The following is a 72,089-nucleotide window of genomic DNA, read 5'->3' as shown; positions in this document are numbered from 1 at the left end:
TTTCCTAAATTTGTTGCCTTTATTTATTTGTCCTAAAACCCTCCAAGAAATTGCCTAATATTTCTTTCTACCCCCAAAATTGTAGAAGAAGAGGTTGGTTTCATTTTTTGCAGTGGAAAACGTACTTTTTCTTTTTTCAAATAAAAACCTGCAAGTGTATCTGTTCAAAACAGAAATGGTCCTCAATTATTTCTTTAGTACGAGTTGATTTGTTATTTGTGTATAGCTGTGTTGAGTAATTGGGTGTGTGCCTCCCGCCGAAAATAATGGAGCTTGGGTCGTCAACCTAAGATTTTGTTCCATGTATAGGGGTGTATGCACTGGAACTCTAATGGTTGGTAGCAACAGAAGCCAACTGTTGATCGCTATCTATTTATTGTTCTAACGCTAATTGAGAATCAATTTGAAGTGAGCTAAATACTCCAGATCTGAGTCTTGAAATGTATGAGAAAATTCAAGTAGCTCTAGACAAATGATCCAACATATCTAGAAAATATCTGACGCCGACAATAAATTGAGTACCTGAATCAGCAGAATTCGGTGATCCTCAAAAGCAGAAGATATGAAGTCGAGTGATCTCCTGCTCCAATGTGTCCAATGTGTCTCCTGAAAAAGTCGAGATCCAATGTTCGATCTCCTCTGCGTTGTCACCTGCTTCACGATTAGAGGCCTCGAGTGATAACCATTCGACACTCAAGTCAGCGATGTGCTCCGCGAATAACAGAAATAGAGGGTTTTCGGAAATGAAAATCAATTACCTTAAAATGAGAGAATTTCTCGGTATTTATAGGCAAAATTGAGCTAAATTGCAAATTAACCATTCTAAGATTTAAAAATACAAATTAACCCTTCAGGGTTTAAAAATTAAGAATTGGTCTTTTTAAAATGCGAGTCTTACAAATTGAACTACTTATTTTATTTATATATTTAATTATATTATAATATGCTCATACCCAACAATATCTTAACCATTATGATAAAACATCCATTTGAAGCAATTAAAGAGAGAGCAGGGGTCGTACTCGTGGAGCTGCTAAAAAAAACAAAAAGTTTGGATTCATCGAGTTGGAAAGAGAAAAATCGAATTCTTGGGTCGGGAGAGGATCCTATGCTAAATTAAAAATTATATAATATTTTCAAATAATAATGTTATAAATTAAAAAATATAATATAAATGATATACGATGTATAATTTTCGATACGATGCACCACTCATGTTCAGTGCCTTACATGAAACATGGAAAAAAGAAGGCAACAAAGCCAAAATAAATAAATAAATTTTGAACCAATATTTTGAATCGAAAAAGAAAATTGAATTGAATATACAATGCCCACTAATGATGTGTCACTATTCTATTGGACCTACAATTTATCACATTTTTATCACATCCAATAGAATAATGTCACATCATTGGTGGGTATGGTAGGTGGGCACCTGAAAGAAACTATATATATATATAGAGTTTTGCTATGCTGCCCACCAACTGTGACAACCTCTGTGTCCACCATGTGCAATAACTTAGTGTTTTATATATGGTGGGCACAAAGGTTGACACGGTTGGTGGGCAGCATAGCAAAACTTTATATATATATATATATATATAAATATATATGTATAGTATATAATAATATAAATAACACAAGAATTTAAATCAAGAATTTATATATATATATATATATAAATATATATGTATAGTATATAATAATATAAATAACACAAGAATTTAAATCAAGAATTTATAACAAACATTTGAATCAAAATAATTTCTTCAATTTTCTTGATGAAACATTTTACGATCCAATGAAAGGGATTAAGAGGGAAACAATTATTTGGGGAAAGTGATTGAAAGTGAGGAGTATGAAAAGATTGCAGATAAGAGGATATGATTTTTCTCTCTCCAAATAAGCTTGCTTCAAACCATATGCCATGGTCTTTTTTTATAGCCATTTTTAAGGATTCAGAATTTTTTTGATGACATCATCACACAAATTATATGGGCTTTTTTTTTAAATAATATAAAATTAAAAAAGATTAACAAAAATAGTGTAAACTGGAGATGCTTTTGTATCTAGTACAATCCGGAACAGACTGTCTCGGATTCTCTGCCATGACAGTCTCTTCGGATTATTTTTTTATTTTTTTTGGTTTTATAAATTAAAAAAAAATAAAAGAAGGAAGGAATCTGGTCAGACTTGACCAGACTCCTTTATTGAATCCGGAGCAGTCTGCTCCGGATTCATAAAGGTGTCGTTATGACACCTTTAATTCACGGGTGAACAACCCCTTGCTCCCCTATTTAATTATTCAATATGTATATATTGGCACTTTGCTCATTCTCCATGCTATCATTTTGTTTCGCATACCATCTGCTTTCTTCCTTGTATCGTGTTTCTTATTTTTAAGGTAAGTATTTCTAATGTTCATTTTATTTTTGCTTTTTGTTAAAATTTTTAATTTAGTCGTGTGTTTTTATTTTATTTTTAAATAATGTTGCAGTATAATTTAATTCGGGGTTTGAAGTGTACGTGGATTTCTTTTCGTGTTTATTAAAGGTAAGCACCTATGTTTAATTTTTAGTTTGTTGTAATAATTTTTTTTGTTATGATTTTTATTTCGTTGTATATTTTGTTCTAATTTGTTTAAAAATATTTTCTATTTATTAACATTCAATATTATTATTATTATTTTGAAAGAACATTCATATTTCGAATTAATATACGTAATAAGAGATTTATGTAAAGGTTACTATTTTTTATTTTTGTTATTTTTTATAATTCTGAAATTATAAAAATATCTATTACGTATATTAATTCAAATATATTTATTAAAAATAAATAAATTTGAAAATACTACACTAGTTATGAATAAATTTTTCTAATTTAAATATAAAATATATTATAATAAAATAAATAATTTTGAATGTTAATAATTATTTTGACAAAAATAAAATGTAAATTGATCAATTTTTTTATTTTTACTAAACTCTAGTTTTTATATTTTTTCGTAATACTATCCTACAAAAAATAGAAGCAAAAGTAGATATTTTTAATATATATGCATATATTAGTCAGTAATATAGTCTTAAAATTATCGGAAATAATTAAAATTTCTAAATTTTATTTGTAAAAAATATTTAAATATTATATTAATTATTAAAATTTAACTAGTTTTAATTTTCAAACCGGAAAAATAACTAAAATTACATATTATATATATAATAATTAAATTTAGTAATAATAATATAAATATGTAGTTATTGTAATTACTAAAATAATAATAATAATTTGAATATTGAATTTAATTTTAAATAAAGTGTAGTAACGATCACATTGTTATTGTTGAATAAATAATATCTTTTAGTATAATGATCAATAATAATTAAAGTACTGTAAATAATAATGAAATTAATTATAAAATTATTTATGTTATAGATCACACAATTAAATATTATTGATTTAATTATTTAAAAAAAATTATGTTATTGATTTAATTATTTAAAATTATATACTACAAACATTACAAAATAAAAAATAAATAAATTATCAATCATAAAATAATATAATAATAATAATTTGAGTAATAAGATCTTGAATAATAGTAAATAGTAATTAATAAGCTAGTTATATTATTTGTCAGTATTGTTAATAATAATAAATTATGGTGTAATAATGACTTGAGTTAAATAATTTTTTGTTATGATAATCGTCAATTACTCAACATGATAATTTAAAAAACTTGTTAAAAAATGATGAGCATCAAATCAAGTTATTGAAATATGATAATTACACATTTTATAAAATGAGAACAACTTTTACTTTATTTTTTAACCACTTAAAATCTCACACACACTAATTCATACTAAAAATTGATATTTTTATTAAATTCTTATTATTAATAATATAAATGTATGTATGATGTTTTTATTGAATGTCATCGGTTATTTTTAGATATAAAAAATAATATAACTTACATCCATATTTTATTAATTGTAAGATGACGGAAAATGCAGAAAATGTATTGTATTTACAAGATAGACATATTTCGAACAATATCAATGCCGAGAATATGGATTCACTTATACCCCCACGTCGTTCCGATCATTCTCTATGGACATTGTATAGTGAAGGAATTCACCATCGTGTTCGTCTATGTTTGGCTCGCATGGGTTTTTATGGTATATTACAGTGTGGACCCATAAAATATTATGATAATCACTTGCTTACAGCCATGGTAGAGAGATGGCATCGAGAAACACACACGTTCCACCTTCCAGTCGGTGAGACCACGATAACCCTACAGGACGTTGCAATAATTTGGGGTTTGAATATCGATGGCATTCCTATCGCTGGTGTAGATACTGCATACACAAAAAATGAGTTGCAGCAACACTGTTTATATTGGTTGGGTTTTATGCCCGAGGCTAATAAAATCAAAGGTGGCCACCTTTCCCTCACCGCTATACGAAAACACTGTTTAGATCATATGATTAATGATGAAAGCACAGATGACGATGTTGTGAAATATTCTCGTTGTGTGGCATTATTGATTATCGGTGGATGTATGTTTTCGGACTCAGAGAGTTCTGCGGTGAAGCTTATGTATTTATCATTTCTTGAGGACATCGATATGGTGAATACGTATAGCTGGGGTTCCGCTGTATTGGCCTATCTCTATCACGAGTTATGCAATACTTTTATGGAGTTGAAGAAAGATTTATGTGGGCCTCTCCATGTAGTAGCCCGGTTCCATTTTACAAGATTAGGTGATTTTAAACATGTTAGAAAATGACATATAATTTTAAAAGTGTCAAAACATGTTTAAGGAGTCCTTATTTGGTTAAAATAAGTGGAAAATCAGATCTGGAACATCCGAAAATGGTAGGGTAGGTCTCGAGGGTCCAAAACCATTTCGGAAGCACCCGGAAACAGTTCGGAAGAAGCGGTTCGATCGGAGCTTCCGATCCGTTCGGAGCTTCCTATCCCGTTCGGAGCTTTCGGTCCCTGTCCAGTGCCAAGTGTCTTCGAGGATTGAACACGTAGCTGCAGGTGGAGATCGGAGCTTCCGATACTACGATCGAAGCTTCCGATCGTGTCCTATAAATATGGGTTCCGAGGGCCACAATTTCACACCAATCTCACATCTTTCCTCTCGTTTTAGGTGTAGTCTAGGTGTTTTAGGTGGTTTCCAGCCTTCCTAGGCTTGGTCCGGAGGTTGGCGAGGCGCTCCAGGGTTGCTGCGGAGTAGTGCCCAAGTTCTGGGGCAATCGTCATCAGCGGGCTGACGACGGACGCATGTATAGCTTTGACTCCTTATAGTAAATATGGAGTATGCTATAGCGTAGTTAAGGCTTTTAGAATAAGGTTATAAAGCATGAGTATTTTTGCATTGTAGTGCGGATTATAGGCTTGGAATTTAGAGCTGGTATAGCTTGCCTAGTAGAACTAAGGTACGTAAGTACAGACTGAGATAGCCAGCTGAATATACATGTTTATGTGTTGCATAATTATGTGTTGCATTATTATCTGTCCTAATATGCATGATTTACTGTTCATGATTTGTATGCGGCATTTGCATACCATGTTGAGCCTGTTATCCTTTTGAGATAACCAGTTGTTCTAGGGTCGCTCAGCCCTAGGGTTGTTGTTATTATACGATCGGGTACCGTGTGACACCCACTGGACCGACGGGGCAGCGTGTACGGTTTTTTACCCAGGACGGTGATAGTCCAAGATCGGGTTCAGTATGTGTGGCACCCACTGGATCTTCGGAGCAGCGTGCGCATACTGGAGGCGCCTATGAACTGAGCATGATTTTCCAGATATGATCTCAGTTACCCAGATCATTCATAGTTCATTTTGCATGCATCATATAGACCTGTATATTCAATACTTTACGTACTGGGCGTTAGCGCTCACGTCCCTGCTTTTATCTCGGACACCCCATTCGACGGGGCAGGTTTTGCAGGTGGACCAGGAGCGAGATCAGTAGTTGATCGGTGACCAGGGCTTGGTAGCAAGGGTCATCAGAGGATTTCTAGATTAAGATTTTATTCGGTATATATATTCGATTTGGTTGTATCAAGATTTATTTATCTTGGAATTGTTTATCTTTAAGATTTTCCGCTGTTATTTCTCTGATTATGTTTGATTAAGTTAAATGCATGCTTAAGCTTCTTATTAGTAGGTGATTATGGTGCGGGTCACTACATTTATGGTATCAGAGCATGCATAGTAATCTTGGGATCTAGATTGTTGAAATTGGGTTTAACCTTTTGATCATCGTGTAGATGGCGGGTCATGGTGACGAGAGTAGTCAAGGCAGCATAGGTGGACACTGGGGCGATCAGGACGATCGAGAGCATCGTCGAGTTGTCATCACCATCACCATGATGATCGTAGGCGTTTTGATATGCATGGATATTGCATAACCAGGGGTTAGAGTTATTCTAGTTTTCAGATGATCAGTTCTAGGATTTTTCCTTTGATTCAAAAAGTCAGTGATTTGACATAGTGCCAGAGTTGACTTGTTTCCTCAGATACTCAGTGTTTGAGTAATTGTTTATTGATGATGGATTTTCATCATACTTTTAGTGATGCATTATACCAGGTGCTGAGGACTGTGCTGGATTGTTCAAAGATGGGATAGGAAGCGCGATCTACGCCGGTGTTTTCTGGGAGGTTTATTCCAGATAGGCTATTGGGGGAGGCTACCTGAGTCTTGATATTTTGCACAATTATAGCAAGGGGTATAATTACCAAAAGGAATATTTTTATGAATTTTATATTGGTACTGGATTAGTGCCAAGATAATTGAAAGTTATCGTCTGACTTTATCAGAGATACAGATTTTAGTTTCCGTTGATAGAATGGTCTTGGAAAGGATTCTTTGACAAGAGTACATTCTGGATGGAAAGTTTTCGCAGGTGGTACTGGGGGAGAACCAGGAGATTCGATCAGTATAGTCTGGCCTTAGTAGAGTTTTTGATAGTGATCGGGGGCATGATCAACATGGTGATTTGGGTTTCTTATTAAGTGATTGTAAGACTTATTTGGGTGGTTTTCCCATGAGATTAGAGATATGATTTTGAGTTGTCAAGTGATTACAATTTTTCATCAGGACACAGTGATGATTGTTAATGAGAGAATAAAGAACTTGTTGTTCTTATTCAAGTCCATAACGGTACTTAAGATGTTTATTCAGTATTTTACTGCATTCAGTACTTAAGATTGTTCGAGGACGAAATATCTTAAGTAGGGGGAGAATGTAGTAGCCCGGTTCCATTTTACAAGATTAGGTGATTTTAAACATGTTAGAAAATGACATATAATTTTAAAAGTGTCAAAACATGTTTAAGGAGTCCTTATTTGGTTAAAATAAGTGGAAAATTAGATCCGGAACGTCCGAAAATGGTAGGGTAGGTCTCGGGGGTCCAAAACCAGTTCGGAAGCACCCGAAAACAGTTCGGAAGAAGCGGTTCGATCGGAGCTTCCGAACCAGTTCGGAGCTTTCGATCCCTGTCCAGTGCCAAGTGTCTTCGAGGATTGAACACGTAGCTGCAGGTGGAGATCGGAGCTTCCGATCGTGGCCTATAAATATGGGTTCCGAGGACCACAATTTCACACCAATCTCACATCTTTCCTCTTGTTTTAGGTGTATTCTAGGTGTTTTAGGTGGTTTCCAGCCTTCCTAGGCTTGGTCCGGAGGTTGGCGAGGCGCTCCAATGTTGCTGCAGAGTAGTGCCCAAGTTCTGGGGCAATCGTCATCAGCGGGCTGACGACGGACGCAGGTATAGCTTTGACTCCTTATTGTAAATATGGAGTATGCTATAGCGTAGTTAAGGCTTTTAGAATAAGGTTATAAAGCATGAGTATTTTTGCATTGTAGTGCGGATTATAGGCTTGGACTTTAGAGCTGGTATAGCTTGCCTAGTAGAACTAAGGTACGTAAGTACAGACTGAGATAGCCAGCTAAATATACATGTTTATGTGTTGCATAATTATGTGTTGCATTATTATCTGTCATAATATGCATGATTTACTGTTCATGATTTGTATGCGGCATTTGCATACCATGTTGAGCCTGTTATCCTTTTGAGATAACCAGTTGTTCTAGGGTCTCTCAGCCCTAGGGTTGTTGTTATTATCCGATCGGGTACCGTGTGACATCCACTAGACCGACGGGGCAGCGTGTACGGTTTTTTACCCAGGACGGTGATAGTCCAAGATCGGGTTCAGTATGTGTGGCACCCACTGGATCTTCGGAGCAGCGTGCGCATACTGGAGGAGCCTATGAACTGAGCATGATTTTCCAGATATGATCCCAGTTACCCAGATCATTCATAGTTCATTTTGCATGCATCATATAGACCTGTATATTCAATACTTTACGTACTGGGCATTAGCGCTCACGTCCCTGCTTTTATCTCGGACACCCCATTCGACGGGGCAGGTTTTGCAGGTGGACCAGGAGCGAGATCAGTAGTTGATCGGTGACCAGGGCTTGGTAGCAAGGGTCATCAGAGGATTTCTAGATTAAGATTTTATTCGGTATATATATTCGATTTGGTTGTATCAAGATTTATTTATCTTGGAATTTTTTATCTTTAAGATTTTCCGCTGTTATTTCTCTGATTATGTTTGATTAAGTTAAATGCATGCTTAAGCTTCTGATTAGTAGGCGATCACGGTGCGGGTCACTACACTCCAAATACTTCAGGTACTTGAATACTTGTATAAAAATATATATGTTTTGGTCAAATTGTTTTTAAGGGACATGTATATTGTATATCGTCGCAGATTTGGGTGTGGTCGAGGATTACACTTTTGACTCCGGATAGGGTGCAACAAAGTCATCTGGAATCGGATCAAGTTGCTGATGTGCTTCAGGGTCTACCATACCCACCTTTTGGTGCAAAGTATTCTTTATAGACATTTACTTTGTAATATGCTTCTATTATTTCTTATTAATGGTCTATTCTGTCTGCTTGTTCATATCATAGATGGAGGCGTGGGTTTTCATGGGTGCACACTGTGCGGCATTCTATTCGTACAATGAGGGATATGCTTGACAGAATGGTAGATGGACAGGTAATTTGTTACAACATTTATTTTTATAAACATATTTTATAAATTGTCTTAAGATAAGCATGATAATATTTGTACTTTTGTTTTTCGATAGTTTAAATGGACAATATATGAGATGGAGTCACCGGAGTTGAATATGTACCTTGAGGGAAATAGAAATCTCTTATGTCGGTCTGCGTGTCCGCTGATAAATTTTGATATTGTTGAAATGCACCGACCAGAGAGATGTCTTTGACAATTTGGAATGCGTCAGGGTATTCCCCCACCTGCCACTAAATACCACAATTTTCACAAACTGACACGACAAGGGCTATCCGATTTTGATTGGGCCGCCTTTCACAAACAGTTTGTAGATATGTGGACTGATAGATATAATTTTGTCACGGGCGGGGAACTTTTCATATATGGTACACCTGACACGACGTTGGAGTATATTGGTTGGTACTGACATATTTCTCATATTTTTGTATCTCCGATGCTAGTACCTATGACTATGGTTGGATACCATCCGATAAGTGGAAGCTACCGAAAATTTTACGTAAGATTTGTTACGTTAATTTTTTTCATTATTTTATTAAATTTGAAAATTTTTTGTTTTAAGCATGTACAACATTTTATTTCAATTTATAATATAGGAACAACAATATCAACGACATGGTCATGCATCTACGTTGCAACCTCCAACGTGGACACGAAATGAGAGTAAGGCAGGAACTTCAGCGACGAACAATCCTAGGTACACGCAAAATTTTGAGTACCCCGGACCTTCGACAACAAATTCTACATTTTACACTTCGTCTGTGATGTCGAGCTATGAAGGGTATGATCGTGACTTCCACACCCCATATGCTGGTAGTTTTACCCAGCTCCTACAGAGTGACTTCACACCGTTCATGCATGACATACGCCCTCGCTTGAATATATCACCAATCGCATTTCAAGAATATTCTGATACACCAATAAGTGAGATGACAATGAGCACGGTTGCTCCTAGTACAACTCCTGTGCGACCACAAACAGAGGGAGACGAGGAGGAGGTATACGGTCGGGGTCGTAGAAGAATTGTAAGACCTAGTTGTGGCACTGGTGGTCACCGTTATCATCATCGTAGATAGTTTTTTTAGTGTGATTACATGTACGTGTAAAAAATTGTATGTTTTATAAAAGTTTGTTGCAAAAATTTTGGTTTTTTTATAGTATAAAAAACCTTAATTATATTTGATTATTTACGTATATTGAAATATGAACATAATAGATTGAAAAATATTAGAATTAATAAAAAAATTATTACAAATAAGATGTGCAACATAAGTTAATTGCAAAATATATTACAAAACACTTAATATCCAAAAAATAAAATTACAACAAAGAAATTATTTGAAGGATAAAATGATAGTATGTAGGTTTCATATCCTCGAAATTTATCCCTCAAGTGTCACCTACATGTAGTGAAAAGAAAGAAAAATATTAACAGTTCATTGTAAAGTATGAAAACAATTTAAATATAAAATTTACCTAATGAGAAGTGATAAATATTAAATTATTATGTCACTGAATTAAATTTTAGATAATATCTCAGTATATATCTCACGTACCTCCCATGTCTCTCTCTGCCAGATGATTGATCCATCTCATTTCTAATGCGGGTTGTGCGATCTCTACCGACCCTTCTCCTCTCTCGTCGAACCGGATTGTATTATAATTGGAAAGTCGGTTCATCCCAATATTGTTCATCATGTATAGGATAGAATCTACCATCGTAAGTGTTCACATATTCGCTAAGTGCGTACCATGGTTGTACAAGCTGTGCAGGATCTAATCCAAACCATTTTGATGCGCATATAACATGTGAACAAGGGATTCCAAATTCTGTTGTCTTCCCGCAAGTGCAATCACGAGTAGAGATCTTGACAGCTTGTATGTGATGTTGACTCCCTGGTCTTGATCTTGTCGCAACAGATGCTGTCAGATCCCTTTGGTCAAATTGTACAACCCTATGTTCAATTGACTTTCTCGACCACTTCTCAAATTTTTCGCAAGCAAAATCGGTCCAAGGCTGATGTTTTTCCATCATTTTCTGACTTCGTTCCCATCTTTGTATGAAATATTGCACGCATAGTTGTAAGGTTAACTCCAATATTGTGGTAATAGGGAGACGGCGAGCTCCTTTCAATACACTATTTATACACTCAGACATATTTGTCGTCATTACCCCGCGCCTCCATCCACCATCATGAGCAAACGTCCATTTCTCTTTCGGGATGTTAGACAAATAACTGAAATCTACTACATTTTTTGACTTTATTGCTTCCATCGTAGCATTGAATTTCCCTATTTGATGTTGTGTACCTGCTTCCCAACATAAGTCTTTCAAATGAATATTTTTGAACCTATTATTGAAATTAGAACACACGTGCCTCAAACAAAAACAATGGACACCACGAGGAGGTCGAAAGTTAGGGAGATTTTGAACCGCACTTGTTAAACCTGCATGTCTATCAGATATATGACACACTCCTCTGCAACCTCGTGTCACATGTTGTACATCGTTACTTAAGAACCAATGCCAAGACTCGTAAGATTCTTCATCGACTAGCGCAAATGCCAGAGGCAACAACTGGTTATTAGCATCCAAAGTCACTGCAATGAGCAGTTTGTGCTTGTATTTGGTGTACAGATGTGTGCCATTAACATTGATTATTCTGCGAAAATTCCGAAATCCATCTATACATGGCTTGAAAACCCAGAATACAAAGTTCAAAACTTTTTGGGGATGATCATTTTGCCGAAGGTTCTTCCACTCTACAATAGTTCCTGGATTATACTTTGACAAAGCTGAAAGAGTGGGTGCCCGGTGAGCCAACTTGTGGCTAAGGACTTTTATGACTCTATGTATAAACAATCTTTTGTTTAATATAATTTATACTTTTATAATGGCATTTACTTTATCTTTTATCATATTATTATGTTCTGACATACTATAAGATGTTTAAATGAAGACCTTGAATATACTATAGTGTATATAAGATGTGGTAGCACATGGGGATGGCTATCATGAAACACATCTTATAGTCACTGTATATTCTAAACAGTTCCTAGTTGATTGAGCCGTCCGTTAATAAGGATAAGGATCGCTCAAGATTGAGACTAGCGTTTGCGATGCCGAGTACCACGTTTCATTGGTATGGAACATAGAGATGTTCAAAGCATGCAAATGGATATTCATATTGAAAGAGTGGGTGCCCGGTGAGCCAACTTGTGGCTAAGGGCTTTGATGACTCTTTGTATAAACAATCTTTTGTTTAATATAATTTATACTTATATTAATGGCAATGACTTTATCTTTCTTCATATTGTTATATTGTGATATACTATTGTTGTTTTGATAAAGACCTTGAATATACTATAGTGTATGTAAGATGTGGTAGTACATGGGGATGTCTATCATGAAACACATCTTATAGTCACTGTATATTCTAAACAGTTCCTAGTCGATTGAGCCGTCCGTTAATAAGGATAAGGATCGCTCGAGATTGAGACTAGCATTTGCGATGCCGAGTACCACGTTTCATTGGTATGGAACATAGAGATGTTCAAAGCATGCAAATGGATATTCATACGATGAATGATCGAACTACCCTATCCGGACTTTCCAAGTGGTTATCACTTATCGAGTGGATAAAGTCCGCGGTTTTGGTTGTACACCATTAGTCCTTACTACTTGAAACATCATTGAGACTCTATATGCTAGTACTGTGCTTTGACTCGTTTACCGACTCTATTGGGGTCATCAGGTGTCGGGATTGGGTACAGTTACGACACATATAGGAGTCGATGCTTTGTTGTCAAGGATTCACCACATACTTGCTAGTGTGGATATCCTATGCAATCTGAGGAGATATTAGTGTGACGAATCTCTGGCCAGAGTACATGATGTGTTTTAAGAAATGGTTTCTTTGTAGCATATGCGATGTCACTATTTGATCTTCAAGATGTATTGCATAGTTATCGAATCTCGAACGACTCTCGATTTACCAATGGTTGTTGATTTGATCGGGATATATGGATAAAGGGACCGTACTATACGCTAACCAAAATCTATTGGTTCTTGCAGGCACTATCAGTGATACCTAGGGAATCATGGGGCGATGTTACTAGGCGCTCTTACCATGATTCGATGGGCAAGTCGGAAATTGTTGTTCCGAGTCACAAGGAGTTGTGAGCCCACGGCTAGCTGTATCCCTGAACCATTGAGGGTCACACAGAGTAATGGATTTTTAATCCCCGTTGAGATAGTTAAATTTAAAGAGTTAAATTTAATGAACAAAGAAGTGGGACTTCTTATTTAAGAGTAGAGGAGTAAGATTTCCTAAAATGACATAGGGATGGGTATTTTTGGAAATCACTGAATTCGGATTCAGAAAATTTATCTTGACTCTAAAAGATGCAGAAATGGTTTCTGTGAACATTGGTGAAATTGGTTTATCAATCTGAGTCACGATGAATTTTATATTAATTTTTGAACATGCGGGCTTTGCTTGTCAGGCTTGAACTTATGACTAATGGGCCCTAAGCTGTTAGCAGCCCATATTATAAATAAGTTATTGCAGTACAGAAATTATACAACAGAGGTCACAAAATATTTTCGAAAACCCTGGTTTTTCTTAAGAGTGGCCGCAGCCCCCCTCCCTCTCTGTCGGGAAAATCCAGCCTGTGAATTTTGAATTTGCAGTCTGGTTTAACGGATCAAATTCGTTAATTCTCTTCGTAGAAACTTCTGATAGATTTTCTAGTGCAATCTATCAGAGGGATTAAATCTCTGTTCGTGAACCTGATTGAAGAACAGTTCGTCCACCAGTTCCTGGGATATACAACAAGAGCAGAGTAATCTGTTGGTGTCCATAATCTCGATTCGAGATTGGAGGTAAAAATTTATAATTGTTATTTAATTTTTACACACACAATTTAATCGTAAAGTTTTGATACCCATTATGGAATCGTTCCATATAAAAAGTTTAAACTTCCGCTGCACCGGGTATCAATTCTGATTGATCTGATCGCCGTTCTCCAACACATATGATGAATGATCGAACTACCCTATCCGGACTTTCCAAGTGGTTATCACTTATCGAGTGGATAAAGTCCGCGGTTTTGGTTGTACACCATTGTCCTTACTACTTGAAACATCATTGAGACTCTATATGCTAGTACTGTACTTTGACTTGTTTACCGACTCTATTGGGGTCATCAGGTGTCGGGATTGGGCACAGTTACGACACATATAGGATTCGATGCTTTGTTGTCAAGGATTCACCACATACTTGCAAGTGTGGATATCCTATGCAATCTGAGGAGATATTAGTGTGACGAATCTCTGGTCAGAGTACATGATGTGTTTTAGGTTACTTGGTTTCCTAGTAGCACATACGATGTCACTATTTGATTTTCAAGATGCATTGCATAGTTATCGAATCTCGAACGACTCTCGATTTACCAATGGTTGTTGATTCGATCGGGATATATGGATGAAGGAACCGTACTGTACGCTAACCAAAATCTATTGGTTCTTGCAGGCACTATCAGTGATACCTAGGGAATCATGGGGCGATGTTGCTAGGCGCTCTTACCATGATTCGATGGGCAAGTCGGAAATTGTTGTTCCGAGTCACAAGGAGTTGTGAGCCTACGGCTAGCTGTATCCCTGAACCATTGAGGGTCACATAAGTAATGGATTTTTAATCCCCGTTGAGATAATTAAATTTAAAGAGTTAAATTTAGTGAATAAAGAAGTGGGACTTCTTATTTAAAAAAAGAGGGAGTAAGATTTCCTAAAATGACATAGTGATGGACATTTTTGGAAATCACTGAATTCGGATTCAGAAAATTTATCTTGACTTTAAAAGATGCAGAAATGGTTTCTGTGCACATTGGTGAAATTGGTTTATCAATCTGAGTCACGATGAATTTTATATTAATTTCTGAACATTCGGGCTTTGCTTGTCAGGCTTGAACTTATGACTAATGGGCCCTAAGCTGTTAGCAGCCCACATTATAAATAAGTTATTGCAGTGCAAAAATTACACAACACAGGTCAAAATTTCGAAAACCTAGAGAGCTCTCTCTTAGGGTTTTTCGGCCGACCCCTCCCTCTCCCTCTCCCTCTCACAGTGTTCGAAAATTCAGTCTGTAAATTTTTGAATTTGCAGACTGATTTAACAGATCATATATGTTCTATATCTTCGTAGAAACTTCTGATAGACTTTCTAGTGCAGTCTATCAGAGGGATTAAATTTCTGTTCGTGGACCTGATTGAAGAATTGTTCGTTCATCAGTTCCTGGGATATACAACAAGAGCAGTTTAATCTGTTGGTGTTTATAATCTCGCTTCGAGATTTTAAGGTAAAATTTATATTGTTTAAATTTTATGTTATCAATTTTAATCGTAGGAATTTGATATCCATATGGAATCGTTCCATATAAAATTTTAAAACTTCCGCTGCACCGGATATCACTTTCTTTTTGATCCAGAGAACGACCGTGTTCCAACAGTGGTATCAAATCCAGGTTGTTCTCGGATTTTACGATTAAAATTTTATCGATTGTACAAAGCCTCGATTTTTCAGAAAAATAAAACGAAAAAGAAAAAAAAAATTCGGGGGCTGCCCGCTGCCCGAAGGCAGCGAGCAGCGCCGCGTGCAGCCCTGCGCGCAGCTTGGCTGCACGCAGCAGCGCTGCGCGACTAGGGCAAGCGTTGCCCTAGGGCTGCGCGCAGATGGGCTGCACCCAGCAGCCCTGCGCGAGCTAGGGCAAGCGTTGCCCTAGCCCACGCAGCTGGGCTGGACGAGTCCAGCCCAGCGACGGGCGGGCAGCCCGGGATTGTCCCGGGCTGCCCAGAAATTTTTATTAAAAAAATTAAATTTTCGTGAATTATGAATTCTAGCCCAAAATGGTTTTGGGCCCAGTTTTTTGCCCGATCTAAAATTGTTTCAGTTGGTCCACGAGGCAATGGGTCAAAATTGTTTGAGCCCAAAATTTTTTTAAAAACTAAGAAAATTAATTTTTGGATAAATTTTGAATTTTGGAAATTTAAAATTTAATCCAATAAATTAAATCTTTAATTATTAATTTTGGTACAATTGATAATAAAATATGATTTTATGTATAAAATTGGATTTTATATGTAAAATATGATTTTATGGATAAACTAGATAAAATATGATTTTATATATAAAATAAGATTTTATGTATGAAATATGATTTTATCTATTTATATTTATTGTCATTGCATGATGTCCAATAAATTAATTTTTGAATTAAATATTATTGGATAAGGATGATCGATTGTCATGACCAATATTATAGGTGTATGTTAGGTTGTTTACATTTGGCTTTATTATTGATTGTTGGATTTTATTAATGGGCCTGGTTTATGGCCCAAATTTGATTTTATCATTTGTAATAAAAGTGGGTCTGGTTTATGGCCCGTTCCCACCCTTATAATGTATCCCTTTATTTGTCATAGTAATTTATTGTAAATTCACTAGAAATAGTGGGAGATTTTGAAGATGGAGGTGGGACCAGCAAGCAATGATAAAAACTGAAGAAATGTAAATTGGAAGCACAATGTAATAGGATTGCATTGCATACTTGCATATCACCTAGGATTGGACTTAGACTCGTGATTGGCAACCACGGGTCGATTAGTAATGGAATCGATCATCCTAAAATATAATATATGATATTATCGTTGTATGCATGTTTAGACTAAATTGTATGAATCCCGCAAGCATACAAATTTTAAATGATGAGACAAATTTTCAAAATTAAAAAATTTCTCATTTTAAATATGATTTAAAATTGATATCAAGATAAATAAAGGAAATTTAAATATTGGTTAAATGTTCCTACCTTCCATCAACGATCAATGTATGAGATGCTACCTGCGGATACGATCCGGCTCATATTATTGGGGGGGGGGGGGGGGGGGGGGGGGGGGGGGGGGGGGGGGGGGGGGCGTTCGTCGAAAAGCTGTACATTGGATCGACACATGTTGTAAGTTGGATGGAACTCCCATGGGATTGGCTCATATTATTGGGGATCCACATGGCGACCGTCCATCAAAACTTAATATTGATGGGTCATCTTGACGTGTCACAATAAACAGCGTCATATTATTTGGTCATTATTGGTCATGAGGTAAAAACATGGAGGTTGCTTTGGAAGCAATTGGACTCTATCTTTTGAAAATTATGGTTGGCTGATATTATTCGGGACTATAGTTTGTCAATTTGACTCCATGTTCCCACTAAAGAAAATGTTTCTCGTTTTCACTAGAGGGTAGTGAAATTGTTAAAATAGTGGGAGTGAGATTCATAAAATAAATTTCGCCTTATTTTATGTCTTAGTAAATTAATTAAACAATCACTGATTATTGTCTGTTTCTTTTCAGTATTTCATTAAGATGAATTCGCGCAATCCACTATTCTCTATTCTCGAACAAAACAAACTGACTGGCGCAAACTATACGGAATGGTTCCGTAAGTTGAAGATTGTCTTGACCTCGGAGAAGATGTTCTATGTGTTAGAAAAATCTCCTCCGAAGGAAGCACCAGCTGATATAAGTCCGGAAGAGTTGGCAAAACTTGATAAATGGTGGGACCATGATATCAAGGCAAAATGCTATATGCAAGCTTCGATGTCTGATGAACTCCAGAGGCGATTTGAGGATACCGTGAATGCTGCTGACATTCACGTACAACTCAAGGAACTTTTTGGGGCTCAATCGAGAGCTGAGAGGTTCGCTACTGTAAAAGAGTTAATGACGTGTCGCATGCGTGAAGGGACTTCGGTCCGTGATCATGGGGTACGCGTGATTTGGCTCATTCAGAAGTTGGTAACGCTTGAATTGGTATTGGAGCATGAACTCAATGTGTACTTATTACTTCTCTATCTTCCTTCATCGTTTGACGATTTTGTGGTGAATTTCAATATGGACAAGATAGAGGCCTTCCTTGAATAGATGGTCATTATGCTTGTAACTTATGAAGCCACTTTAAAGAAGGATAAACCGGTTCTCTTGGTAGACTCCTCTTCTTCTACTAAGAAGGGGCCAAGTACAAAGGATAAGAAACGTTCTGCCCCATCCAAGAAAACCGGACCCGAGAAGAAGAACAAGACAAAGGCTTCAAACATGGAAAAATCCAAGGATGTTTGCCATCACTGCAAGAAACCCGGTCATTGGAAACGTAACTGCAAGGAATATCTTGAGCAGTTGCGAACTGCGAAGGGTATGTTTTATATTGAAATAAATGTTTCACTTAATACTACTTCTTGGGTATTGGATACCGGATGTGGATCTCACATTTGCAATAATTTGCAGGTGATGACAAGAAGTCGCAAGCTTAGGATGGGTGAGACCCAGCTGAGGCTCGGAAATGGTTCTAGAGTTGAAGCCAAAGCTGTGGGAGACGTTTATTTAATTTTGCAGAACGATTTTAAGTTACTTTTGAGAGATGTTTTATTTGTTCCAGACTTGATTAAAAACATTATTTTTGTTTCTATGCTTGATAGAGATGGTTTTTCTTGCAATTTTGTGAATGAGATTTGCAATATTTACAAGAATGAATGTTTGATTGGAAATGGACAACTTGAAAACGATCTATATAACTTAAAATTAAAAGACGTTCCAATAAATTATGTTGATAAACCGGTAACAACGAACAAAAGGAAAATAGATAGTCAAAACCCGGCAAACCTTTGGCATGCTAGACTAGGTCATATTTCCTCAAGGAGGATAAACAAGCTAGTGGGAGAGGGCATGTTTGATATGTCTGATATTAACTCTCTACCTACTTGTGAGTCCTGCTTGAAAGGAAAAATGACTAAATCTCCTTTCAAAGGAAAACCTGAGCGTAGTCAAAATCTATTGGATTTGATCCATACAGATGTTTGCGGACCATTTAGTATTGGTACAAAATTTGGTCACACCTACTTCATTACCTTTACTGATGATTATTCAAGGTATGGGTATTTATATTTAATGAAATATAAATCTGAAGCATTTGAAAAGTTCAAAGAATTCAAGGCTGAAGTAGAAAACAAACTAGGTAAGAGTATTAAAGCACTTCGATCGGATCGAGGTGGAGAATACTTGAGTACCGAGTTTTTGAGCTATCTAAAAGAGAATGGGATTCTCTCTCAGTGGACTCCTCCTATGACACCTCAGCTGAATGGAGTTTCGGAACGTCGCAATCGAACATTGTTGGACATGGTTCGATCTATGATGAGCTTCACTGAGCTCCCACCTTCGTTTTGGGGCTATGCTCTTGAAACGGCGGTATTGTTGTTGAACAACGTCCACACTAAAGCAGTAAACAAAACACCATACGAGTTATGGAATGGCAAAGCTCCTAAGTATTCGTACTTGAGGATTTTGGGATGTCCTGCTTACGTGAAGCAGACAGTGGGAGATAATTTGGATAATCGATCCACCTTATGTTATTTTGTAGGGTATCCGAAGAATTCAATCGGATATTATTTCTATCATCCTACTGAAACAAAAGTGTTTGTTTCAAGGAATGCCACCTTCTTGGAGAAGGAGTTCTTATTGGATAAGAAAGGCAAGATGATGGAACTCGAAGAAATTCGAGAAGAACCCGAGATACAAAATAATGATCCTACACCTCAAGAACCATTGATTGACACGCCTATTACTAGAAGATCCGAGAGGACTTCTAGGCCTCCTATTAGATATGGTTTTCTTCTTGAAGAGGATCAAAGTGAACCCGACATTGGATGTGATCCAAGAAACTTCAAGGAAGCAATTTCTGATGCGGATTCGAAATTATGGCTTGAAGCTATGCAGTCGGAAATAGATTCGATGCATTCAAACCAAGTTTGGACTTTAGTTGATCCTCCCGATGGAATTGTTCCAATAGGGTGTAAATGGATCTATAAGAGAAAACTTGGGCCTGATGGAAAGATACTGACCTACAAGGCACGATTGGTGGCAAAAGTTTATACTCAAAGACAAGGAGTTGACTATGATGAAACTTTTTCACCAGTCGCAATGTTCAAGTCCATAAGAATCCTTATTGCCATAGCAGCATGGTATGACTATGAGATATGACAAATGGATGTGAAGACTGCATTTCTTAATGGAAACATTAAGGAAGAAATCTATATGATGCAGCCCAAGGGATTCACATCCATGGGAAGCGAACATAAGGTATGCAAGCTTCAGAGATCGATCTATGGTCTCAAACAAGCATCAAGAAGTTGGAACCAGAAATTTGATGAAACAATAAAGGATTTTGGTTTCATCAAGAACCCGGAGGAACCGTGCGTGTACAAGAAAGTAGTTAAGGATGCTGTGACATTCTTAGTACTTTATGTTGATGACATCTTACTCATTGGGAATGATGTAGGGATGTTGCAGTCAACAAATATATGGTTATCAGGTAGATTCTCGATGAAGGATTTGGGTGAGGCGTCCTATATTCTAGGGATACAGATCTATAGAGATAGATCTAAGAGAATGATAGGACTTACTCAAGCTACCTACATCGACACTATATTGAAAAGGTTTTCAATGGATGAGTCCAAAAGAGGACATCTACCTATGTGTCATGGAGTCTCTCTATCCAAGTCTATGTGTCCCAAGACTGACGAAGAGATAGAGAAAATGACACACACATACCATATGCGTCAGCCATAGGGAGTATCATGTATGGGATGATATCTACCAGACCGGATGTGGCATTTGCTCTGAGTGTCACGAGCAGATATCAAGCCAATCCCGGTCAAATGCATTGGAAAGCCATGAAGGATATTCTTAAGTATTTGAGAAGAACTAAGAATGTATTCATGGTTTATGGAGGAAGAGAACTGAAATTGGAAGGCTATACCGACTCTAGCTTCCAAAGTGACGTGGATGACTCGAAGTCAACCTCTGGATTTGTGTTCATGCTCAATGGCGGTGCTGTCTCTTGGAAGAGTTCCAAGTAGGACACCACAGCGGATTCCACCACTGAGGCAGAATACATTGCGGCATCAGCTGCTGCTAAAGAGGCCGTTTGGATGAGGAATTTCGTCCAAGAGTTGGGCGTTATTCCTGAAGCTGTTGGTCCAGTCCCGGTGTACTGTGACAACACGGGTGCCATTGCTCAGGCAAAGGAACCAAGGTCTCATCAAAGATCCAAACACGTACTGAGGAAATACCACATCATCCGGGAGATCGTGGAAAGAGGAGACATCACTGTCGAGAGAGTGGCCTCTGCAGACAATATCGCTGATCCACTTACTAAGCCCTTGCCAGGACCATTATTTGACAAACATCGCGAAGCAATTGGACTACATAATATGACTAGTTGGCTTTAGGGCAAGTGGGAGATTGAAAGAGTGGGTGCCCGGTGAGCCAACTTGTGGCTAAGGGATTTTATGACTCTATGTATAAACAATCTTTTGTTTAATATAATTTACACTTTTATAATGGCATTTACTTTATCTTTTATCATATTATTATGTTGTGACATACTATAAGATGTTTAGATGAAGACCTTGAATATACTATAGTGTATGTAAGATGTGGTAGCACATGGGGATGGCTATCATGAAACATATCTTATAGTCACTGTATATTCTAAACAGTTCCTAGTCGATTGAGCCGTCCGTTAATAAGGATAAGGATCGCTCGAGATTGAGACTAGCGTTTGCGATGCCGAGTACCACGTTTCATTGGTATGGAACATAGAGATGTTCAAGGCATGCAAATGGATATTCATATGATGAATGATCGAACTACCCTATCCGGACTTTCCAAGTGGTTATCACTTATCGAGTGGATAAAGTCCGCGGTTTTTGTTGTACACCATTAGTCCTTACTACTTGAAACATCATTGAGACTCTATATGCTAGTACTGTACTTTGACTCGTTTACCGACTCTATTGGGGTCATCAGGTGTCGGGATTGGGTACAGTTACGACACATATAGGAGTCGATGCTTTGTTATCAAGGATTCACCACATACTTGCAAGTGTGGATATTCTATGCAATCTGAGGAGATATTAGTGTGACGAATCTCTGGCCAGAGTACATGATGTGTTTTAGGTTACTTGGTTTTCTAGTAGCACATGCGATGTCACTATTTGATCTTCAAGATGCATTGCATAGTTATCGAATCTCGAACGACTCTCTATTTACCAATGGTTGTTGATTCGATCGGGATATATGGATGAAGGGACCGTACTGTACGCTAACCAAAATCTATTGGTTCTTGCAGGCACTATCAGTGATACCTAGGGAATCATGGGGCGATATTGCTAGGCGCTCTTACCATGATTCGATGGGCAAGTCGGAAATTGTTGTTCCGAGTCACAAGGAGTTGTGAGCCCACGGCTAGCTGTATCCCTGAACCATTGAGGGTCACACAAGTAATGGATTTTTAATTCCCGTTGAGATAATTAAATTTAAAGAGTTAAATTTAGTGAATAAAGAAGTGGGACTTCTTATTTAAAAGAAGAGGGAGTAAGATTTCCTAAAATGACATAGTGATGGACATTTTTGGAAATCACTGAATTCGAATTCAGAAAATTTATCTTGACTTTAAAAGATGCAAAAATGGTTTCTGTGCACATTGGTAAAATTGGTTTATCAATCTGAGTCACGATGAATTTTATATTAATTTCTGAACATGCGGGCTTTGCTTGTCAGGCTTGAACTTATGACTAATGGGCCCTAAGCTGTTAGCAGCCCACATTATAAATAAGTTATTGCAGTGCAAAAATTACATAACACAGGTCAAAATTTCGAAAACCTAGAGAGCTCTCTCTTAGGGTTTTTCGGCCGACCCCTCCCTCTCCCTCTCCCTCTCACCGTGTTCGAAAATTCAGTCTGTAAATTTTTGAATTTGCAGACTGATTTAACAGATCATATCTGTTCTATCTCTTCGTAGAAACTTCTGATAAACTTTCTAGTGCAGTCTATCAGAGGGATTAAATTTCTGTTCATGGACCTGATTGAAGAATTGTTCGTTCATCAGTTCCTGGGATATACAACAAGAGCAGTTTATTCTGTTGGTGTCCATAATCTCGCTTCGAGATTTTAAGGTAAAATTTATATTGTTTAAATTTTATGTTATCAATTTTAATCGTAGGAATTTGATATCCATATGGAATCGTTCCATATAAAATTTTAAAACTTCCGCTGCACCGGATATCACATTATTTTTTATCCGAAGAACGACCATGTTCCAACAAGAGCACCCATATATTTAGGAAGCAATGATACAGAGCTTTCCCACGTACCATATACGATCTCTACTGCACGCTTCAAACCTTGCCATGCCTTAGCATATGATATCTCATACCCATATTTTCCTTTGATACTCTCTCGGACATACTTGATCTCATATGCAGGATCACAACGCACAATTCCAAAAATGTGCCTGCTACCATATTTATGTCAAGGTTGTGGTGATCTATGCCCACTTGGCTAGAAATGCATGTATGCTCCCCACCATACTTCGTGATCATGAAAAAACCTATATTCTATTTGAATGATGCTCGAAGTCCCCAACCACAATTGCCACCTGCAGAAAAGTTCTTACACTTGATCTTCCACATTGTTGGAGAACTTTGGACGACAACATATTCACGTCTTGCAATTCGAACAGAAAAATCCTTCACAGATTCCATTAATTCAGTTTTGTTCTTGAAAACCATTTTGGCACAAAGTTCAGGCCTTGCAGAGTCATAGAACTTCGTCCGTGATCTAGATGATAGCCCAAATGAATCTGGAATTTGTTCATCATACACTGTGTTGAAAAATTGAGGAATTTCTTGCATGACGGGACCTTCACGAGGAATGTTCTATGCAATGTTTCCCCACCATAGTTTGGGACATGCGATGATGTGCCCTTATCCTGACGTGCGCCCTGTCCTGCATCCATGATTTGGGCGTCAACTTCACGTAGTGTGTTGGCACGATCATCTTCTTCCCCATCACTTGATGCTACATCAGGCTCACTATCACTACTCATTACATTATGCGAACTGTCAGCAAACGGATCATGTGCCTCTGTAATATTTCCTGTAATTGCTTCTTGCATATTTGCTCCCCTGATATGGTCATCAACCATATTTTGCGCATTGTGAAAAGATCTTGGGTTCATGATACTCGGTCCTGTATCCCCGTAATTTAAATCCAACACTCTGGATGTATTGAACCCCTTAGGAATATCTTCTTGTGTGGGATTCGTGATATGATGACTCCAAGACCGTGAATATAAATCCCATGATAGTGTTTTGTTTTGGACCCATCCGTGATCTTGCTCCGTGGAAACCATGGTGTGATGATCCCAATTGCCTGTATCAGTTCCAGAATACAATTCTGTACCTGCGGCATCATTGTGGCGTGCAGAAGTTTGTGGATGCTCATTGAAATCCATTGTACTCAAACCTTGTGTTATCCCTGGAATGAACGGCTCATTATCACAACATCTTACCTCATAAGATACTGGAGATGATTCAACATACAGGTAAAAACAATGTAGTAGCAACGAATCAAACATGAATTGTAGACTCTCGTCATCTGTGATGTACACATGCTCTTCGATATGACGAGTCATAACTCCATAAGAATATTTTGTTGATAGTTTAATAGTGAATTGTGATGGATCTATTTGTAGGAGGCGGTGCACCTTATTCACCAACTGAGCAAATGTAATAGAACGTCGGATTTTCATGGGCCTAGTTGCTGGTATGCTATATCTGTCCCTCTCGTTTTGAACAATAACATGACCACCAAGGTACAATAATGCACTCACATCATTCATCTCTGTGGTCAACAAAAAATATATAATATCAAAATTAATTATTAAATTACATATATTATTGTTGGTGTGACGTCTATCAGAAGAATTGAGTATTTCAACTTCAACAAGAAGGAATAAATGATACTACCGCCGATGGTAACGTATATATTTCACTTTTTATGTGTGTATGTATTCTATTATTCATATTTTGACTTTTCGTACAATTGTTTTTCTATAAATGCATGCTTGAATTTTCTTTACATATTGAAAAAAAATAGAATGTGAGAGAGAAATTGAGAAAAGAAAAAAAAATGGCAGGATTTTCTTCACAAAAATTGAAAAATATTTGTGTCTTTTGTGGTTCTAGTACCGGAAAAAAATGAAATATTTGTTGATGCAGCAATTAAACTTGGAAAAAATTTACCAGAGAGAAAAATTCACTTGGTATATGGAGGAGACAATATTGGGTTAATGGGATCTATTTCAACAGCAGCTCATCTTGGAGGTAGTCAGGTTTTGGGTATTATTCCTACAGCTTTAGCTGAAGGAAATATTACAGGTGTTACGATTGGGAAAGAGTTGAAAGTTTCATCAATGTACGAGAGAATAACTAAAATGATAGAAAATTCTGATGTTTTTATTGCCTTACCTTGGTGGTTTTGGTACTTTAGAAGAAATTTTTCATGTTGTTTCTTGGGCACAACTTAATATCCATAATAAACCTGTTGGCTTTTTGAATATCAATAACTATTATGATGGTTTGTTGACTTTTCTTGATGTAGCTGTGGAACAAAATTTCATTTCAGAAAATTCACAAAGGATGCCCATTTCTCCTTCGAATGAAGACCAATTAATTGATGATCTCCAAGCTTTTGTTCATCAACCTGATTCGGCTATAACAAAGATCAGTTGGTCTCAACCAACCAGTAAGAAAAGAAAACTGGATCATTGATTCAACATGTCACGAAATAGTTTGTGTTTGTTCCTCATCTTCAATAAATTCCAGGTGATATCTCTTTAATCATTTACTCTTTATTTGTATTTAAAAAATGTCATATTCAGGTTTGGGGGAGGGTTTATTTTTTAAAAAAAAAAATTTAAAATTTTAAAATAAAAAGAATATTGCTATAATAATATATATTTTCTTTTTTAATGGCAGAGTAAGGAGTCAAAAACTCCTGAGATGCATTAGTTTTTATTTATCGTATTATCACAATAGATTAGATTTTAATATTCCGTATATATTTAAATTGCAAACTACTAATAAAATAAAGTCTTTTGTATATATGTTTATTTATTCTTCTTTTTCATCAATTTAATATAAAATATATAATTGATGGGATATAAGTTATAAATAATTATATAATTGTGTGTTTTCAAATAACATATTTTCTAAAAATTTTATGAATATATAGTTAAGTTGATATTAATTGAATGAATAATAACATGCATAATTGAGAGAATTAATTTGTAAAAGTGCAATATATACTCACATAAATTTTGTGAGTGAGAGGTGAGAATTGAGAAAACAACTTATAAGCTTTTATTGATTATTAAGAAATGGTTAATTACTAGATTAAACTCATTTTGAAAAAAAAAATTGTGCAAATAAAAATTGGCTGCAAAGTTGTTTGAAGTTTGATTGTAATAGAGTATCTCTACTATAATTATCAATGTAATAGATTTACCTCATAAAAAATAAACAAATAAATAAACTTTGAAAAAAAAATGTTACATTTTCAAAGTTTATTGGAGGTATTTGGTTATTTAAAAACAATTTTGCAGCCAAGTAAAATAAAAAAAAAATAGAAAGAAAAAAAATACAAAAAATTAAACAAAATGGTTTTATTCTTTTTAAATTATCCTATCTTATTTTCAATATTAGGTTATTTGATTGTCTGCTTTACATATTAGCCATTTTCAATGAGTGTATGATTTTCTTTAAACTCCATGAGTGAAAAACAACTATATATGAAATACTTTAACCCGAGAGAATATGGAGTTGAGACTTTTACATTACTATTCCTGATATTATACATGTTATAAAAATGATTTCTATTATCATTTTGATTATATTATTCTCAAATTTTTTAGAAAATATTTATATAAAAAATTATATATATATATATATTTAATATTTTGATATTGTGTGAAATATATATGTATATCCCATTCAATTATATATTAATATATTGGTTGATAATAAGATTTATAAATAAACATATGATCTCCTCACAAGTGTGCTTTAAAATTTCAAAGTTTGCAAATTTTAATATATATAATAAGGAATAAAATCTAACTTGTGATTTTATGATATTTTATGATATTTTATTACTAAGGGACTAGTAATTAGCCGGTTTGGGGGTGTGATGAAACTTAAAATTCGTAATTATTTATATGTTAAAAGTTGTGTTTTAAAATTAAAGTTTCATTAAAATTATGAAGTTGTATTATTTTAAATGTTATGTGTTTATATTTAAATGTTTTACTAAAAAAGTTGTATTTTACGGTTTGCGCAGGTTTGATAAAAATAAAATTACTCAAGCTACAGAGGTCATATTTGAGTAATCTCAAATCCTATAGAATCAAAAAAGAGGCATCTTCAACTTTGTAGAAGACAAGAAATTCCAAAAATCTCATTAAGATGATCAAAATTATCAAAAATAAAAAAGAAGACAGATTTACTTTTATTATGACCAACTTGTACTAAAAATATCATAACTATTTCACCTTTTACCCAAAAAAGGTGAATTATATGTCCAAACACATCTACACAAAATTTTCTACGTGTATAATATTGAATAGAAAGGCTGAATCGGTGGTATATGGTATCAAATATGTCAATTAAAGTTGAGTCATGATATTGACATTCAAGGAGACAAGCACCCACCAACTTTACTATTCCATATTTAATGAGTCTTGGGCTCTTGCTCTCATTTAGCCTATAAATAGATGTGTTGTATAAGCTTTGAAGTGTGCAAAAGTGTAAAAAAATTTCTCACTTGTAAAATAAATATTGTGTGTGTAAGAATAAGAGTTTGAGTGTGCATATTTCTCCAAGTTTAAGTATGAAATTTCTTTTATCCTTACTCTTGAGTCTTATGTTCATGGCAAGCTAAATCATTTTATGTCAAGGTAAAAAGGTTTCATTGTTAGTCAAGTAAGATTGTTTATATTTTGTATATTCTTCCCTTTTCTATTTTTATTTATTTTTACTAATTGATCTTTATTTGTAGGTATAATTTGGATGATTTATTGTTATCTATTTACATCAAATACTTGGTACCTTAAATGTGTTTACCTTGATTTGTTGTCTAATATGATACAATAGATACTACAATAATTATATACTATAAATATATGTATCAATTTATAATAAAGTTATATATATTATTTAGACAATAACTTGGCTCTGCCGGTTGTTCTAAATAATATATTGTGATTTGAACTAACATTTATTTTCTCGCAACTAACATTTACTTTCTCGCAACTAACATTTAATTTTTCTTAACCAACATTTATATTTCCGCAACTAACATTTAATTTCCGCAACTAACATAAAAAATCATATATTTTATTTAGACAATAGCGTGGCTCTGCCGGTTGTCCTAAATAATATATTGTGATTTGATCTAACATTTACTTTTATGTCAATTTATATTTATGCATTTATATATATATTATGGATACCATGTATTAAATATCGATTAATCTGATATTAATATAGTGGGAACTATATTATATGATATACTTGTTTAAATATTTAATTTTTCTTTTATGTTTATTCTTATTTTAGTTTCTTTTATTTATTTTTGTTAAGCTATCTTAAATAAACCAACAATGAACCTTTGAAGCCTTGACAATTTTATAATTTGTGTATTTGAAGTTTTATAATAATATTTCCATCTATAATATATCATTGCTAAAATTAAACATACAACATCATCTCCGTGGATCGATCTCGTACTCACGAGTATATTACTTGCAGACAACCTATACTTGGGTGAATTACAATTTAAGTTGTAGCATCCCACCAAGTGCAAGCTTAGTCGATAAACTTTTTTAAGACAAGTTTAACCTTCTTAGCTTCAGAAAAATCACGACCTTCAAATATAGACTCTACCCTTTTCTCCCAACTTAAATACGACTCCGAATCTGAATATCCATCGAATGAAGGGATCCCATTTTTCTTAAACCAATCCAAATAATATTCAAAATCTCTTTCTCCATCATCATATCTATGCACATCACTATACTCATCGATTTTTTTTCTCTCTTACTCCCATCATCCCTCTTTTCTCTCCGCCAATCCTCACTACTACATTTATCTTTTCTTCTATTACTACCACACCCATAAAATCTCATTTCACTCTCCCTATACCCATCGAATTTTCTTTGAAACATTGTACCTGCAAGAAAAAAGTTAGTAATAAAATATCCTCAACCAAATTCTCACTAGTCACTCCAAAGAAAAATCACTCAATCACTCATTTTTTCACTCAAAATATGTAGAAAGAGCTTATGCTCTGTGATTTTGTCTATCAAACTCACATGTTCAAAACTTGTAAACACTTGTCAATATACTAACGTAGATTGCACAAAAACAAGGAATTGAATTTATGAAGATTGAAAAATTTGGCACCCAAGGATGAACAAGACACAAGAAAATTGACCACAATTTATTTTGCTTTTTTTTTTTGAATAATAACTTGTAGCACAAGAAACGAAACTTGGGCGACAAGATTGAAAGAACAAAGAACGACGAACGAAGAACACGAAGAACGAATAAGAAGAACGAAGAATAGATAAGAAGAACAAATAGAAATATACGACTTACTTGAATCAATGGAACCTTAAGCTTTGACACCAAATGATGTGAATCTTGGATCATGAAAAGCAAACACGATTATAAAGAATCGTACCCTCAATTCAATAACAAAAGGATTCAATAATTTTGTCCCGATTTTTTGAACAAGTAAGTTTTCGGATATCCACCTCTAATTTACTTGAAATTAGCAACATATAATCATGAGAAGAAAACAATCAATCACAACGGAACCTTCAGAAAACTTGTTTATGACAATCCACGAAGATAATCAATTGACAAATGCCACAAAGTTTATGAAACTTTGATAAGTTTGATTTGATAAAAACAAAGCAAAGATTTGGCAAAATTCTAGAAGGAATTTTAAGAATTGATAAAAATCAATAATTCAATAACTTCAATAATCTATTCAATAATGAATGTATATGTTGTATTTATAATACAACTATAAAATAATAAAAGATATCGCAAAATAATATCTAAAAATATCAAAGATATCTCCTAAAAGTTTCCTAGTAAGCTTAAAAGACTCAAAATAGGAAAATATATCACAAAATACTCAAAATTCCCGAACACACACAAACATGCCGAACTGTGTATTTTTTCGGACAGGCGCGAGCACTCTACAACATGGCGTGGGCGTGCATGGTTCACGCAGATGAGGCGCGGGCGCGCGACAAAGTGGAGCAAGCGCGCAGGCCTATCGCAGCTAAGCCACGGGCGCGCTGGAGTTTCGAACCATACACTTTTTTTTTGTGTTTCTTTTGATGTTTTCTTCACTTTCTTAATGAATTTGGTCTTGAAAAATATCATAATAATTTTTAAAGTTGTTTCCATGCTCTCCAACTAAATTTTCATGGATCCCAAATCCTTCAATTCTTGACGGCAAATCACGGGACAATTCTTGGAACAATATGAATCTTCGAACGCCTTCTAGATTCATATCATTTAGTGAGCTGTAAAACACTACTATTGTAATAAGAATCAATCGAGGGCTGAGCTCTTGAGATTGAGTCTAGGAGTTCTAAGATAGGAAGTTGAGTAAGCCCTAGTCTTGGATCGGGTTGTTGCAAAGTATTGTAATAGTCAAAGTCTTCTAAAGTGAATCCTTCTGAGGTGGAAGAAGGGGACGTAGGAGATTTATCTCCGAACAAACAATTACGTATTTGTTGCAAAGTATTGTAATAGTCAAAGTCTTCTAAAGTGAATCCTTCTGAGGTGGAAGAAGGGGACGTAGGAGATTTATCTCCGAACAAACAATTACGTATTTTACTTTTTAGTTTCACTCACATTTCAGTCGAACACACTCACTCACCCACAAAATCAATCTAGTCATTTGATTATAGTTCTAATATGTTAGTTGACATCATTCCGTGCATAATATATGTTTGTCAATTAATATCGACAAACGAGAAGAAAGAGGTCAGTTGACCAACCTCAACTGAACTCGGTTTAGCATCTTCAAGGATCAACTGCTACAATAAATTCAGTCTGGGAAGTTCACGCATTAACCCAAACTGATCCCCAACAAGTGATCACCCGATCCCCAACATAACATATAAAAAATTAGCTGAAAAATTCCATTAAATTTTGTATCGATGACAGGGGATGTGGTTGTTCACCGAGTTTTAATCAACTTTCTTCGGGCTCTTTGGTTGCTCTGATCTTGTCTCTCCCTCTTTAATCATACCCGCGGAATTTTAAAGCAGGGCGGGGCAAAATATGAGGCGGGTCAAGACAAATTGTGAGTCCATTTTATTATTGATGGGGCGGGTCTCGAGTTTGGTCAAACCAGGCCCAAACCCTTTCAGTCATCATCTCTAATTCTAACTCATGTATTTGATGGTCTTGGGAATAAAAACATGGTTGACTTCCAATATGTTTGTAGAAATTTATTTCTTTTTCTTTATCTACACAATAAGAGGATACATTGAAACCTTCCCTCGACATGCCACTATAAGAGTAGTTAGATTATTGAACATAACCTAGCAGTAAAATAATTCTATTTCACATGTATGGAACAAAGATCCGATAAATTTAATAACAATGTAGCGCGGAGTCATAACTTTTATGAATCAATACAAAAGTACATAAGAGCTAAAAGAAATGTAATGAAACAAAACAAACGATATAAAAGAATCTACATTGGTCTTAAAGCGGGAACTTATAACATCAAAATAATGTTACAATTGATGTGGGTGAGTGTTATAACCCCCACACATGTGGCCTATTGCCCATCGCGTTCAATTTTTGAATGCGTTAATATTTTTTAAACAGTCTAACACGCGAGGGCTCTTGTCGGCCCACCCCACATGGATGCCCTTCACCAACTTTTCAAATTTTTTTATTAGTTTTCAGTGCCTAAAAAAATATTTATTATTTTTAGTCTATTTTAATAAATCTAAATTTATAAGAAAAAACCTAAAATATCTAGGTAACAATTTTTAATAACAAAATCAAAACGTGATATTAACGTGCTATATGAATCTCTTATATTCAATAACGTCTTGAAAAAAAAAACCGGAGATTAGTTTCACTATGAATGACACTCAATATATGAACGTACATTATGCAACAAATTAAATATGCCCGGAATGAGCTAAATTTGTTAATGCTTTTTTATTTGCCTAGGATCCTAAGAAAAGGTATTTAAGAAAAGACAATAGTTTGCAAGAAAATTTGTGCGTTTGAGCTGCTCCAGTCTTGATGCGTAATTGTCAGATGTCCAACTAATTATTGGTATAAGTAAAAAACGAAAACATATTATGTTAATATGCATTATTATTTTTAAATAAATGTTAATATGCATTATTTAACACAACATAATTGTAAAAGATGAGAGGGTCATGTCTAGGTCTTAAACCGAGGTTTGATTATCTCCCGAAAAATTCCGAAGTACGTGACAATCAACGGATAAGTGTATTCACCAACTTCGTACCGATTTAGTTGAACATATTAGGAGAAAATACAACAATCCATGCAGAATTAGTATTTTACATATTTTGAAACGTTTAATTTATATGTTGTTTTTAATTTTGTGAAATTTTTATTTTTTTTACGATGTTTGTGCTCAATCATTTAACAATAAAATTATAATTTTATATAAATGACACTCATAAAATAGTAAGAAATAATTGTAATATGAGTTTTGATATCATGGACAATTGTTGTGGGCAACTACATGAGCACCGATTGACGTAACATTTACTTATTGGATGTACAACATGCCATGTCAGTCGGTGCTCATATAGTTGCCAACGACGGTTGCCCGATATCAAAACTCTATAAATATAAATAAAATTGAAAAAATATTTACTTAATATAAAATAAGAATAAAATGATTGAGCGAACATTGATCAACTGATAATGAACGTTTGTTTATATACTAGTAAGTAAGAGATATCTTAATACTTAAATTAACTTTTGGTGAAGTTTTTTTAGTTTTAAACTTAATGGCTTAAAAAAAAAGAAGAACAAAATACGTAAAATACAAGATATTCATATATTATATTATACTAGCGTGTTTTTACACACTCGTTATGTGTGACAAAAAAATTAAATTTTTTTATTAAAATTAATTTCGAAAAAAATTAATAAATTTATGGAAACAAAAAATGAAATATTTTTTGGGTTAAAATATTAACCATAAAGAGTAGTTAAAACATAATGTATTATATAAGTTATTTCCCACTCTTTTTTTTCAAATAATTTGAAATTTCAAAATTAGGGTGCTATATCAAGAGACCAAATAGTTTTTCTAAGGCTTTTTTGCTTAATAAATAGGTGTAGATATTATATTATATTATTGAATATAAAGTTCACCTATGTCAGTGATAATGAAATAAAGACGATAATATTGAGCTTGATCAGGTTTTTAAGTGGAAAAAATGTATTTATATTTATTTATGTACAAAATAAATAAATTCTCTCCAACCGTGTGATTACGTTATTCATCGGGGTTTTCTCTCCGAACCCTAATTTCCTGCAACCTGAACCCAGTCTTCGAATCATTTGTTTCCCATTTGACTTTGGATTCGTTATCCAATCAGGCAAGCTTCGGAGTTTTTCTGCTGAATCCTTGTCTGAATAGCTATCAAATTTTCTCCATTTTTGATTGATTGAGAATGGGAGTTCCAGCTTTTTACCGGTGGTTGGCGGAGAAGTATCCTAGGGTGGTTGTGGACGTGATTGAAGAAGAGCCGGTTGTCATCGAGGATGTCAAGATTCCGGTGGATACCAGTAAGGCAAACCCTAACAAAATCGAGTACAATAATCTGTACCTGGATATGAATGGGATTATTCATCCTTGCTTTCACCCTGAAGACCGCGTAAGTTTGTTTCTTCATTAGCGTTGATTAATTAATTGTTGTTGGTGTTGTTTTTGCTTTCGTGTAGTTAATTATGAATTTTGTTATTTGTCTTCCTATTTGATTCCTGGGTTTAATGTTTTTCTTATGTTAGTATTAGTACTTGTGAAAGTGAGAGGGCACTGTAGAATTGAATCATAACTTGGAAATTCTCTTTCCGACGACTAGGAATCTGGATGATTTTATGAAGCTAATTTAGTTGTGTCCGGAAATTTGTGTTTTGATATGTTCTTTCTCTTGTTGCGATGCTGCTGCACTGAGATGTTTTTTTCCTTTCCGCAGGATTGGATTTTCGTGGTAATTTTATTCATTAGTATGTTTTGAACTTTTGATTGTGAGGTAAACCTTAAGTTATCAAGTTGTTTGTTGAGCAAAACACAAGGAACAGAAGATGCAATTTTAGGTAGAATTTGGCCAGTAACCCTATCCAAATTTCAATTTAACGAATGACCTATTTCATCAAAGTAGGCATTGTCACATGCATTGGATAATGCGTTTTTAGGCAAAATATTGGTTATGAATAAAGAAATAGTTTGGTCATATTCATTTCTTAGACTGCCCTCTTAATATATTATAAATTGTCGAGTTGCAACAAAAAAAAAAAAAAGAAAAAGAAATCCAGTGGCTTGCTTCTTGTTAAAGTTTAAAAAAAACCATGGCTTACACTACTGAATCCAACCCAAAAAATCATTCTAAGCCTACAACGAGATTAAATTCCAGCCTCCTCGACTTTGTCCAGCAGACCTTTAGTCTTACCTTCTTTTTTTGTTACAAAGTTCTTTGTATGATTGTGTTTTCTTTGTTACAATCATATAGTTTTTTTGGGCTAACTTTTAGATCATATGGAATGATCATAATAAGTAAAGGTTTGCACTTATGAATGGGTATTCTATTTTCGTACCCCGATATGTATGGGTCGGGTAACGAGTTTAATGATACCTGGCCGGTTAGGTTTTTATGTATCCATTTATTTTATTCACTTCCCTCCTCTTCTGAAGATTGTTTTTATATTGGATTTTGTTATATTATTAACATCCAATAAATATGTTTGCTGATTTATATGAATTATTATTATTGTTATTATTATTATTTTTTAAAGTATATTTATATGACTCATTGGTTCTGTAGAAGTGCTACATTTGATATTATGTGGAAATTGTATTATACACTTTGTTTGATTTTTTGTTTAGTATTTTGATATCATCATACAAGTTAAAAAGTAAAAAAAATGTTATAAATATAATTATCTGATGGATTTAACGGGTTTGACGGATCTATGCTAAATAAAAGGCACAGTACGACTGCATATGAGATTTGGAGTGGTACAAAACCTGATATTTCCTACTTTTGTTAACTTTAGGTATGGCTTGGGTGTGTATGAGTTCAGATTTAGATGGGGCGGGACAGGTCTTGGATCCTTCAAAATTGTAATGGGCTGGGTCTCAGGTCCTAGTGGATTAGACTAAAACCTGATACATTGTCATCCTTATGTGCGTCTAGCCGCCTAAGCATTGGGCACAACTAGGCATGGCTCGAGTGCACCCCTTGCGGTTCATGTCTTTTGCTGGGCGCAGGTTGCGTCTTAGGATGAGCTGCACGTTTCATCAAAAGTTGAAAATTTTATGGCCCAATTGATTTTTTCAATTTTTAAAAATGAATCCATGACCAGTTAGGCCCAATAATCCAATCCCAAAGTTCCGTAACAGCTTTTTAACTGCAATGTTGTCTCTTTGTTACATATTTTTATATCGCTTATATATACTCGGATAAATTCATCAAAGCAGCCATTCTTTTCCTTTCTTTTTCACTTGTTATATTGTCAATTAATTCCAGTATCATGTTTAATTCCAAGACCACTCCAACTCTTATTTTTATATAATGTTTTACTTTAATTGATTATGCAGCCTTCTCCGACCACGTTTGATGAAGTGTTTCAATGCATGTTTGACTATATAGATCGGCTTTTTGTGATGGTTCGGCCACGTAAGCTTCTTTACATGGCCATTGGTGAGTGAAAAAGTTACAATGATTTGCTACTTGTGTGCTATTTGATGGAAGGAGATTTAGATCTAATGCATCAGCCTCAAACTGATGTTTCTTGGCAGATGGTGTTGCACCAAGGGCTAAGATGAATCAACAACGGTCAAGGCGTTTCCGAGCGGCCAAAGATGCCGCGGATGCGGTATGAGTCCTCATATTAATTCTTCTTCGAAGGTTATGATGTAAAATATTTGCCACCATTCTGTTGTTAAATATTATTTCTTAGGCAGCTGAAGAGGAAAGGTTACGAGCAGAGTTCGAGCGAGAAGGAAGGAAGCTTCCACCAAAACAGGAATCACAAGTTTTTGATTCTAATGTTATCACACCGGGAACACCCTTCATGGCTGTTTTATCTACTGCTCTGCAATATTACATTCATCTCAGATTAAACAATGATCCTGGCTGGAAAAATATCAAGGTATTGTTTGTTCAAACTCATCCCATGATGCCTTTATAATATGAATCAGATTACGTTTTATTTTAAAGTTCAGTTGTGCTGTCATCTTGAAAATGTCTAGATCTGCACTGCTAATGCGGCAATTTTATTCAAATTACCCTGTTTCCGTGAAGGTGATCCTTTCTGACGCCAATGTTCCTGGTGAAGGGGAACACAAAATTATGTCATACATCCGTCTGCAAAGGAATCTACCTGGTTGTGATCCTAATACTCGCCACTGTCTGTATGGTTTGGTACATTTTCTACTTTTCGATTTTTAATGTTAAATATTTTTACCTCTTCCACCTGAGGCCGTACATTTTTTCTCCATCGTGTCCCTGCATTATTCGACTCTTATGTGGTATTCCATGTCAGGATGCTGATCTGATTATGCTGGCTTTGGCCACTCATGAAGCTCATTTTTCAATACTGAGAGAGGTGCATGGTTTACCCATTTATAATTTGTTTTTTGTATTTGTCATTAATATGATGCTTATTAAGGAGTTTTGAAATTTTAAGGTCTTACATTTCAATGGCAACAATGATACTGATGTTAAACTCATATAACAAAGTGAACTTAACTGACTGGGTTTGTTCTGCATATGCTGCTTTTATTCCCGACTTTTAACTTACATTTCAATGGTGGGTGCTTCGTTTTTATTCTAGGTTGTATTTACTCCTGGACAACAAGACAAGTGCTTTTTATGCGGTCAAGTTGGTCATTTGGCAGCGCATTGCGAAGGGAAGGCAAAAAGAAAGGCTGGGGAGTTTGACGAGAAAGGTGAAGCTGAGATCGTTCCGAAGAAGCCTTATCAGGTTTGCTTCATAGTTCATATATATGTGGAATGCCATTATATTTTGATTCTTGGCACAGATCTATCAGAAACTAAATTGTGATCTACTTGCAGTTTCTGAACATCTGGACTCTTCGGGAATACCTAGAATATGAGATGAGGATACCTAATCTTCCTTTTGAGCTTGATATCGAATGCATAGTCGATGATTTCATATTCATCTGTTTCTTTGTCGGTAATGATTTTTTGCCGCATATGCCCACACTTGAGATCCGTGAGGTGTGTTCTATCGATCTTTTCGATTTTCCTTTTGGTAGTTCAATTTTGTGCCTAGGCTGCATACTTTTGACTTCAATTACATGCATTCTTACTTTGTCACATGAAGGTGATATTAGCTTGAGCTGTAAAGTGTAAGGCTTCGTTTGGACATGTACTTTAAAAACGTTGTTAGTGTTATATAAGTGGAAAAAAAACTTAAAGTGTGTTATTTTGTGAAACATTTTTAAAAAAATGTTCTCAAGTATAGTTTTAAAGAACAAGTGAGATGTGTTTTTTGATGTTTTTATAATATATATATAAATATAAATATAAATTATAATTGAAGGCAATGATAAAGTATTACTTTTTAATTGTAAATGTCTAAAAACATATTTATTCTTAAAACAACTTTTAAAACATTTTGTAAATTTTTTGAAAAAAACACTTTATAAAAAACGTCTTAACAAGTGCTTGTCCATACGGGGCCTAAAATGAGCTGTTCGCTCTAGCTTTTTTCCATGCAAAACCAAATTGATACTGTTAAAAAATTGGAGGTGAATACTATATCTTTATTGATAGACGGATATCCTGTCAGATATGGTCCATGTTTAACTAAGGAGATGATTCAAGATGCTAATTTCATGAGAAAAATAAAGTACTGAAAACGACATGTATCACTTAGCAAAAAATACATTCATACATCTGGGTTGAATAATTAGTAAATTTTTTGGGGGATGTTTTATTACTTAGGTTTTTTTGCATCTTAATTTTTAACTCATACACGGGATGTGAGTTCTGGGAAACTAACTGCACTGTTGGTGGTGGAAAATTCTTCTGCCACTAACTTGAGGAGCTTTAAATTGTTGAGTTTGTTTGAAATGGATGGCGTTTTTTTATCGCTGATTAAGTACTGTTGAGTTTGGTCTTACTGAAGTTATCCTTCTGGTTTGCTGTATCGACTGGTTTATAAGTATACTTGTTACATCTGTTCTACCACAACAGTGTCGGCATTCTGGTTCGAATTATGTTTCGCACCAGAACTCTACTCGTTTGTAATGCGTGGTGTGGTTACATATGCTACATTATATGAATTTCATTTGCCTGTGTGAGTTTCATGTATATTTTGCTGCAATTTAATTTATTTATGCACTTACACTTTCACAATTATAGGGTGCGATTAACTTGCTGATGGCTGTTTATAAAAAGGAATTGAGGGGTTTGGGTGGGTACTTAACTGATGGAAGCAAGGTAACGGATCTCAAAGGATGCTGTTGTTCATACTATTGTTTCCTAATATGTAACAAAGTTATGTTATGGTTGCTCTTCCTTTACCAGCCGAACCTGAGCCGGGTGGAGCACTTTATCCAAGCCGTGGGAGCATTTGAAGATAAAATATTTCAGAAAAGGGCTCGATTGCATCAAGTTGGTTTTCCTAATAGCTGAAATCATGGTTGCCAATCTGGTGTTTAATATTATCATGCGCTGAAAGTGATTTTAAAATCTGATAAATTTTCTCCTTGTCTTATTACATCTACTGTGGAAGAGATTCTCTTGCGGTTTTCCGGTATCTTTTATTATTCACTTTTTGTGATGTTACTTAAATGAACTGTTTATGACACGAAGAAGCAAATAGTGATGATGGGCAACCATTGTCTGTTATGGTGCTGTAAGATGCACTCATGATTGTGATGTTTATACTATTAAAATTATAATTGTGCAAACTGCTAGCATGGTTTTCTAGAGCTAAAACAGTGGAATTAAGTCATGAGTGCGTGGTCCATAACAAGGCACTTCGAGCGCGAAAATCAAATGATTTTTAATTTTTCTAGTGAACATGATGAAAACCCTTTGCTGGAATGTAGGAAGGTGCATAACTCATCTTGCACTTTTACTTCTTTCATTTTTCTCATTATGATCAGTGGTTTCTAGCATTCGATGACAGCTTCATAATGTGATAATCTGCATTCATTTTTTTGTTAGGTTAGATTTCGTCTTCATGACCAGAGCTATTGCAGATAATTATGGTTTTAATTTGTTACGTGACGTACTGATTATATGCTTTCGTTAATTTTATTATTCTCCACATTGTTTGCTTGTGTTCCGAAGATATGCTAATAGATTACGAGGATTATAAAATATACCTCTTATAAACATTACAGAGGCAAGCTGAAAGAATCAAGCGTGATAAAAGCCAAGCAAAACGAGGCGATGATATTGAACCCCGTGTAAAACCGGAGTCTCTAGTTCCAGTTGCTCGTTTCCATGGTTCTCGCCTTGCTTCTGGTCCTTTACCTTCACCCTATCAACAGAAAGATTCAACTCTTCTTGGACGCAATCAACTTGGTCAAGCTACCTCTAGTTTGTCTGTCCTTGACATTCATTGCAAACAATCTGAAACACCAGAAGATAAAAGAAACTATGTCCGTGCCCAAAAAGTTACACGAGTGGACTCTGGGGCCACTATAGGTGCAGCCATTGTTGAAGCTGAGAATAGTTTAGAAATTGAAGTATGTTTTCTTCGTTCTGGATAAGCACTTCATAGATCCTTTTTCTTTTTCCTTTTTATTTTGATTTGTCCAGCCTATACATTTTGGTTTATCATTTGTTGGTCTGGTCTCAAACTCCTGAGGTTTGCTCTTAGGGATTGAGGCTACTATCTATCATTGCTACAATTCTTATTGGCTTCATACTTGTTATCTTGAATTGCTTTTTAGCATTTTAAAACCATCACAATCCCACTCAACTCGGTTTTATTTATGTTGCCATTCAGGTACAGGAAAACAAAGAAGAGTTGAAAACAAAGCTTAAAAATTCGCTCCGCGAGAAGTCCGATGTATTCAATATGGATAATGCAGAGGAAGACAAGGTTTGAACTTTAATATACCTTCTTTTAACTTCATATGATTTTAGGTCACACCGTCACTCTTATGTGGATGAGATAAATTTGCGCATGTACACTCCCTGTGGCAACAAAGCTTCTGTATGCTTTTGTATATGCTATTTAATTGTATTTTCTTTTTGACTTTGTATTGATCCAAGTGTTTGTTTGAGTTTAACTTCTAACCACGTGATGAAGATTCTTAATTTTACTATTTTCGGAGTTTGAACAGTATGTTGAGAGAGTGCATTTTATAGCCGATAAGGATTAAGCAATGACTAAAATAATCAATCAGTTGGGAAAAGCTTTGTGCCCTTTTTGAGGCAAAATTTTTTGAATGTTTTATGGCTGATGAAAGTATATATGAAAAAGATACCCTTCTAAGTTCTAATTTATTTTCTAATGTTTGATTGTGGATTTGATTTTTTGTGAAGAGATGAACTGTAATTATTTGCTTAGCACCAATGAATCTCTCTCATCATGTTATTAGGGACAACTACAGAAGAACTCCTTGTGATGTTGAGGAGGTCAACTTACACATTCTAACTAATTTTTATACACCTGGATTTCTTTAGCCAGCTTCATTTTTTTGACTTTTTCGTGCTTATCGTAGGTTAAATTAGGAGAACCAGGGTGGAAAGAGAGGTATTACAAAGAGAAATTTTCTGTAACAACTCCCGAGGAACTAGAAGCAGTACGAAGAGATGTGGTAAGCTGTTCAGACATTATCGTTGCTTTAAAAAACTTGTTTGACCAATAATATTTTCAACTTTGTGATGCTCTATGCAAACTTTGATCATCCTACTTTACTTAAATTTGGATGTATGTAGTGTACGCTGTGGTATTGAATGCAGAAGTATTTGATTTTTTTCAGGTTCTGAGATACACAGAAGGGTTATGTTGGGTTATGCATTACTACTATGAAGGTGTCTGTTCATGGCAATGGTAAATTCTTTCGCGTGCTTTTGACATCATTCTGACTGAAAATTGAAGACTTTAAACTTTTTCTTTCCCTCGGTTCTTATCTTCATCTTTTAGTTTTCATACACTTGGATACATTTGGCATACAATGTTTATTATGATATCGTCATTAAATTGTGTAGGACATGGCATAATATAAATGAATGTTTAAAGGTCTTGACCCTAAAAAGCAGCCCTATGCTATTTGAACGATCTAATTCTTCCAAATGACTCAATAAACAACAATTTCAGAATATCACTAACTAAATATTGATGACAACAAATTGATGCTACGATCTGAGTATTTGTACAAGAGAAACTTTTGCCCTAGCGAAAGTTATCCAAACAGAATTAGAATGCCCAAATGCCCTTCTAAACAACATAATATGTATCCTTTTCCCGCCTTCTGGCTTTCCTCCGTATTCAAGTTTGCCCTTTTAAAATGTTCTTGACCATGAGGCTTTATGCAGACTTTCTAAGCCTAACGTATTTGAGCCCATAACAATACGGTCCTCTTGAAATTCAGCCCTTGCCCTCAAGGCTGGAATTCAATTTTCTATTTTTCTTAGGTTGAACAATATCCCAACTTCTCTCCTTTGATACTTGAACCCCTGCATACAACCAAGCTATTTCCTTCTTTCTTTTTTCTGCTATGAACACCTTGCCCCAACACCAACCTGTCTAATGACTCTTGAGTTTCTAGAAACGTGAGGATGACTTTCTTTTGATGCCAGAGAAATCTTGGGATTGTCTTTTAGTAGGCCATTCAATGATCTCTCTTATCACATCAGCATCTAGACGCCTATATGGGACATTTTCTTGTCTGAGATACAACCAGTTCTTAGGAGCATCCTCCAGAAACGAATCATGCAATCCTCTTTTTTTATTCTGCAAGCCAACAGAGCCAACGGAAATGAGGTTGCTGCGGAGGTTGACCGCCAGTACTCTTATGCCTATAGGAGCCACGCGCTTGGCTAACAATACCTTCAGCATGTGAAAATACCTCCTGAGAAATTTCATCAATCCATGAAACAAATGTTTCTCCTTCGTCAAAATCTTCCTCAGTCCGCCCATCATGCAAAATAACCAACTTGACACCTTCAATTGCGAAATTTCTCACTGCGTCAGAGCACCCTAAAATTTGAGCTTTGCAAATTGCTGTTTCTTGCCATAATTCTTCTGTCCTTGCCCATTCCTGTTTTGTTGGTTTCTGTTGCTGCTGCTGGGAATCGTTCTTCTGCAGATGACTATGGGTTGAGTCCAGCCTGAACTCTCTATACCCACCACTCCTATTCTCTACAATCTCTTTTCCCACATGATGATCCAATGTAATTTCCCTCGTATCTGTAGTCGGGCCATGTACTCCCCGATCCCAAATTCTATGTTTGGGCCTACTGAAAAAATGCCCCTGTATTGAGTATTCATCACCCTCCAGAGCCCTCTCACGAGCCTTGCGATAATTGATTTTACCAATCAATTCCTCTGTGAGATTCTCCCAATTTATGTATGTTATTCCTTTCAATTTCCCAAAACCGGTGGACCTTCCGCCCTTTAATACAGGTGACTGCCCTTGGAAGATCGACAATGGTCTCCAAGTATTGTACTCCAGTCCGAGGTTTCCACACCAATGGGCTGATACTATCCAACCCAGGTAAATTCACTCCATTAGTAAGTTTGTTCTCATCAAAAACCATTTTCCTCTTGGCTATTTTCTGTTTCACTTATATTTACCTCATTATTTTTCCAAGATCAAATAAATTTGGGCCCATGATATCTTCCTGTCTTATAGTCTGTTCTTCGTCTCTTCCACTTTGACCTTCAGAGCTTGTTTAGCCTCTCCACTGCCTTTTCTTGACTCCCCTTTTTTGGGTTCATCTCCAGTGTTACTGTGGATATTACTTGTGGTTTGGGAAGTTTCCTCCAAGCAAGTTGCGGAGATCTTCATATTTGCTTTGATAAATCTTTCCATCGCATATTTGATTTCTAACAGCAAGGGATGCATGAATTCTATTTTCTTTGAAAGTCATCAGTAATCTCTCTGTTCCTCATCGATCACTGCCTTGTGTATTGCCTCCATTCTTCCGCCACTCCTAGTTGTTTCCATGATTTTTGCCCTCCGACTTCGAATCCGGCAGGTTGAACCAATTGTTATGATCTAATTCTTCCAAATGACTCAAAGGCAACAAGAATTTCACAATATCAATAACAAAATATATTTCTGTCCCCCCCTTCTGCCTTTCCACCATTCAAGTTACCCTTTTTAAATGTTCTGGACCATTAGGCTTATATAGGCTTTCTAAGCCGAACATATTTGAGCCTGTAACACTATTCCATTCCAGTTGCTCAGAAAGCGGAAAAGTTCTTCCCAGCAATTGTGTATTTTTTTAGCAATTATGCTCTCATACTTGCACATCGTTTATGTCTTATAATATAGCAGTGCGCATGCAGTATATTCTTTTTTATAATTAATAATTAATTTGTTTTTTATTCAAATAGGGGTAATATCATAATTATTAAAATCAATTAAGGGTCATACTACAATTTGAATTGATTGTAATTATATGGGGACATACGGTAAGGTACCGTTTGGTAGGTATGATGAGATAAATAATATATAGTTAAGTAATATAATGTAATAAAAAATGATAGTTAATATAGTATTTGATTTGATTGATAGATTATAATTTATTTGATTTGATTGATAGATTATAGTTTATTTGATTTGATTGATTAAATTTTATATAAAAATGATAAATTACCATTTTGTTCTTTTAATAATATAAATAAAATATGAATAATATTATTTAAAAGGGGTAATATAGTAATTTAAATTTAATAATTTGATTGACGTAAAATAAATAATTAATGATTTGATTGATGTATAATAAATAATTAATAGATGGATAAATAATATGGCAAGAAGAACTCGAAATTGGATAAGATAAATTATACATAGATTACTTAACCATCGTACCAAACGGTACCTAATTGTAAAAAGGAACGAGAAACTAAAGTGTAATTTGAAATGATGAAATAAAAAAAACAAAGGGATCAGCAAGCTATCTGGAATCACCGTCATCACATCATGTTTTTTCTTTTCTTTTTTTCTTTTTGCTTCTTTTTTGACTGGACGCATGATAATGATTTAAAACCGTTGCTTGCATTTGTAACTTCATTTTCAGATTTAATGCGTGTATTTAAAGTTTTGGTGTACTGGATTGGAAATTATACTCTACTTGGATGAGGGAATTTGATATTTATTTTTACTCTCTCTTTTACCTTCTCCCACACGATATGTGACTTTTGATTCAATCTCTCTTGATGATAAACCTGCTCTGACTGCTCCATTTGAATTTTGGCAGGTTTTATCCATACCATTATGCCCCATTTGCTTCAGATCTCAAGGATCTTGGACAACTGAATATAAGCTTTACATTAGGATCTCCGTTTAAACCCTTCAATCAATTGCTGGGTGTTTTTCCTGCTGCAAGGTTGGACTAATCTTCTCTCCTTCGGTTTATGAAATCAAATGATTTAATGTTTTTTTATGTCCTAACTAGTTTATTTGTTTTTTTTGTTTTTTTTTTGCAGTTCCCATGCTTTACCTGCACATTACAGGAAATTGATGACTGATCGGAACTCACCGATCTCTGATTTTTATCCTACTGGTATTGTCAAATGTTTTCATGTGTCATTTCATGTGCTTCTCTTTACCTGGTATGAAGAATGTATATTTCTTAAACTTCTTGCTTTTTTTTTGCACATAAGATTTTGAAGTGGATATGAACGGAAAGCGGTTCTCTTGGCAGGTATGCTAGAGAATTCGCATTGTGAATTTTAACTTTTCAAGACAACATATAGTTAAATATTTTCTCATCATTTAAGTTACAGTTTTGTGGTTTACCCTTTTAATTTAGGGCATTGCTAAGCTGCCTTTCATTAATGAAAGCCGTCTACTTGCAGAGGTGGCAAAAGTTGAGCATACTCTTACAGTAAGTATGGCTTCCAGTTTCTGAATCATAATTCTGGTTTGAGATGCAGGACATTTATGCCAACTCACTCGATCTCCTTTCTTCAGGAAGAGGAAATGCGGAGAAATAGTGTGATGTCTAACATGCTTTTTATTTCATCATCTCACACGCTATCCCCATACGTATTCTCTCTTGATGATCGATGTAAGCAGCTGAAAAACGAAGAAAGAGTTAAGATAAAGGAGCGCATAGATCCAGGAGCCAGGTTTGTCTTTCTAAATTTTCTTGTCATGCATTAGATAACCCGTGAGTTCACGCTTTATTCATTTTGAGGTTGTCTGGAATGCCTTGCGCTGTTATGGTAGTAGTTAAATTCACATGGATCATGGATGGGAACCCAAAATGTGTGATGATCACTTTATTATTCACTCATATTTCGAAATGGGAAAAATGGAAGAGCGTTTCAAGTATTTATACCGGTTGAAGAAGTGAAGATGTTATTTTACATTGCACATATTTGTTATTTCACTGTTTCATCAACTTTGGATTGGAAAATGAGCGAGAGTTGCTGCCCCAAATTTTATAGCTGGTTTCACCAAGTAGATGCGGTGACTAGATTTCTTCTTCATATCTTTTGAATGTGTGCGTGCAGGTTTTCCTCCACATGTTATGGTTGATTTAGAAGTTAAATTTTGCAAGTAGTGGGAGTAATCTTCCTTTTATGTTTATAACTGGTAAGTTGAACTCTGTTGGACTGTTCTGATGTTTTTTAAGCCTAAATGCAGCGGTGGAATGAATGGTTATATTTCGCTTTGCTTCGGAGATCCCTGTCCTCCTGTGTTTAGATCACCGGTTGAAGGGATGGAAGACATCACAAACAATCAAGTCATGTAAACCCCTCTGTACTTCATGATGATGCTATTGTAATTTCTAAAAATCTTCTTTAAATCAACACCTTTTAACTGTTGAGTTTTTGTTCACATACAGATGTGCAATATATATACTACCTGACACACACAGGCACATTACTCGACCTCCACCTGGGGTCATTTTCCCCGAGAAGGTGAATATTTTTTTTTCATAAATATATATGTGCAATATATGTACTACCAAATTAGAATAGCAGAGCAAAGAAAAACAAGTAGAGTAGCAGACTTACTGATATATATATGGCAACCATTTCAGTGAGGCAGACTTCAAAGGTAATAAACTCTAAATTCTACTTGTCATTGTAAATGCAGACTGTGACATTTGGTGATCTAAAACCAGAACCTGTACTTTGGCATGAGGATTCTGGAAGGAAGCCATTTGATAATGAAAGGTATACTGTTTCTACTGTTCGATGTATAGCAACATATGAACACAAGTTTCGTATTTTGAATGGTTGTTAGGATCCTCAATCCTCATATTTCAAATTATAAAGCAAAAGAACGAAATGCATACAAATGTGAATAAAAATCCCAGAGTAAGCCTCTGTAGCTCCCTGGCTAAGCTAGTAGTTTTCCAATGACAAATATCCTGAATGAATTTCTACATTCTCCCGCCCCTTAGAATATATTGGCTTCCGTAAGTATCTATCAATCCCAACTATCTTAAGCCCATAATAATATAGGCCCAATATTGGACTTCTAAGCCCAATTCCCAGGTACGTAACAATACTCCCCTCCTTCAAATTAGCCTTGTCCTCAAGGCTAAGAGTCATTGGTTGATTCTTGTTCTCTGCCATTGCTTCAGCAACCAGTTGTTGGAACTTGACTGCAGCCTAGCCTCCAGTGCCCATTGTGTTGTCATCACCGCTGTTACGAACGTCATGTCCATTTCTCTCCCATCCTCTCCAGCCTCTGCGATCATTTGAAACCAAACTCCCATCACCAGTACACCCATCTCTTCCATTTGGATGAAGTAGTTGTTACCATCATCATGTAATTACTAATTGAACAATCAACTCGGCATATATCAATCTCCTCACCCACAATTCATTTTCATTGGCACAGAGGGTAACTTCTTTCCCTCTGTCCCATATCTTGTTAGCATCAATCAACCCATCAACTCGGATAATAAAGGAACAGCCATTTCCCCCTTGTCCAGCCAAATACAATTGTTGAAACCCAGCATTTATGGCAAAAATCAGTCCTTGAATAGCATGGCTATCTGCATCTAATTTATTTCCGACATCAGCCCAGAATTTTGCAACAGGAACAAGTGATATAATCCCAGTAATCACTGAGCATGGAGCATGTAAGCCAGGAACAAAGTCAATCCTTTCCTGTTGAACATCAGCCATCACGTTAGTCATGGATAATTGCACTTCAATCCAACTCTTTGAGGCAAATGCAAACCTTCCACTATGCAAGATCTCACCAAGATTCGTGTCTTCCCGGACTGCAACTGGAAACATGTAGGTTTCCACCCCAATAACAATATGAGCACCAGCATGTCGACTTCCAAAACTTGGACAAAACCCACTTAGACCCTTCCAACCAACATCAAATACTATAGTCTCAAAACCAAGGTTAGCCAAAACATTACCAAAATCCAGAAAAGGAAGAGGATCAACAGCAAGAGTAATACCCTCAACTTCCACCCGATACATCAGCAACCCAACCAAATTGAATGTGCAACTTACCACACTTTCTCCTCTCAATTCTTTTTGTCTTCTCAACTCTTCTGCCCTAGCTTTTTCCCACTCTTGTTCGGAAAACCTTTTCCCGATTGATGGCAACAAAAATCCATCTGTTGTTACGTTCCTCACCTGGCCCAGATTGAAGTTTCTGTCGCGCTGCTCACCAATATTTTCCTCTATTAATCGCAACAAACAGTGGGCCGCTGGGATCATTTCTGAATTCCTACACCTAAAATGGTTAATAAATGGTTTATCTAGGCCCAGTCCAATGTATCTGTAAAGACCCAACCCATTGCTTCTCAATTCGTCCTCAATCTCGCTACTCATCTCCCAAACCCTAATAATTGTAATTGGGTCATGGGCTTCCTCTTCTTTCCAATAGACAAGTTTAGGCTTAATAGAAACATAGCCCATGTATCCCTTTTCGGTCTTAGCCCACTCTTGGGTTGCCCAATACTCATTCCTTACAATCTGAAGCCCTAACCTCTTGCACTCTTTCGACCACGTCACAACAGTAGCCTGGGAATTCACCACCTTACGACCATCGGATCTTTGGGTCAATTGAAACCATCGGAGCTTTGGGTATACATCTGAAACTCGCACGGGAATTCTAACCACCGGATCCCAACCAACCGCCGATTGCTCTCGATACCTCTTTGCCATATCTGTGAGGTTAACGAACTGGAACTCCTTCGCCTCCTTCCTTTTGGTCCATGATTCCATGGATGTTTCTATCAGAGTACGCTTACCATCGAAGTTGCACTGTAACTCCTCTGCCCACTCACCTATGGCAACAACTCTTCCCAACCCATGATGTTCAAGTTTTCTCACGGTCTGGCTCGATTTCTCACTGCCTTGGACCTCCTTGTTCTGAACCGAGATCTCCTCTTCAACAATCTGGTTAGTCTCTTGCACTTCGGTTGCCAGATCTTTGGACTTGTCGACCAAATTTTGCTTCCCTTTCTCATTTTCATTTTGTGCTTTTTGTGATTCTCGGCCTTGGATCACAGAACGAATTCTAACTGCCGCTGGAATGAGTTGTTCTACCAATGGCTTCAATCCCAGCAGAGATCTGAGAGACTGGTTAAGTGATGTCATCTCCTCCGCCATGTTTTTTGTAGTTTCTGCCATACTTTTCATTCTCTCCCTCATTTCGATCAACGCCGTCTCCATGACTTCCAATCTTTCTTCCTCGCTGGCTGTCAGATCGTCTTCTTTCTCGAACTGATCCGGCAGGTCGGACCAATTGTTAGGATCCTCAATCCTCATATTTCAAATTATAAAGCAAAAGAACGAAATGCATACAAATGTGAATTAAAATCCCAGAGTAAGCCTCTGTAGCTCCCTAGCTAAGCTAGTAGTTTTCCAATGACAAATATCCTGAATGAATCTCTACATTCTCCCGCCCCTTAGAATATATTGGCTTCCGTAAGTATCTATCAATCCCAACTATCTTAAGCCCATAATAATATAGGCCCAATATTGGACTTCTAAGCCCAATTCCCAGGTACGTAACAATGGTGTTCCAGTTTCTTGTTTCCTGTGTGTTGATGAATGGCACTTCTTTTCCATGCATTTAGATGATTGATTGATTGATTGATTCATATTATGATAGTAACTTATCAATCAAATAGAAAGTGGAGATTAAAACATTTTTTGGAGCTCGACTATATATGAAAAGCTCAAGGGCTAGACATTGCTAAATTTTATTGAAGATATTGCTGATTTGGTAATTCTATGACAGGCGTGATAACCTGAATGGATCAATATCAGGCCGACAGCTTGGAGAGGCCGCACATCGGCTTGTTGTGAATAGTTTACAGGTAAGGGCAGATGGAAATGGTCATCCTGGTCAGATGTATCCCCCCCATCGACCACAGGGATATGGCCCGCTTCATCAGCCTTACCAAAACCATATGTACTCTGTCAGAGAACGTGGCATAATGCAAACTAGTTCAGGCTATCCGCCGATGGATGGTGGAAATCAGCATAGATCTTCAAACTATACGAATTATAAGCAACCCTATGCACCACCAACTAATAATAACCTGTATAACAGATCCCATCAAGATTACGACGAGTGGAATGATCCTCACAATAGGGGTTACTCTAGACGTGACTACTACCCGCAGGGTCCACCACAGCATGGTGGGCCTGGTTACGCCCAACCTTCTCATGGCTATGCTGGCCAAGCTTCGTTTCAGCACCAACAGAGTAGATACAATAATACTGGGGTGCATAGATCATATGGGGGTCCTGGTCATAACCATTCAAGCAGCAATTGGGTGCTACCAGTTAACCCAAGTGGTGGCGGAGGGTACAACTCCCCGGTTAACTCAAATGCTGGCGGAGGGTATAACCCACCGACCAACCCGAGTGGTGGCAGAGGGTTCCACCGACCAGTCAACCCGAGTGGTGGCAGAGGGTTCCACCGACCATCTAACCCAAATGGTGGCAGAGGGTTCGACCCATCATCTAACCCAAATGGTGGCAGAGGGTTCAACCCACCAGCTAACCCAAATGGTGGCAGAGGATACAACCGTCCTCGTCAATCAGGTAACCATTTCTCAGCTTTAGATAGGGGTGCAAACTCGGATTATCGCAGATAGAGTTGTTATGCTGATTGGATTGATTGGTTGAATATCGCTCCATAAGGGTCATTTATATCGTAACAATCAGGAAAGGCCAGTTTTAGTTTTATAGGATGATAAGTAGCTGAAATATAGGATAAGGCTAGGGCCTTGGCAGCTTATTTTCTTATTCATTTCACCAATTTTATTTTAGCCTTTCCATTTGTTGTAAAATGTATCGGTACGCTAAATTTTCCATGTTGAGTGTTTTCCATTTTTTAGGATACTGAGGTGTAATAAATTTGGATATCTTTCTTGGTGTTTTAGGACGATACTTTCAGGGAAGGTATATCTAGAGTTGAATTCTTGAGTGATCTATATTTCGTCGTTTGCATTTTGTTAATGAGATAGTTCTGTTGTTGATATCATATTATCTTATTAAATGTCGGGAAACTGCATTTATTGTCCTAAAATTGTTACGTTTCGATTTTATTTATATTATCAAATTTAAGGTATTTCATTTTGGAAATTTTAGTATTTTTCAATTGGAAGTGACGTGATACTATTATACACATTAGCATCTACAAAAATAGCGGTCTAAATTTAAATTATATATCATAGAGATCAAAATAACAAAGAGGTTCAGATTACAGAGGATCAAAATAACAGAGGTATGGAGGTAAACATATATAATTAAAAACCAATTTACTATTAAATGTTTTAGGGTAATAATTGGTATTGACTAATATGAAAAACTATATCATGTTATTGTGTGATGTGATTAGGGATGTAAATGAGCTAAGTTATTCGTGAGTTATTTGAAGCTTGATTCGATAAAAATTTGTTTGAGCTCGTTTAATGAGGTTCGTTAAGATAAACGAATCAAGATCGAGCTTTACGATATTCGACTCATTATTTTGTGAACATGTTTATTTGTTATTCAGTTCTTAAATGAAAAAAAAAATAATTTTGATGTTTGATTTATATATTTTCACATTTACTTGTGATAAATATATAAAAATTTATTACTATAATGGCATTACAAATTTTAACAAGAATGTTGTATTTTGTCTTTTAATATAAATTTTAGGTTTTAATAAATTTAAAAAATATTTAAATTTATAATTTATATTTTTTAAGTTTGTTTAGACTTGATAAAAGTTCAAATAAGCTCGTGAGTTATTAATATATTTGTTAAATAAAACTTGAGTACGATTCGATTATAAACTAATCAAGCTTAAATTAATCAAGCTTAAATTTTTAAGAGTTCGACTCGGCTTGGTTCGAATACATCCCTAATTGCAATGTGTTTGAATCTTTAATCAGCGTTTGTATAACGGATTTGATTCGGCAGAAGGATTTGATTTAGAAATGATTTATTATTATTTTCAAATGAGATTCAAATGGACGTCTTTGGAATCTCTCTGTTATTATTGACAACCTTAATCGATCTCAGAAGAGGTTTAGCATGGATGTATTTGAAATGTGTCTCACGCTGAAATCAAGGAGGATTAATTTGAAATTCTATTTCTTCGAATATTAAAATCTGTAATATCAGTAAGAATAAATTTTTTTGAAGATCCACTCTTGCAATCTATATTTCCATCATGTTTTTTGTTATCACTTGGACGTTAACTTTGCGCCTTGATAGGGTCAAGCCCATTATCTGGAACATAAAGTTAAAATAACAAGACCAGAATGGAACAAGATAGTATGGGGGGACACCTCCGACAATGTCGCTATTCCTAGATCTAGAGGAGAGTTTGTTCGATAAAACCTCATATGCTTAGAGGGGAAAAAGAGCAACCCGTATGAATTCTTCTTCTAGGTCTCTATTCTTACAAAAGTCACTAATTACCCAAGCATAGAGTCAAGCCTATTATATATATGTGAGTTTATTTGTTAATTTACGTGATTACTTATTACTCATTACTTATTACATACATATATAAATATGTGAGTTTATTTGTTAATTTACGTGTACTTTTTTTCATTACTAATGTGATTTTTTTTCCAATTATTTATTTATGTGACTCTTCAATTAACTAATTTATTTAAATATATATATCATGCACTCTTTCAATTCTATTACATATATATCTATTACATATCCATTATCTATTATTAATATAATATTAATATTAATTAATTATATAAATATGTTAGTTTATTTGTGAATTTACATGGTTATCTTTTTCAATTACTAATGTGTTTTTTTTCAATTATTTATCTATGTGACTTTTCAATTTACTAATTTATTTTTTAAAAAATATGTGAGTTTATTTGTGTATCATGCACTCTTTCAAATCTATTACATATATATCTATTACATATCTATTATCTATTTTTTTTTTGTAAAATATTATCTATTATCATTACTACATCTATAAATATGTGAGCTTATTTGTGAATTTATATGGTTATCCTTTTCGACTAGTAATATGTTTTTTTTTTCAATTATTTATTTATGTGACTCTTTAATTAATTAATTTATTTAAAAAATATATATATCATGCACTCTTTTAGCTAAAAAAATTAAAATTTTTGCATCTAGTATTTCCTATTTGCTCTTTTTCTTATTTGATTTAAATCTTCTATTATATATATCTAATATCTAATATAATACTCTAATACTATTATAATTAATATGCTTTTTTTCCAATCATTTATTTATGTGACTATTCAATTAACTTGAATTTACATGGTTTTCTTTTTCCGTTACTAATGTTCTTTTTTTTGAATTATTTATTCATGTGACTCTTCAATTAATTAATTTATTTATCAACCGAGATAATAAAATAAAGCGTCAAATTGGAGGGAAAAGGGTCTGCGTAGGCGGGAATGCAATCTCAATGGTGTTTAGGGTGGAGGGAAAAGGGTATTAGGGTAATTGATGGGTATGATAAAAGCAAGGATAATTTATACTAGGGTGGTGAAAGGGTTTATTTAACCCACTATAATATCACTTTATCCTTTCTACAAGAGATTAGGTAGTTTTAATTAAAATCCTACCAAACAAGTGATTATAATAAAATTCACACACAAACCTACCTAATCCCTTGTACCAAACACTGCGTAATACTATAAATATGTTAATTCCAGTAGTGATTTTGCAAAGTTATCCTATTATTTGTACAAATGAATATCATTCAATAGTGAATTTAGTCATTTACGTTGGGATCCTTGTGATATTGAATTTAATTATCATTTTGTATTTAATCTAACCTAATTTAATTTAATGACACACTTTCGTTTCATTTAAGAGATGCCCAATGGCCCTTCAATTTAGTGAAGTTTGGATTATGTTTAAAATTAATTGAGTTCGGGTTCGATTTTCATAATCATCTCATTCTTTCATTTAGCTTCGAGGATGGTTGTTGTTTTTTGTTTTATTTTTATTTCCCACTTTTTTAGGCCTGCAATGTCGATTTCCAAGAAAACTAGACGTTTTTATTACTTTATAATTTTGTTGAATTCCTTAAAAAACACATTATATTGAATTGAATTGTGGTGAAATTATTAAAAAGTATATTAAAGTATCTTCGGATTAATTTTGTTTCAAACCTCCATCGTCGACAAAAGTATGCTCAAGATTTTGAATTCTACATTTATCTTGGTGTTTAATTCAAGTTGACAAACAATATATGTGCGGAAATATTTAAAGAGGCAGATTCTAAACACTTGATGTAAATGTGTATGCAAAATTGATAGTATGCAGGTAGAATGATGAAAAACATAGTGAGATATTTATGGATGTTCGAAGATTTCAATCACTCCTACGTCACCCATTCTTTCTCCTCGGAAGAATATCACTAGAAAACTTTGACTGTTACAAGTAATTTTCAAAAGCTCGATCCAAGACTAGGACTTACACACGACAGCCTATCTCAGAACTCCTAGTTACAACTCAGTTTCAATCCTAGACTGATAAGATACAAATGTTACAACTCGATTTTATCTTGCACAAAAATGATCCTTGAATGATCAGAGTAACAGTTTAAGTGTTGTGCTTTGAGTTTCTTGATCAAAAAGCTTCACAGACTTGAAGGCTTTAATGTTCAAATATTCGAAGAAGCAAGAGTTTGGCCAAAAATTGTTCTTTGTCTGAACAAGATGCCTATTTATAGGCTTCGAATTTCAACGGTCATTAATTTAAAATGTCTCTGATAGGATTTGAAATATACCCATTGCTTCGTATCTTTCACTGATATACTCTGAGGCCGACATTCTCTTGGATCGTGGCACTACGTTGCCGAGGGTGTCAAAGTACAGAAAACCTTATCCAATTTAAATCGCGATGGTAAACTGATGATCGCGATGGTAGACTGATATAGTGTGAGGCCTTCAAAAGATCAGTTTACTAACTTGGTAAAGTATTTGTGATAACAGTTGATGACTCAGCTTAGTATCTTCAGTCTAGTTGATCTTCAAAGGGATCAGTTTAGCTAGCTTAAAATCGTGCTTTCAGTTTAGCTCTTTTTTTTCCCCAAAAAATCGCTCTTTCCCTGAAGACTTGGTTTGGAGATTTTACTCATAAAATCGCATTTCTCTTTTTGAGACAGTTTAGTCCTATAATTTATCTTCAATTTAGCTCACTTCAGTTTTAGCTCTTACCAATTTGGCTCGCATCAGTTTATTCCATCAGTTTATCTCTTATAAACACCAACACTTAATTCTCAACAATTTCTCTCTTTTTGGTGTTTATCAAAAATTAGATAATTTTGAGGTAAATTAACTTATCACCAAATAATATCATAGTACTGAATTTATCTAAACTGTCTGAATTTAACTGAACCGCTTAACTGTCTGATTTTAACTAAACCGCTTTTCCCCTTTTTTGATAAACAAACAAAATAAGATATAGAACGAAGTGCAAGTTGCTTAATTTCAGAATCTAAATACAAGCGTAGATAAAATAATGAAGCAACAAAAGCTATCTCCGATCTGGCGGAGGTCTTTGATGGTTAGAACTGCGACTCGAGGGAGTTTGGCGAGATGATTGACCCTGGTGGCCTGGTGCCGATGATTGTCAGGATTTTAAGAATGTAGAATTTGCCTGGAAATTTTTGTCAAGGATGCAATTTGTCTAGCGATTCCTTGAAAATTAGTGTTCACAGAGGTATGAAGAGACTGAACATGTGCATCCAAAGTGTCAACTTTGGTCTCCAGAGACTTATGAGATTGTTGCAGTTGAGACAATGATGTATTCAGTTGACTGTAGTTGAGTAGCAGTTTGTCCATAAGTACAAACTTCTCTTGCAACTTGACCAATTCAGCATGCAGAGAATTTCGAAGAAAAATGATGTTGTTGTTTGTTTGATGCTGATTGTCTTTAAGAGCCAGAAGATTTTTTGAAAGGGATGTTAAAGATGATTCCATGTCTGCTAATGTTTGATTCAAATCATCATCCAATTCAGATTGTGGAGAGAGATTCTCTATGTTATTGGTAGTACTTTCTTGACGCAAAATGCTCAAGAAGTCAGTTCTTTGAGCTTTAAAGGGAGACTCAAGAACATTGGTCACTACATCAACCTTCTCTTTTCCTTTGTTTTTATTTGAAGAATATGCTGCTGCAGAGTGAATAACTATTGACATTGACTGAGGACGTGATTCAACTTCAATAATTTCATCAACTTTAGAGATAACACTGCTGCTACGGGACTTCTCTGAAGAACTTGTAGTTGGACTAAGTGGTAGACAGTACTCAAGCTGTAGAAGAGGCTCATGAAAGAAGGATTTCAGAATTTCACACTTTCTGGCTGAGTAAACTGATGAGGATATGAAATGATGACCATAGATTGTTTCTCAGTGAATTCAGCTTCAAGTGACCCATCTTCTAAGATAAGTGTGTCAATTACCGGTTCAACAAAATCTAGAAGTGCATAAGTTTGAGAAGGTATTTCCTCCATAAGCGTTTTTTGTTGTTCTTCCAACTCAATATGAGAGGTCACTTGAGAGACAACTTCATCCACATTCATCAGTTGACGATGGATCCTTTGTTTCTAGAGCTGTAGATGCTTCCTTCTAAAGTTTCTCAAAGACTTGATCAACTGTATGTGTAGAGGATTCAGTTGAGGCTAGAGTCTTTTTGTGTTTGGATCGGGACTTAGAATGAGACTTTTGTTTCTTTTCAATTAAGGGCTCTAGGATAACCAGTTCCTTATCAGTTTCCCAAAATTTAACTCTCATCTGTTGAGTAATTAGATCAGTTTCTAGTTGAGTGAAGACTGATCTATCCTCATATGCAATTATAGCAGTAGGATCATAATTCTTTTGGAGCTCTGCAAGAATTTGAGTCAATTTCTTGATTCTAATCAGATCAAAGAAATATTTCCTTTTTTTCATGGCTTCTTGAATGTCAACAGTTTTGACTACTCTTAGGACAATCTCCTCATATCGAACAAATCTATTGAACTCTTCTTTCTTTTTAAGGTGTCGATCCAAAGTGGAATTCCTATACTTGTACCATTCATCATAGAGTGTTTCAGTGCTTTGTTCGGCATACTCAAAGAATGCATCCATAGTTAAGTCAATTTGGACTTGAACGACATTGGATGGCCTGCCTGCATCTGATGAAAAAGCAGTTGAGAATTGAAATTTTCCTGTTTGAAGATCAAGTCTTGAATGAGTATACTCAACGATCTGTGTAGACGACAATCCTCCTGATGTCCTTGTTGGAGGCAAAATTGTTGGAGCAGAAACAACTTGAAGTGATGCCTGACAACTTTGACTGCGTTCTCAGAATATTCATCAGTTTTGGATTCCTGAAGTGGCTTAACACTTTGAATACTTTCCACTATCATTGGTTGTTTCCCTTTGGGATCAGATTTCACTTTAGTGCGTTGTTCCTTGAGAGCTTCATCTGAGGAACTATGAGCTACTGAAGCTGAAATGATTGCTGATTTAGGAGCCAATGATATGATCATGAAACGACCCTGACCTCTATTTAATTAAATAATAAAGGAAAATACGGATTTTTAAAAAATTTTTGCCATGACCTATTTGAAAATATTTAAAACCAACCTGTCACACTCAACAATTCAAAAAATAGAATAGTTGCTAAAAAGGAAAGCAAATACGATAATCATAATCTTCCAAAAATACAACATCCAAAAGTTCAACATTCTGACTTTACATGCCCACAAACTATTCTATAAATCCTTAAGCTTACATTTATCCAATCAACAAAAATGAAAGACTTTAAAGCATTAAAGTAAACTCTTACGGAAGTCTAGCATAGGTCGGAGGGATGTGCCGCGCCCGCATCGCAGTCCACTCGATGGTCCTGCCCCTCGATCTCAACGATAATCTAACCTGCACCAAGCAAGCATAGTGAGTCTAATGACTCAGGAAGTATAAACCTTGTAATAACAAGAGTTAAAAATACCTGCGACAATACTTAAAATACTGTACATATAATACTTTGAAACTTGCACTGAAAAGCTGTATGATAAAAGAGAATGAGACTAACTATATGCAATGAACTCACACAAACTCACACTTTGAAACTTGGGACTTTCTTAAACTTTACTTGAAACTTTACTTGAAACTTTCTTAACTTAACTTTTCCTTTTTGTGAATTTAGATCATTGATTGTGACGTTTCTTTGTTTTTGATCGATCATGGCAGCAGTATACTATGCCGGCAAGGAATTCAAGATTTATCTCGACCCCACATTGCCCCTCTGTTGGTAAGGGAAGCCAGAATTTCTCCCAACCCGTCCAAAACCATCTGTTGGTAAGGGAAGCCAGGATTTCTCTCAACCCGTCCAAACCCATCTCTTGGTAAGGGAAAACAGGATTTCTCCCAACCCGTCCAAACCCGTCTATTGGTAAGGGAAGCCAAGAATTCTCCCAGCCCATCCAAACCCGTCTATGTCACAAATCAACTTACTTCATTCAAAACTTTTAATTTCCTTGACTTGAAACTTAAACTTTACCTTTGATGCAAAAGAAAATACTTCAACTTGCTTAAACTTTACTCAACTCGAAGTCGAGAACTCACCCACACAAATATGAAACTTTAGGGAATGAAAACCCAACTCAAAATAAGAATATTAGGTGAGTGAGTGGCTGCCCCTAAGTTGATCTCCCAACTTAGACTCTATCATTTCTCATACGCATCTTAACCCGAACAATTAACCGTAAAGTCCTTAACTCGAACTTATCTTAACCGAATTCGATTCCGCTTGAACCAACACTCTCCAAACTCTCCAAACTAACTCAAGGACTAGGTTATGACTTCAAAAGACCACCCGAGAAACCCGTTCAAAATGGATTTTTGGGCAGCCCTCACGGTAGCAAAATTCTGCACTAGACACCTCAACTTGAAAAATTCCTAACTTGCCCAAAATTAACCCGATTCGCTCCCAATTTGAACCGACACGCCCAAAACATCCTAAAATTGACTTAGAATCAGTCCTCACCCATTCATAGTCTCCCAAACCGTTCAGTTTAATCAAGCAACCCAACCGCTTACCCATTGATTCAAAAATTCTGCTCAACCTCTATAACTTAAATGACCCTTAATCCATTAAATACTTTGCCGAATCGAGTCCATTTTGTACCGACGCGACCAAAACATCTTAAACTCGACCTAGGACTAGCCCAAGGATCAACCATCCCAGAAATGGCAACTCCCCTGCCCAGAATTTAGTAACCCTTACACAACCATACCTCTCTTGCTTTCAACCCAACCTTCAAGACTCCAATCCCACATGACCAGCCCCTTCATGCCATTACTTAGACCACCCTAAACACATTCAAAACACCCCAATACATCCTCACAGAGCGCATTGCAACTGGTAATTAGCAAAGCGGATTAATACATTATCTGTTATTAATTGACAGATGGCAGATTACGACGAGAGCCACGATAGTGTAGGTGATGGTCGTTGGGACGGAGGAGACGGTCGTGGACATCGTCGTGGACATCGTGAGGATCAGAGACGAGTCAGCATGCATAGATTTTTGCAATTGAGCCCTAAGACATTTGCGGGAGGCGAGACCCCAGAGGCTGCCGAGGATTGGCTAGAGAGGATGGAGCATTGCTTCAGAGAGTTCCGTTTCAAAGATGCAAAAAATATGGAGACTATTGGTTTCTTGCTAGAGGGAAGAGCGAGGAAGTGTTGGAGATCTACTTATGCACCATTTGTAGCGGCAAGAGGAGCAGCTACTTGGGCTGAGTTTCGTACCGCTTTTCAGAGGTTGTATTTTCCTCCAGCCCTTCGTCAAGCGAAAACTAGTTAGTTGTTAGGACTACGACAGGGGACGATGTCTATCGAAGATTATCAGCAAAAGTTCTTTGATCTTCTACCTTATTGTCCGCATATCACTGAGAATTCTGTGGCCAAGTATGATCATTTTCTTCAGGGTCTGAACCCTGAGATTCATCAAATGGTTGTTGGGAGCGACATGACCTATGAGGGTTTGGTGGACCGTTGCCATCAAGCCGAGGATAGTCTTTGGAGGAACAAGTCTATGATTTCTTCCGCATCCAGACCGACTAGTTCTTTTGGTCCGAGGGTCTAGTTTTTCAAGAAGCAGGGAGGCAGTTCTTCTTCTTCTTCTGGATCTGGCGGAATTCAGCATTTCGATAGCCAGGGGATGAGCCGTTGTCGTCAATGTAGGCGTAAGCATCAACCAGGCCCGTGTCCTCGATCTACTGGAGTGTGTTTTCAGTGTGGACAGTAGGGGCACATGAAGAGAGATTGTCCTACTCTTATGGGAGGAGATAGTGGTTCTAGAGGATCCCAGGCGTCAGTACAGCAGCCGCGGCATCAGTATTATCAGCAGCCTTCTCATCAGCAGCGCCAGCAGTCGCAGCCGTCACAGTGACAAACTTTTTCTTGAGGTCATTCTTCCTTACGGCCATGTGTTCAGGGGCAGGTCTTTGCACTAAACCAGGAGCAGGTGGAGGAAGACAGTGACCGTATGATTGCAGGTACTTGTAGTTTATGTGGTTTTCCTGCATATGTCTTGATTGATACGGGTGCGTCACACTCATTCATCTCAGCATGTTTTGCTAAGAAGTATAGATTGCTGTTTATTCCCTTAGATGTAATGTTAGTAGTTTCTACTTCGATGGGTAGCGATGATATGAATTCTTATGGATGAAAGTCAAGCACGATTATAACAAATCGCACCCTTAATTCGAATACAAAAAAATCAAATATTTTGTCCCGACTTTTGAAACAAGTAACAGATTTGGATCTCTACCTCTAGTTGAACCCGTAACTAGCAACAGAGAATCACAATAGGAAAACAATCAATAATTCAATTAGACCTTCAAAGGAACCTGTCTTTGACAACCCAAATGAAAAATCGATTGACAAACGCCACAAAGTATGAACTTTGATAAGTTTGATTTATGAACAAAGCACAAAGCTTCAATAAAAGTTCTAGAGAGAATTTTATGAATAAAATTCGAAATCTTAATTGTTATTCAATAATGAATGTTTGTTGTATTTATAATACAACTACAAAATAATAAAATATATCGCGAAATAATTCAAAATATATCCAAAGATATCAAAGATATCTCCTAAAAGTTTCCTAGTAGGAATAAAAGACTCAAAATAAGAAAATCATGCCAAAAATATCAAAAAGTCTCGCACACACACAAAATGCCGAACTGTGTGAGAGAGAGTGCAGGCGCGGGCGCGCATGAGACTCTGTCCAGCTATCTTGAAAATATGCAAAACAGGCGCGGGCGCTCGTCAGAAAGGCGCGGGCGCGCATAAAGTTCTATCCGCCAAACTTCAAAATTGCAAAGACGCGCGGGCGCTCGTGGAACAAGGCGCGGGCGCGCATGCGTCTCGGGCTATGTCACATATTTTTGTGCTCTCTTTGACATTTTCTCCACTTTTTTGACTTCTTTGGACTTCAATAATATTGTAACATCCTTCAAAGTGATCTTCAAACATTCCAATGCCTTCTTGACAATTCATCATCAACGATTGAAGCGCGTACTTGAATCTCTTAGTTCGACCTCTCGTAATTGGTCCTCTAGGCATCCCCAATGGATCTTTAACCATGTGATCAACATGCGAGCTATCCGTAATCGCATCATCCTCCCCTTCTTGAAAAGGATTTGTCCTCAAATCTCGATCATCACCTACATCAAACAACGACAAGTCAGAAACATTAAAAGTAGTACTTATATTATACTCACCTGAAAAGTCTAATTTGTAGGCATTATCATTGATCCGCTCCAAGACTTGGAAAGGTCCATCGCCTCTAGGTAATAACTTAGAACGCCGCTTCTCCGAAAAACATTCCTTCCTCAAATGCAACCACACCCAATCAGCCGGTTCAAATACAACCTCCTTTTTACCTTTATTTTCTTGCTTTGTGTATTGCAAGTTCTTCTTTTCAATGTTCGCCTTAACCTTTTCATGCAAATTTCGCACAAATTTCGTCTTTTTCTTACCATCCATGTTAACCCTTTCACTCATAGGCAAAGACATCAAATCCAATGGAGTTAAAGGATTAAAACCATACACAATTTCAAATGGCAAAAAATTTTTAGTAGAATGCACACTAAGATTATATGCAAACTCAACAAATGGCAAACATTCTTCCCAACTCTTCAAATTCTTTTTAATTATAGCACGCAACAAAGTTTCTAACGTCCTATTAACAACCTCAGTTTGACCATCCGTTTGAGGATGAAATATAGTCGAAAACAGTAATTTAGTACCAAGTTTGCACCATAATGTTTTCCAAAAGTAGCTCAAGAAACGAGTATCTCTATCAGACACAATACTCCTAGGCATGCCATGGAATCTAACAATTTCATTAAAGAACAAGTCCGCAACATGAGATGCATCATCAGATTTATGACAAGCAATAAAATGAGCCATTTTCGAAAATCTATCAACCACCACAAACACAGAATCCCTCCCCTTATTAGACCTTGGTAATCCTAAAACAAAATCCATATAAATGTCTACCCATGGTTCACTAGGAACGGAAATTGGAGTATACAATCCATGTGGTTGTATCTTAGACTTAGCTTTCCTACAAGTCACACATCTCTCACAAATATTCTCAACATCATGCTTCATATGTGGCCAATAAAAATGTTCATGCAAAGTATCATAAGTTTTAGCCACACCAAAATGTCCCATCAAACCACTCCCATGTGATTCCCTAACTAGTAATTCACGAATAGACGATTTGGGCACACACAACTTATTTTCTTTAAACAAATATCCATCATGCATGAAAAATTTATCTTTTGGACCATGCAAACATGACACATAAATCTCACCAAAATCAAGATCATTAGCGTACAACTCCTTCACATACTCAAATCCCAAAAACTTAGAATCTAGAGTAGATAGAAGCACATACCTTCGTGATAGAGCATCCGCTACCACGTTTTCCTTCCCTTGCTTGTACTTGATAATGTAGGGAAAAGTATCTATAAACGCCACCCACTTGGCATGTCTCTTATTCAGATTTTGTTGTCCTTTGAGATGCTTCAAAGACTCATGATCCGTATGAACCACAAATTCTTTTGGCCTCAAATAATGCTGCCACATCTCAAGCACACGAACCAAGGCATAGAATTCCTTGTCGTAGGTAGGATAATTCAACGCTGCTCCACTTAGACTCTCACTTAAGTATGCAATTGGTCTAATTTCAAATGTATTAAAAAAATCAGGTAATACAAGTAAAAGAGAATTAATTAATTTTTGCTTAATAATATCAAAAGACTTCTCTTGCTCCTCGCCCCAATGAAATAGAATGTTCTTCTTGATCACCGCAGTCATAGGAGCTGCCAAAGTGCTGAAATCCTTCACAAATCTCCTATAGAAGCTTGCAAGACCATGAAAACTTCGAACTTAACCAACAGAAGTAGGCGTTGGCCAATCTCGAATTGCACTTACCTTGTTTGTCCTCATCAACTTTGACTCCTTGAGCACTCACAACAAAGCCAAGAAACACAAGATCTTTTATACAAAACACACACTTTTTCAAATTAGCATACAAATGTTCATCCTTTAGTGTGATTAGCACAATTTTCAAGTGTTCAACATGCTCATTCAAATTCTTACTATACACCAAAATATCATCAAAATACACCACAACAAATTTGCCAATATAAGCGCGCAAAACATGATTCATCAATCTCATAAAAGTACTAGGTGCATTAGTTAACCCAAATGACATAACCAACCACTCATACAACCCATACTTAGTTTTAAAAGCAGTTTTCCATTCATCACCTTCTCTCATCCGAATTTGATGGTAACCACTTTTAAGATCAGTTTTACTAAAGATACAAGAACCATGCAATTCATCCAACATATCATCTAGTCTAGGAATATGATGCCTATACTTGATGGTAATTTTGTTAATGGCTCTACAATCAACACACATTCTCCATGAACCATCTTTCTTAGGGACCAACAAAACAGGTACAACACAAGGAGACATAGACTCTCGCACAAATCATTTATCGAGAAGTTCACTTACCTGCTTTTGTAGCTCTTTTGTTTCCTCCGGGTTACTCCTATAAGCTGGACGATTCGTCAATGCACTTCCGGGCACAAAATCAATTTGATGTTCAATTCCCCTCAAAGGTGGTACTCCTTGAGGTAGGTCCTCCGGAAATAATTATTCAAATTCCCGCAAGAGAGAAACAACATTTCTCGAAAGATTTTCGGCTATATCACTTGTGTTAAGGAGAATCTTTTTATAGAAAATCAACACAAGTGGAGTATGCACATGTAAAATCTCTCGCAACTCACTCTTTTGGGCCATACATATTTTTTTATCGGCCTCTTTCCTCTCAATTTTTTTTCATCTTTTTTTCTCTCAATCTTTTTTTCTAAGGCCATCTCACTTTTTTGTTCACTCTTTTTTTCGGCCTCTTCTTTCTTTTTCTTTTTCAAATGGTCCTCCAACACTTGCTTTGGAGTCATAGGTAACAATACAATAGGCTCCTTTTTCAAGGCAAAAGAATAACGATTTTTAAAACCGTCATGTATCACCTTCCTATCAAATTGCCACGGCCTACCCAACAAAATATGACAAGCTTGCATAGACACCACATCACACAACACTTCATCTACATACTTACCAATGGAAAATGGTACCACCACTCGCTTATGCACTCTCACCTCCGAGCTATCATTAAACTATTGCAATTTATATGGTTGAGGATGCTTTATAGTAGACAAACTCAACTTCTCCACAAGCTCATAACTTGCTACATTAGTGCAACTACCACCATCAATAATAACACTACACACTTTGTTGTTCACAAAGCATCTAGTATGGAATAAATTTTCCCTTTGATTTTATTCCTCCTCCTTTTGTTGCACATTCAACATTCTCCTAGTCACTAACAACTCTCCAACCACCGCATCATATCCCTCATCATCGGGATCCTCCAACGCAAGCATACCATCATAATTTTCCTCCTCACTCTTCGACTCAATCTCACCACCAGCATTCATAATCATAATTTTTTTATTAGGACACTGACTGGAAATATGACCAACACCTTGACATCTAAAGCATTTAATATCTCTAGAACGATTAATAGGAGTTTCAGATTTACCTTGCACTCCTTGCTTTGGTGTTTCCTGCTTGGTGTCAAATTTTGTTTTTGTCATTGGCTTGACATCCTCTCGTTTAGCAACGTTTGGACGCCAAGGAGTAGAAGAACCTCCAACAGTAGAATTTTGACCCATTCCTCTTCTTTTGAGCTGTTGTTCCACCTTCATGGCAATTTGCACAATCTCCTCAAGATCCATGCAATGTCTAAGCTCTACTTGGTCTTGAATCTCCCTACTCAAACCACATAAGAAACGTGCCATAGTTGCTTCACGATCCTCTTCAATATTAGCTCGGATCATAGTAACTTCCAACTCTTTGAAATAATCTTCAACACTCTTTGGACCTTGCTTCAAGTTTTGTAGCCGCATAAACATGTCACGATAGTAATAATTCGGCACAAATCTCTTTCTCAAAATTTGATTCATCTCCTCCCATGTGTCAATAGGATGCTCTCGATTCCTCCTCCTAGAAATAACAAACTGATCCCACCAAATAAGAGCATAATACACAAACTCAACAACCGCCAATTTTATTTTTTCGCATCACTGTAGTTGTGACAATCAAATATGGACTCCACTATCATCTCCCACTCCAAATAAGCCTCCGGATCAGACTTCCCATGAAACAAAAGAATTTTCATCTTAATCCCAATAATATTTCCATCTTCTCGACCCCCTTCAATGTATCTCCCTCTCATCACCCCCTTCTATTTCTTTCACCCTCATGAGCCCTCCTATTTCTACCCCAATTTTCACCAAAACTTTCTTCATCCTCACTACCACCAACTTCAAGTTTACTTATTCTCTCATGCACCGTCTCCGATTCAGCCCTCATTGCTTCCCTCACCATCTTAGACAAATCATCTATTTGGGTCTTGAAAAACCCTTGGCTAGAACTATCACCTCCTTCTTTATTAGAACTCATTGTATCTGCAAGAAAAGATTAGTAATAAAACTACCTCACAAAAATTCTCACCAATAACTCCAAAGAAATTCACTCAATCACTCTTTTCTTTCCACTCTAAATTTATGTCGAAGGGCTTTTTGCTCTATGATTTTGTATCAAACTCACAAATCTAAAACTTGTAGATGCTTGAAAACTGACTCCCATCGGTTGCACAAAAACAATAAGAAATTTATGGACTTGAATTTCTGACTTGCACCCAAGGATGAACAAGAGCAAAATAATTAATTGACCACAAGCTATCTTGCTTCAATATATATATATTTTTTTGAAGCTTTATCGGTCCTTCACTATTTTTTTTTGACCGATTTTTTTCCAATTTTTTTTTGACTTTTTCGATTTTTGTTTTATTGTTTTTTTTTCGAGATAACTTGTAGCACAAGACACAAAAACTTGGGCGACAAGGTTGACACAAAAATGACTTAGAAATTTGAAATAAAATAGATTCAGATGAAGAACGAAAGATGAAGACGAAGGACACGAAGGACACAATGAACGAAAAGATAAGAAGATAAGATACTTACTTGATTCAAAAACCTTTGCTTTGATACTAACTGATGTGAATTCTTATGAATTAAAGGCAAGAACGATTATAACAAATCGCACCCTCAATTTGAATACAAAAGAAATCAAATATTTTGTCCCGACTTTTGAAACAAGTAACATATTTGTATCTCTACCTCTAGTTGAACCCGTAACTAGCAACAGAGAATCACAATAGGAAAACAATCAATAATTCAATTAGACCTTCAAAGAAACCTGTTTTTGACAACCCATGTAAAAAATCGATTGACAAACGCCACAAAGTATGAACTTTGATAAGTTTGATTTATGAACAAAGCACAAAGCTTCAATAAAAATTTTAGAGAGAATTTTATGAATAAAATCTGAAATCTTAATTGTTATTCAATAATGAATGTTTGTTGTATTTATAATACAACTACAAAATAATAAAAGATATCGCAAAATAATTCAAGATATATCCAAAGATATCAAAGATATCTCCTAAAAGTTTTCTAGTAGAAATAAAATACTCAAAATAAGAAAATCATGCCAAAAATATCAAAAAGTCTCTCACACACACAAAATGCCAAACTGTGTGAGAGAAAGTGCAGGCGCGGGTGCGCATTAGGCAGGCACGGGCGCGCATGAGACTCTGTCCGGCTATCTTGAAAATATGCAGAACAGGCGCGGGCACGCATAAATTTCTATCCGCCAAACTTAAAAATTGCAAAGACGCGCGGCCGCTAGTGGATCAAGGCATGGGCGCACATGCGTCTCGGGCTGTATCGCCTATTTTTGTGCTCTCTTTGACATTTTATCCACTTTCTTGACTTCTTTGGACTTCAATAATATTGTAACATCCTTCAAAGTGATCGTCAAGCATTCCAATGCCTTCTTGACAATTCATCATCAACGATTGAAGTGAATCCTTGAATCTCTTAGTTCGACCTCTCGTAATTGATCCTCTAGGCATCCCCAACGGATCCTTAACCATGTGATCAACATGCGAGCTATCCATAATCGCATCAAGCGAGGTCTTAGCTAAGCGTCTAGTGGTTGGTTTCTCTTTGGACTTCGAGGGGTATCAGCTTAGTGCTAACCTGATTTATGAACAAAGCACAAAGCTATAGTGGATTTCTATCAGCGATTTGTTCAATTTTGTCCTGAGGATGAAGAGGCGTGGTATTTATATGGTGAGGGAGCGCGACCTCTGATGCCAGTGGTTTCTGCCCTGAAAGCCCGGCGTGCTTTAGAGTCTGGCGGGGAAGGCTACCTTATCTATGCCATCGATGCATCCTTGGAGGGACCAGACATCCAAGAGATACCCGTAGTCCGTGAGTTTCCCGATGTGTTTTCGGAGTTCAGGTTTGCCACCAGTGAGGAAGATCGAGTTCGGAATTGAGTTAGTGTCGGGGACTGCGTTGATTTCCAGAGCTCCGTATCGATTAGCACCCACTGAGATGAGAGATCTTCAGAAGCAGCTGCAAGAGTTTCTTGATAAGGGCTACATTCGGCCGAGTGTTTCGCCATGGGGAGCCTCAGTACTTTTTGTTAAGAAGAAAGATGGGTCGAAGCATCTTTGTATAGACTATCGACAACTTAACCAAGCGACTGTGAAGAATAAGTATCCTCTTCCATAGATAGATGATATGTTCAATCAGTTACATGGTACTTCTGTTTACTCGAAGATTGATCTGCAGTCAGGATTCATTAGTTGAGGGTTAAAGAGGAGGATATCTCTAAGACAGCATTTCGTACACGGTATGGTCACTACGAGTTCTTAGTGATGCCGTTTGGTTTGACGAATGCTCCAGCAGTATTCATGGATTTGATGAACAGAGTATTTCACGACTTTCTAGATAAGTTCGTGGTAGTGTTCATCGACGATATCCTTGTGTATTCTTGAAGTTTTTACGAGCACGTTTTTCAACTCCGTACAGTATTGCACATACTGAGAGAGAGGCAGTTGTATGCGAAGTTGAGCAAGTGTGACTTCTGGATTGACCGAGTTGTTTTCCTTGATCATGTGATTTCACGAGACAGTGTTTCCGTTGATCCTAGTAAGAAAGAAGCCATTTTGAATTGGTCGCGTCCAACGACAGTTTCAGAGATTCGTAGTTTTCTTTGGATTGCAGGCTACTACCGAAGATTCGTGGAGAACTTTTCTCACATTGCTAAGCCTTTGCGCAGCTGACAAGGAATGATGTGCCTTTCGTTTAGACGTTAGAGTGCGAGGAGAGTTTTCACGAGTTGCGACGCCGTCTGACTACAGCTCTAGTGTTGGCCCTACCGTCTGGATCAGGTGGCTTTGTAATTCACACCGATGCTTCTCTCCAGGGTATGGGATGTGTGTTATCGCAGAGAGGTCATGTGATTTCCTATGCCTCTAGGCAATTGAAGATTGACGAGGAGAACTATCCCGTACACAATTTGGAGCTTGCGGCCATTGTTTTTGCTCTTAAGATATGACGTCATTATTTGTACGGTGAGAGGTACGAGATCTTCACTGACCATAAGAGTTTGAAGTACTTGTTCAGTCAGGCTGGGTTGAACATGAGGCAGCGTCGTTGGATGGATTTGCTGAAGGACTACGATTGTGAGATCAAGTACCATCCAGACACTTCTAATCCAGTTGCGGGTGCTCTTAGCTGCAAAGTGTACGTGAGTTCGCTTCGTACCAGCTCAGTTGCGCGAGTGGTAGAGGAGTGTTGTTCCTTGGGTTTCACTTTTCGACACAAGAAGGAACAACAGAGAGTTCGCGTTTCGTCAGTGCTTGCCGAACCAGCCTTGTATACTTGTATACGTGAGTCACAGGCCGTTGATCTGAGACACAGAATTTAGCTCGTTTGGCTCAGGATGGGAATTCTTCTGGTTTTCATTATGGTCTGTTGTGTCTCTCTGGATGTGGGGTAGTTTTTGACGATTCCACACTTCAAGAGGAGATTCTATCACAGGCTCACTGTAGTTGATTTTATGTGCATCCAGACAGCATGAAAATGTACAAAGATCTACGTACCAAGTTCTGGTGGAAAGGAATGAAGCGCAGTATCAGTTTGTGTCACGATGCCTTGTATGTCAGCAGGTCAAGACAGAATTTCGACGACCCGGTGGATTGCTCCAAAGTTTAGATATTTCTGAGTGGAAGTGAGAGCATGTAACGATGAATTTTGTCACCCACTTGTCGATGTCTTCCAAGAACTGCGATGCTATTTGGGTTGTTGTTGATCTATTGTCAAAGTCCGCGCATTTCTTGCCTTACAATCGGGACTTTACTTTTGACAGAATGGCACGTCTGTACGTACAAGAGGTTGTTCGTCTGCATGGAATTCCGTTGAGTATTGTCAGCGACAGAGATCCGAAGTTTACCTCTGGGTTTTGGGGTAGTTTCCAGTGAGCTCTTGGCACTACTCTGAGTTTGAGTACAGCTTACCACCCGAATACTGACGGGCTGAGTGAGAGGACTATTCATACTTTCAAGGATATGCTTCGAGCGACAGTCATGGATTTTGGACCAGCGTGGCATGACCATTTGACGTTGGTAGAGTTTGCTTATAATAACAGTCACCACAGCAGCATTGACATGGCACCATTCGAGGCTTTATACATACGCCACTGTCGTACGCCTTTGTTTTGGGACGAAGTTGGCGAATGTCAAGTCTAAGGTCCACAGATGATTTAGGAGATGACCGATGCAGTGGAGATGATCCGTAAGAGGATTAAGGCAGCCCGGGATCGACAGGATAGTTACGCTAACTCTCACCGCAGGCCGTTACATTTTGAGGTAGGGGAACATGTGTTCCTGCGAGTGTCAACTTTTTGGAAGGTGATGAGATTTGGACTCAAGGGCAAGTTGTCGCTGAGATTTATTGGTCCGTTTGAGATTCTTGAGAAGTTTGGAAACGTAGCTTATCATTTAGCTTTGCCATCATATCTTTCCAGTATCCATGATGTGTTTCACGTGTCCTTGTTGAGACAGTACGTGGCGGATGAGTCGCACATCTTTCATCAGACTGAGGTGCAATTGGATCAGGATTTGTACTACGTGGAGAGACCTCTCAGGATTTTTGACAGGAAGTACAAGGTTCTTCGCAACAAGAGCATACCTCTAGTGATGGTGCAGTGGAAGCGTAGAGTAACTAAAGAAGCAACTTGGGAGCTGAAGAGCCGGATGTGAGCTGAGCATCCAGAGTTGTTTTGATGTTTTGTACTTTTCTTTGTAAGAAAGATTTGTACTTTGAAATGTTCAGTTGTAATAAAGAACATTTGCTGGATTTTTCGTGTTTTTTTCAAGACTTAAATTTTAAGGACGAAATTTCTTAAGTGGGGGAGAATGTTGTGACCCGTACCCAAATTGAGTGATTAAGCGTTAATTACTAAGTCATTATCAAGTAAATGGGATTAAGAAAGCTTCAAATGAGTCTACAAACTACAGAAACGAACTCAAAATGATCAGAAATGGCACGGAGGGTTGGGTGGAACGGAAGCAACGTTGGGGAACGGATGCAACGTTCTGGCCAACTGATGTCACAGGTGACATCAACAATATGACTTCATTGCTTACAACCTTGATATGACAATCGGACGCAACGATGGTGGAACGGATGCAACGTTCGCTAACGGACGCAACGAACCCTGAACGGACGTTTTGTTTGCTATCTATAAATAAAGTAGCCGAGATTCATTTCTAGGCACACCGAGTTCCTCTCTTCTCTCGATTCCTTAGCCTTCTAACTTAGATCTATGGAATTTTAGGCGTCCTTTTGGATCCCGGAAGTGGCATAGCGATCCAGGCATCGTAGCGGAGCCGTGTCCTAGTTTTGAGGCAAGCGACAACAAAGGACTGACGACGGACACATGTATAGCTTTTGCTTCCTAAAAATATTTAGGAGTATATTATAGCTTAATTAAGGATTTTAGAGCTTAAATATTGATGCATGGGTATTTACATTGTAGACTCCATGGTGCGGACTTGTAGGCGTGGGATCTAGACCAGTGGTGCTAGAAATTTCCTGCAATGTTAGAGGTATGTAATTACTGACCGAGATATCCGGCATGATATATACGCTTATATGTTGCATGAGTATGTGCTATGTGTTTTACCATGTTTTACGGCTTTAGCACATACATGTTTTTACGGTAGACTGCATCTGGTATGATGTGAGTCATGACAGTTTTCATCGGTGATGAGTTACTCCTTATAGATTCGTGTCTGGGGAGACTCAACCCCTGGTTTTTCTATCACTAGGAGCGACCACGACGGTGGAGTAGACGCTATAGTGGATAGGGGAATACACGAGTACCCCGCGGAGTCTCTCTCTTAGCACGTTACTGTGTATTCATGGCTCCCTGAGTAGACTGTTTTACCCAGTATTTTAAATTCATTTTCTTGCTGCATATTAGTTTATATATCATTGTTTTCTTATTGAGCGTT

General features: G+C 36.3%; 2 protein-coding genes across 3 annotated transcripts in view; both read left to right on the top strand.

The window, feature by feature from the left end:
• Positions 1 to 429, top strand: part of LOC140883679 (uncharacterized) — a 6,948-nt gene extending 6,519 nt beyond the window's left edge. Inside the window, exon 4 of the mRNA XM_073290238.1 lies at positions 1 to 429. This exon is cut by the window's left edge and continues 368 nt beyond it. The gene's annotated coding sequence lies outside the window, so the exon portion shown is untranslated.
• Positions 430 to 33,649: 33,220 nt separating this feature from the next.
• On the top strand, positions 33,650 to 51,053 carry LOC140884619 (5'-3' exoribonuclease 3). 2 transcript variants are annotated; one of them, XM_073291420.1, is made up of 23 exons: positions 33,650 to 34,049; positions 35,993 to 36,095; positions 36,194 to 36,270; positions 36,355 to 36,546; positions 36,699 to 36,818; positions 36,940 to 37,002; positions 37,231 to 37,380; positions 37,473 to 37,637; positions 38,787 to 38,864; positions 38,952 to 39,038; positions 39,776 to 40,123; positions 40,387 to 40,482; positions 41,108 to 41,203; positions 41,369 to 41,439; positions 44,817 to 44,945; positions 45,046 to 45,122; positions 45,223 to 45,263; positions 45,372 to 45,446; positions 45,533 to 45,690; positions 46,211 to 46,315; positions 46,413 to 46,488; positions 46,667 to 46,746; positions 49,793 to 51,053. In XM_073291420.1, exons 1-23 carry the CDS (start codon positions 33,846 to 33,848, stop codon positions 50,655 to 50,657), a joined length of 3,456 nt encoding a protein of 1,151 aa, XP_073147521.1. In that variant the 5' UTR covers positions 33,650 to 33,845; the 3' UTR covers positions 50,658 to 51,053. The 2 variants fall into 2 exon arrangements, with proteins under 2 accessions (XP_073147521.1, XP_073147522.1); XM_073291421.1 differs by lacking the exons at positions 33,650 to 34,049; positions 35,993 to 36,095 and having other exon boundaries at positions 36,199 to 36,270; positions 36,359 to 36,546.
• The last annotated feature ends 21,036 nt before the right edge of the window (positions 51,054 to 72,089 follow it).

This window comes from Henckelia pumila, chromosome 2 (genome assembly GCF_033568475.1).
Source record: "Henckelia pumila isolate YLH828 chromosome 2, ASM3356847v2, whole genome shotgun sequence".
NCBI lineage: Eukaryota > Viridiplantae > Streptophyta > Magnoliopsida > Lamiales > Gesneriaceae > Henckelia > Henckelia pumila.
The sequence above is the reverse complement of the archived record's forward strand: the minus strand, read 5'-3'. Positions and strand labels throughout refer to the sequence as shown.

Coding starts and splice junctions, on each gene's coding strand:
- LOC140884619 (XM_073291420.1), top strand. CDS start 33,846: ATGGGAGTTCCAGCTTTTTACCGGTGGTTGGCGGAGAAGTATCCTAGG. Junction 36,547..36,698: donor CTGGCTGGAAAAATATCAAG/GTATTGTTTGTT, acceptor GTTTCCGTGAAG/GTGATCCTTTCTGACGCCAA. Junction 37,381..37,472: donor TTCCGAAGAAGCCTTATCAG/GTTTGCTTCATA, acceptor ATCTACTTGCAG/TTTCTGAACATCTGGACTCT.